Below are 53,814 nucleotides of genomic sequence, written 5' to 3' on the forward strand. Positions count from 1 at the left end.
AAAACCTGACCCATTTTTCATGGAGTTTCATACAATACCTCAGGGTGTTGCAACTTTGCAGGCATCTTCATGATCCTAAATAAGAAATAGTCACACAAAAAACATGCTAGCATTTTCGACAACTCAAAAATGTGTTGCAGGTCAAATTAAATAGAGAGCAAGTGTCACATGCCAATTCTGAGAAAGCATCAACTCTTTATCACATTATTTCATGTTTGTGTTGTTTCATCAGTTATTCTGAAGTTGCCGTATAATATTATTACCTGTAAATGTATATACTGTAATAACTACATATTATATAAATATAATATTATCATTATTAGTAATTTGAAAATTATAATATTTAGCAATAATGTATCAATATAGATATTACAGTACAATACTGTATAATTAATTACAGCAGAAGCAGAAACATTACAAAAATACAGTAAAAATACAGTAAAGTACTGTTTTGTAGTTTACAGTACTGATCTTGTGTTCTGTAAAGTAGATTACAGTACAGTTACTGTAAATCAAAATACAGTAACTTGCTGGCAACCTTGCTGCCAGTACTGTACTGTAAAAATACAAAAAAATAGTTAACAGTGTAGGCAGAAATAAAAACTCAAACTGATCAGACTGATGTGTTTAAGTGTGATGAAGACATTCACACATGAACTTGGGTCATTTCAGTTTATTTTCTCATAAACTCTTTGCAACAAACAGTCAAGCACACAATTTATCAAAGAACAGTTTTCCATTCAAAGACCTCGACCGTACACGTTTGACATCACAACGGAGACAAATGTTGAGTAGAGAAAGGTCAGAATCCATGTCAGCCACTTCACTGCTGTGAACATCTCGTGTGTAAGAAGCAAACATGCACTTGTTACAAGGAAGGAAGAAAGAAACATTTTCAATAGGGGACTTTATTTTTCATTAAAAAACTTTTTTACTGCAATCCAGCTGATCAAACCCAATACAGCTGAATCGCATCAGGATTTCACCACACAAACGGCGCTGTAAAAACGTCGGCCATGTTTCCGTGGCAGAGCAGAAACGCTTGAGATTGTAAAGATCACGTTGGCAGTAGAAGCTTCATTTGAAAGCTCAGCTTGGCTCAAAATTAAGGGCTGCTATTATTAAGACACCAAGGTGTTCGATTCTAGTAGAAAAATGGCTGTGTACGGTAGCCTATTTCACATCTGGAATGATTTTAGAGTGCATGTGCTTCTCTACTGATACCGAGGAGCTTAAATGTTTCTGATGTGCAGGAGAATCCTCTACAATAATCTCTCTACTATTGATAAGTAAGCTGAGGAAGACGTGTGGGTGTTAAACATTAATACTGTGTGAAACATACAAAAGACCAGATGAAGGAAGGCAGACACGTCTTAAAACGGCAATCTAAAAATACAATTTGGCAAAAGACCACCAGGGGGCAGTCAGTGTAGAAAAACGAAAGCTCATGATGTCCTCAAATAGTGCTGTCAATTGATCATCATGAGGCCGTATGAAAGTCACGTCTGAAAATCGAATATTAGCCGTCAATTTTACCTCTGGCAGGGTTGTGGATTCATAAAACTGTATAAATACACACATATTTGGTTCATCTTCAAAGCAAACGTAAATAAATACGCTTCAGAAAATGAGCAAAGGTTAAAAAGCAAAGGGTAACAGAGCTACAAAACGTATCTAAGGAAGAAGCACAGGCTGCATAGACACCACAAGAACTTGAAAAGTCATTGATTTAAAAGCTCGTGAGGGATGTTCTCTCTCCTGAAATACGTTTCCAGGTCCTTTTAGATTCAGAGCACTTTAAATAGTGGTTAATAACAAATAAAACAACATTAAAACAGAGACTCGACACTTTTTTTTCTCCACTTTTTCACTTTTCATCAAAAAATATGGGAAGCCCTCAGTCATTTCCGGAAATAGATGTTCTAACCAGTCATTTGATTCACCCTCGCAAATATACATTTGTACATTTTTTGGTATGTATATATAATCGGAAAAGGAATATATGTATATACTTTGAATATTTACAGACCGATGAACCGCTCTTATGCCCGTCTGCAGACAGAAATATCCTCATTTAACGCTCACAAAAAGAGACTGACGTTAAACTCATTGTTTTCTGCTGTACAAACAGACAAAATAACAAAAAAAACCTGTCGAGAACATGTCGTAAAGTTAAGTATATATATATATATATATATATATAATTAATATATTCATTATATACAATTTGATTTAAAATTTAATAATGGATGCATTCAAGTTGAGGGTAATGTGCTTAATTGTAATAAAAATAATGTTAAACAAATCCCTTTTTGGTTCCTAAATACAGGCAAAATTATTCTTCATGAATAGATTTTTTTTTCTTTTGATTTTGGGTGTTTATACATAAACATAAACCACACAGGTGAAGAAAAATGTGTTAAATATGCATCAGATCTGTGGCCTTTCCCTCTGAATGCAGCAAACAAAACATTGAAGAAAAAGACAAAACCCAAACCAAAAACACAGGTAAAATGCTAGACTATGTTCCTGTAGGCTTTAGTACCACACAGTACAAGAGTTTTCCGGCTTGATTAAATGATATTAGACAGGACACAAACAAACCATCAAAAGATAAAAAAGCTTTGAGCTCCATCAGTGACGAAGACCTGTAGTCCTGTGACGAAACACTGTCTTTAGTCGAGAAGGCTAAAATCATCAGAAGACACAAAGGCAGCTTCTCCGGATTTTGGACGGCGACAAGAATGTAAAGGAGAAACACTGTAAAATGTGGTTGCATATATAAATGTTATTAAGAAGAGTCGTTATAAAAGAGGACACCTTTAAAAATAGCACTCGCATCAATCATGAAGGAGGGGGTCGGGGCGAGCGGCCGGCGAGGAAAGCTAAAGAAACACCTGTGTGTGTGTGTGTGTGTGTGTGGGATGGCTGAAGACACCTGTCTGGAAGAGGAAGTGTTCGGAGGACGGGGACACACACTTCCTGTGTGCTCCGGTCATTGGGTCAGTGTGCTGGAAGCTCTGAAGTACGACAAGAACTTGAAGCACAAACTCACGACGAAGTACCAGATGTTCCTGGCCATCTGAGAGCGAGCGATGAAGACGCGCCAGATGAAGACGAGCAGAACGGTGTTGAACGTGTATCGGATGTTTCTCAGCCTGAGAACGGGAGGAAGAGAGTTAATAATTCAGCACTTTGATTAAATGAAACACCCAACACACTTACTGACTATCAACTTGCAGACTGAACTCCTGTTTAATCAACCTTCCTCTTCTCTATGGACAGGATTCAGTGTTTTAGGAGTTTTAACAAAGCAATGATATATATATATATTTTTTTTTAATTAAAAAAATTATACATTTTAATTATTATATCAGTTTTAGTTATTTTAGTTCATCAAATTAAAGTAAAGTAAAAATGAGAAATGTTGCTTTGGCAAATAGCTAAAATAAAATAAGTTCAAGTTTTTGAAGTGTATTCAAAGTTGAGCTATTTTTATGGTTTTAATTTATTTTACTTTTAGTTATAATAACCCTGATAGCTGTATATATTTTGGTTACACTATTTAAAGGTGACGTACTGAGTGATATTAACTACATGTGCTTACTATTGAGTTACAGCTGGGGTTTGGTTTAGTTACTTGTAACTATGCATAATTTAAATTTAATTTAATGTAGTAGCGTGTGACACCTTAAATTAAAGTGTTACCTATATTTTTACTGTAATACTATAAAAAAAAATACTATATAACAGTAATGAGAATCACCTTTGAGAATATTCTGGATGCAATAAATGAATGCAAAAAAAAAAAAAAGTTTGTGATGAAAATAATATCAAATGCTTTTAGGAAATATTTTACATTGCTAAAAATAAGCTTTATTTTCTTTAATTTATTTCTTTATTTGTCTTTTGATGTAGGTTTTGTTTATGTTTAAACTGTTGGAAATAAATATATATATATATATATATATATATATATATATATGAAGAGTTCAGATGCAAAAGCCTCTAAGTGCCATCTGAAATTTTCTTCTAGAATGATAATTTTTATAAAGCTTGTATATTTAAGTTCAATAATTTCACTTAAATGGCAATGCAAATTACCTATTAATTGTCATTTAAGTGAAATCCCCTAACTTAAATATACAAGCTTGATAAAAATGATCATTCTAGAAGAAAAATTCAGATGGCACTTAGAGGCTTTTGCATCTGAACTCTTCATATATAGGTGGTGTGAGCTGTGATAAAAAGCCGTCGTATGACCTCTGAAGACTGAAGCACATAAATGATTGGATTATTTTTCAGCTGGACGTACTTTCTCAAATGTTGTCTGGCGGCGGGAATGTCTGACATGTCCTCGTTCAGAACGTACTTCTTGGTGCCGATACAGTAATTCTCGATGTACTCCGGCCAGTTCAGCTGGCGAACGTCAAAGTTGAAGGTCTGAAAGATCATAAGGATGAATTCAACACTGTATATCCTCTCTAAATGTTAGTATTTGCATGTGTGTGTGTGTGTGTGTGTGTGTGTGTGTGTGTGTGTGTGTGTGTGTTTGTGCATCTGTTTGTGTGTGTGTGTGAGGGAGTGTGTGTGTGTGTGCGTGTGTGTGTGTGTGTGTGTGTGTGTGTGTGAGTGTGTGTGTGTGTGTGTGTGTGTGTGTGTGTGTGTGTACCTTCCTGTCCTCGGCGCTCAGGTGACTCATCAGCATGTTCAGGTTGTCAGAGTTCCACTCCCAGTCCTGACTGCTGAAGTATTCCAGAAGACCGATGGCTTTGTGCAAACGGTTGAAAATACGCATCATTCTGGATGAAAACACAGACACACTCAGCACCTCTCTGAACAACCAATGACAATTACTCTATTATTGTGTGTGTGTGTGTGTATGTATAAGTATAATACAAATAATGATAGTTATGATTATATTATAAGAAATATAATTATGTAAATATTATAATTGTATGTATAAACAGTATATATATATATATATACACACACACACACACTTGTTTTTATAATAACAATATTTCTACTTCAACATTAACAATAGATGCTGTTTTATTTTATATTTTCAAATGTTAGCTTTTTTTCTTTAGGGTTAGGGTTATATTAATAATCATAATATATAGTATTATATAACAGTATAGTGATTAATAATAATAATATTTATATTTCAATAAATAACAATACATGTTTCTAATAATATAATAATAAAAAAAATTATTACTAAAACATTTTGTTTATTTTTTCTAATTTTTATATTTCCTGTGGATAATATTTTTTATGTAATATAATATAATATTGTATTAAATACTGTTGATATTTATTCATATTAAATGATATTTATAATATAATAATGAATAATAATTAATTATATTTTTATTTCAATATTAACAATAAGCACCATTTTTGTCTACTAATTTCTATTTTTCTCTATATAATATAATATTATAAAATAATATATGGTTTCTATATATTTTTTTATTTTTAGTTATATAATATAGGCTATATATAATATTCAATATCATTAAAAAGTTTGGAATCATTAAGATTTTAAAATAAATAATACTTGTATTCAGCGAGAATGTATTGAATTGATCAAAAGTGACAGAAGATTTCCATTTCAAATAAATGCTGTTCTTTTGAACTTTCTATTCATTGAAGAATCCTGAAAAAAATTGTATCATGGTTTCCACAAAAATGTGAAGCAGCACAACGGTCTTCAACATAGATAATCATAAAAGTTTCAGAATGATTTCTGAAGGATCATGTGACACTGAAGACTGGAGTAATGATGCTGAAAATCCAGCTTTGATCACAGGAATAAATTGCACTTTACAACACATTCACACAGAAAACTCATTTTTCTATCACCGATACATGCTCTTTTATCAGAACAGAACAGAAATGATTATGTAATTGTCCTCACTGTGGTTTCTGCCCAGACAGTCTGAGGAAGAGGTCATAGATGAGCGCGGGGAACTTGTGACTGACGAGGATCCAGTACTGGTTGATCAGATAGTTGGAGGTGATGTTGGCGTTGGGCCGACGGAAAGCCTGTTCTAGAGGATTCCTTTTGAACGAGGACATCACGTGATGCTCTGCAACGCAAATATGTGTTCAGTCATACTTACTGGAGCTTGAGTTATTATGTAACATCTTAATGGCACTGCAGATATGATATTTTACTGCTGTCACATGGCAGCGTTCCACACTGTGATCAAACCACTATGACGGAAGCACGAGATTAGTTACAATTAACTGTTTTTTAATCATGATCACGATTTTCTTCTCTAATAATTATGCATAATCGCCATGATCATGATCCTACGGCTGAGAAATGCTTACAGGAAGAGGAAGATCCTCACTGGAATCTGCTTCTGCCTGTTGGCATGGTGACGTTGGCAGCCAGATGTTGCTCATGGTAACCGCACACTCTGCTGTTACCATGGCAATGCCAGACTCCAGCTGCTCTGCCCTGCGGCATCAACATACACCGCGCATACAGTGGCTATGATCCGAATGATATACTATGTGCTATCGTTTAAACAAAGTAGTGCATTAGTTAAAATGTTACGTATACAACCAAAACACTGAGAGGAATACTGTATCCCACAATGCAATGTCCTCAACTTGAACATTCCACTTCCAGTGTGATATAATATAATATTTATATTCCTTTTAGACATTTTAGTTTAATATAATAATAATACACATAATAATAAACATACTAATAAAATAACACATGCGCTTATTCTAATTTCTATTTTTTTCTATAGTGAATTTATTTCTATAATATAATATAATCATGTAATATAATAATGTATTATTTATTATTTTTATTTACATAATAATAAACATAATAATGTAAAACATGCTGTTTTATTTTTTTATTTTATCATTTCCATTTTTTCTATCACTAATTTTTTCTATAATATAACATAATATAATCATATAATATATTTTTTCTATACATATTTTACGTATATATCAATAAAAAAAAAAAATTCTATAGCTAATTTATTTCTATAATAAAGTAAAATATAATATAATTTTTTTCTACAGATGTTTTATTTTTACTTCTATAAAATAATATACACTACCCTTCAGAAGTTTAGGGTCATTAAGAGATACTTTAAATCAGCAAGGATGCGTTCAGTTGATCAAAAGTGACTGTAAACACATTTATAATGTTACAATTGACTTGACGAATAAACATGGAACTTTGTCAAATATGATTTTTAAACTCCCCTTTGACTCTTTAGTTGATCATGCTGCCAAAAGTTAAAGACCTTTGAACTCAGAGCTGGATTAGAAATGCAAAATAACTATTCATGCATTTGACTCTTCCATTTGCAAATGTAAATGAACCTGCAATTATGTAATTACATTTTTACAGTGCATGTAGATTACAGTCTATGGGTCAATGACGTGACGGGTCATTTTTTTTGTCCAAAGGCCTTAATAATAATAAAAAAACAAATATATAACATCCAAAGTATGTAAGGTAGTACAACTTGATCTCTTTTACTGAATCCAAAAGATTTTAATTATATTTTACTACATATAAAGGTATTTTAAAGATTTTGAAGTGTCAGAAGGTCATTCGGTAAAACCGATATAGTAAATATTTAAATGGAATAATATTGTTTTTAATAACTAAAGGAACTACAATAATACAAATATAAAGCAGATAAGGCTCTTTTTTTTACATTTCCCCTTTTCTCCTTTCCCTGTGCAATGTTTTACTTGAATATGTAGGAGTGTTTAGAGTAGTCCAATCAGATCAGTGATAATTTGTTTTAATATTTCTTCTGTGGTACACACTATATACTATCTCAACATCAATGTCAAATCAGTTTTTAACTTTCAAATCAGTGGTTAAACCGAATGACTTTTTTGGTGACATTTTTTCCATCTTGTAAAAAATGACAAAAAACAGTGTTAATTGATTGTACAAACCACAAAATCTTATTGTTAACACCTAGGTAAACTAAAAAAAATGGTTTCAAATATAGTTATATATCCATTCTATTTTTTTACACTTTTAAAAATCTTATTCGTCAATGACCCATATACAGTGCAGGTTAGAGAAGCATGTAACGCACCGATCTCTCCCCAGTGGAAGGGGTTAATGCCTCCTGTTGTGCAGTTGTACACAAGTGCAGTTTTCGGTCTGAAATGCAAAGATAAAAACAAGGAAATCACAGTGTGATTCATCATCATATTTTCCCCAATGTAAATATATAAACGCAGAGGGATTATCCAAGCCAATCTTCCACGTCTCTCTCCGTTTAATCACCTGCAGGTCTAACATAAGCAAATGAAAGCGGTTAGGAGAGAAAGCTGCAGGTGTACCTGTGCACCGCGGTGTACCAGCCAGCAGTCAGCGTCAGGTTTATAACCATGTCTACGGGAATCAGATCCGCCACAGCGTCATTACTGGCTCTTATGGTGCGCAGGATGCCCTTCCCAGCCTGCATCCAAACACAGAAAACACACGCTCATTCAAAGAGGATGCCACTGGAGCCAGAAGCACCATGTGCCTTAGTTTAGCTGTTAGGTCCACAGAGGCGTTTAGGAGGCTAATGAAATGCAGACTAATTAAAAAGAAGAGCAGATTGTTTTCATTGCTTAGGTCAACGAGAGATGTGAGGAGGTGAATTGTGCCAAGAGTGTCATGTTTTTGGATGTTAAAGTGAGCCTTGATTTTGTTTTTGGACTCTACTAGGTTTACATGCTTGAATGTTAAAAAAACACACATGATTTTTCCTCATATTCTCCATTGTTGCAGCTCCTCTCTTCCCAGTCTGTCAGTAACGCTCTGTTTAGTTCCTGTCTCTATGAAGCCCCTCCTTCTGAAAAGCACACTGTGCTCTGATTGGTCGGATGGAGCAGTGTGCTGTGATTGGTCGAGCGCTTCGTGTGTGTTTGGGAAATGTCCTGCCCTTTACCATAGCCAAGAGTTTCAACACACTACTAACTAACTCAACCAGGCCCCGCCCCTTTATTCTGCGTATGAATTATTTAAATGAGGAATATTGTGACGTGTTCGTTCCCGGAAGAAAACTATGATACAATATGTTTCTGTACTGCTCTGTTCTGCTGTAACACATCATGAAGCATAAAATATGACAATACTTACAGCAATGAAAACACCACTTGGTCCATTAAAATTATCTATCCAACCCTGAAAAAAATAAAACAGAAAGAGGCAATTGTTTTATTTTTGATATTTTCTCTTATATATTATAATTTGTTATAGTAATTTGTTTGTGTTTTTGTCATTTTAATTTGTTTTATATATAAATACGTCTATATAATTATGATTTTGTTTTTAGTTTTTGTTATTTTAGGACTTAAATTAAACGGAAAAGAGAAACATTGCTGAAAAAATAAGTTTACATTTTTAAAATTTTATTTAAGTTCATTTTTAAAACCTATTATAGGTTTTGTTAATATTCCAAATTAGATTTATCTTAATTTTTTGTTTTATATTAATTTTAGTTAGTTTTTAGTAATTTTGTTGTGTTTTTCTTTTTAAATATTTTTTACAATTTTGATTTAGTTTTTAGTTATTTTAGTACTTACATTTTTCTTAACATTTTTCTTTATGTTTTCTGTTTTAATTTGAGTAAAATTCTGGTACTTTTGATGTGTTTTTTTTTTTTTTATTAGGTTTTTTAAATATGTCTATATAATTAGATTTTGTTTTTAGTTTTACAATAATAGAATTTCTAAAATAAAATAAGTTTATATATGCACACAAACATATATATATATATATATATATATATATATATATAATATATATAGATTTTTTTTTCTCCAAGTAATTAACTTTTTTATAACCCTACCTCAAAAGTCTTTATGATATTCTGCTATGTAGAAATGCCTATGTTTTATGCAATCATTACCTACAACCTCTGAGTTACCAGCCCAGATCTTTAACCATTAAGCCACATCGCTCAGAAAAGTCCCAGAGCTCTCAAAGTTGTAAACTATTCCGGTGTAGCGTCTGACAGCAGATCCATCACTCACGGGGAAGGGCTCCTGCCAGCTGGCTCCGACGATGGAGGGTCGTATGATGCCGATGTGGAGTTTGCCGCTCTCCTGCTGGACCACGCTCTCCGCCAGCGCTTTGGTGTAGGTGTACGTGTTGGGTCGGTCACCTATCAGGCGCGGTGTGATGTCACAGATGATATTTTCATCCATCCACCTACACACACACACACACACGTCAGTTAAGGATGACAGGCAGATAAATCACTGCTCTGCTTCAGGGTCAGTACAGTGTGTCAGACAAAACATCAGCGCTCAGATGCAATATGGCTTGTCAGAGTCAAATAACGTGGAAAATCAGACATGCAATGACCAGTGGGGTTTCAAACAAGAGTCCGAGGAAAAATTCAGAGAGGAAAAAAAACAAAGACATATAAATAAATTTTTTTTTTTTTTTTCGGCTAGTTGCATAGGACACATTTCTCATTTTAAAGGATTAGTTCGCCTCAAAATGAAAATTTCCTTATAATTTACTCACCCCAATGCCATCCAAGATGTCCATGTCTTTCTTTCTTCAGTGGAAAAGAAATTAAGTATTTTGAGGAAAACATTTCAGGATTTTTCTCCACACAATGGACTTCAATGGCAAGCAGAATGTTGAAGTTCAAATCAATGCCGTTTCAAAGGGCTCTGCACGATCCCAGCTGAGGAATGGGGTCTTATCTAGCGAAACGATCGGTCATTTTCTAAAAAAGTGCTGGTCTGCGACGCACCACACATTACGTCATCACGTTGGAAAGGTCACGAAAAAAAAAGAAGAAAATAATAATAATAAATTAAAACAAAGATGTCGGACGATTTGAAGTTGGAGGAGAAAATGAGATGGAATTTTTCACCCTTCCCTACCTTTATGAACCGGAGTACACAGACAAATAACTTCGATAGATGACGTGACTCGTGACCTTTCCAACGTGATGACGCAATGCGTGTCGTGTCGCAGACCAGCACAAGATGAACAATTGTGGTTAAAAAGTATATACATTTTTTTGTTTTTTTAGAAAATGACCGATCGTTTCGCTAGATAAGACCCCATTCCTCAGCTGGGATCGTGCAGAGCCCTTTGAAGCACTCCAGAGCCCTTTGAAACGGCATTGATTTGAACTTCAACATTCTGGTTGCCATTGAAGTCCATTGTGTGGAGAAAAATCCTGAAATGTTTTCCTCAAAAAACTTAATTTCTTTTCCACTGAAGAAAGAAAGACATGGACATCTTGGAAGGCACTGGGGTGAGTAAATTATCAGGAAATTTTCATTTTGAGGTGAACTAATCCTTTAATTTAGTTTAAATTGATGTACTAAAATAAACTAAAGCTGAAATAGAAATTAATAAAAACTATATAGGCATATTAAAAAAAAAAAAAAAAACAATGCTACAAAAAGTACTAAAGCTTTAAATTCTAATAAAAAATACAAAAACTTATTCAAAATATTAAAACCACAAAAGTGCCTCAATGATACTAAAATATCAGTGCAGTAAATGTAACTTTGATATTGAATACACTGTGGTTTCAGTAATTCAGTTTTGTATGATGATGATGATGATGATGATGAACTGAACTCACTCCAGAGAGTCGATGAGCTTCTTTGGCTCGACCGGCGGAGGGTAGATGACCTCATCGATGTGTCTACGGTTGCAGTTGGCGTAGGCCGTGGAGATGTGGATGAAGGCCTGCAGGTTCTGCATCTTCTGAGCCAGAGAGAGGAGCTGCTGTGTGGCGATGACGTTCAGCTGCAAGGCATGCCTGCGGGACACATGAGCGTTACAAACGGAACAACAGCTTCTATATGGAACCTTCAAGGGTTCCGTGACATCAGGCACTTCATATATAGAACCTTTTAGGGGTTCCAATCATGGGATCATTTTATGCATTTAGTTTTAATTCATTTTTAATTACATTTTATGAATTAAGCAACACGTAAACAAACTTTATCAGTAGAAATAAACTGTTTTTTGGCTAAAAGGGTTCTTTAAAATTGAGTCAAGAACACTATAGTTCTATAGAGCTGGTAAGTCCCGCCCCTTCGGCTAACCCCACTGGACCTCTAGGTTGAAAAATCGTCAATGCAAGTGAATGTGAGAAAATAATTATTTTCTGGTCCCGTTTGAATTTTGCCATGAATGTGAACATATGTTGTCTGTGAATTTTTTATATAATTTTTCGTGTGAAGAATGCTACAATTTAGCGGGTAGAAGTTTGATACGGTTAGACTTTGTGTGAGAGCACTTTGTGGACTACAACTCTTCGCTGCTTTCGACGCGTTTGATACGGGAATCTGAAGAAAGAACAGCCCAGTTGGTTTGAATGGTGACATTTGGGTGCAAAACACACAGGCATCTCGATCTGTCTCCATAGATTATCGCAGCATTAGCACCGTGATTTGACAAGTGGAGGGAAAATGTGTTATGGGGTGACGTCACATAGGCGACATGTAGTCTTTCTCGTTATGTCCACAACTGCTAGCCAAAGAATCATACAATATACTGTCAAACTCGTAACATGAAAAATTATATTAAAAATTCACAGACAAGATATGTTCACATTCATGGCACAATTCAAACGGGACCAGAAAATAATTATTTTCTCACATTCACTTGCATTGACGATTTTTCAACCTAGAGGTCCAGTGGGGTTTTACGGATGGGCGGGACTTAAGAACCTCACTGAAGCTTTTTTCCTGTGTGACATTTAAGAGCAAAATTTACACAATAATCATTATTGTACAGTCTGTGACAAAATAAATGACAATGAAAAAAAAAAACTAATTTACACAAATTATTTATAAAAACTACAATAGTATACCAATGATACTAAAATAACAGAGGGCATTTATGCTGCTGAAGACTAATTCAAACTACTGCATTCTTAAAACACATTCTGTTACTAATGCTGTTTTTATTTTCCTTAAGATAAAAATGATGCAAAAGGTTCCTGGGAACAGATGTGTGAGTAGAGGAGGATCTGTGGGTTCGATGAAACCTTTCATGCTCTTGAGTCAGCAGTTCACTAATAAATCCCTCGTTCTTCCAGCAGTGTGAACATCTGTTCCTCAGCCGGAGATACACGACTCAGCAGAAGTATGTGCTCTCTCTCTGCATCTTTTCCCTCTGATTCTCTCATTCCTGAACCGTCTTTAACAAGTGTCGCTTTCATGTGCCATCATACATCAAAAGTTTGGGGTCAGTAAGATTTATTAATGTTTTTAAAAGAAGTCTCTTATGCTTTCCATTATGTATCTATCTATCTATCTATCTATCTATCTATCTATCTATCTATCTATCTATCTATCTATCTATCTATCTATCTATCTATCTACCTACCAGTCTGTCTGTCTGTCTGTCTGTCTGTCTGTCTGTCTGTCTGTCTGTCTGTCTATCTATCTATCTATCTGAACTCCAAGTTGACGTCCCCATGTAAGATGATTGTCAATCCCTCTCTGAATGATGACTCCCTTCAGACACACGGTGCAAATATTCTGGAAATGTTGTGGCGTGTCTGTAAGGCTCCTGTCACTCACTTCAGTGGTTCGTCGAAGCGGATGGTGGCGGCGCAGTGGAAGACGATGTTGATATGTGAAGTGAGTGTCTGTACATCCTCTGGACTGATGGCCAGGCCGGGCTGTGTGAGCTCGCTGCTGATGGGTATGATCTTCTGATGAAACTCAGGATTATCTTCACGCACCCGGTCAAACAGCTGCAAAACCAACACACACACTCATGTCAATGCTGATTGATATCATTATATCACCACAAAACATGACAATAATATGAAATTATCAATCATTACATTCACTGAACTACTCATACAATGTGGGTAGCATGTTACAGTTATGCTAATTTAAATAAAATAAATACTGTATTATTTGAAAACCTAATGAGGGTCAACATTGAGAATAATTTAAATAAATAAAAAGAAAAAAATTTAATTGAGTGAATGAATAAATTAATTAGGTAAATCCTAGTGCAAATCACCATTGAGAATAAATAGTTTAAATAAATGAAAATAAAAAAATAAAAATTAGTGAATGAATGAATGAATGAATGAATGAATGAATGAATGAATGAATGAATGAATGAATGAATGAATGAATGAATGAATGAATGAATGAATGAATGAATGGGTAAATAAATACTAGGCTATATTATTTGAAAACCTAGAGTAAATCACCATTGAGAATAACTAGAACAAATAAATAAATAAATAATGCAAATATTTGAAAAGCTAATGAGAATAAATATTGAGAATAAGAGAAAAAAAAAAATATCACAAGACATTTCAATAATGGGAATAATGTGTAGTAAATGAAAACCTTACGATGCACGGTCCTAAAAACAGGCATCATTTTCTTTACACTTCAATTTCTTCACCTAGTTCCTCTTTTGATTTTGTGGTAAAATGCGATCTGTACATGTTTTTGTGAGAATTCACCCTTTCAGAAGATATTATGTAATTTTGAGTTGGTCAAACCACAAGATGCAAATGACAAATCTCATCATATTACGTCACCGATTTCAGCGTTTATGTAATGAAGAAAACTGCAGGCTGAAAAAATAAGATATTCATTCACCGCCTTTTGCATGCGATTTCTGTCAGTGTATAATCTGATATCAAAAGAGGATTTGCAGAGGCTCTGTGTCCTCTCGGCTCGAGCTGACACACATGTGCTGACTTATGTTACCCACAATTCCAAGCGTCTGGCAGTGGCACATTCCCGACAGCCACAGCCAATCAGAATCCTTTCTCAGTATCCGAGCTGGACCCGCCGTAACCCCACCAGCAGGCACCAGCCGAGGGCTGGACAGATGCTGTGTGATGCCTCTGACAGCTGTTTGTCTCTCACACTCTCTCCAGCACAGCCAGTGTGGCGCTTTTTACATATTTATCCAACAGCAGATTTGCATTTCCTAAAGGAAACTGTGTTTGCACGGCATCAAAATAATAGTTCGAGGTGAGTTTCAGTGTAAATGAAACGGCTATACGGTAATGTAATTAATGATGCCATTTTTGTGATCATTTAAATGTCTTACATTGCATTTTGATGCATTTCCCTTCTTTTTGTCTTTTGGATAAATAAATCAAAATTAAAATAAAAAGAAACAGCGGATCAGAGCTACTCTACTGTCATCAGTGTTGAACCAATCAGCATTTAGTATGCACATAAGCACCAAAAAGAAGATCAACTGTAATTTGAAACACTCTTAAAATAAAGGTTCTTTATTGGCATCAATAGCCACTTTTCCACCGTCGAGTCAAACCGTTCAGTCATCTAAAGCTACATTCATATAATTTTGTGGATATTAAGTATTAACGTCATCATGCCTTTAATGTCCTCTTGAAAAATGTTCATTTGCACTGTTGTCCTGAATGTTTCTTTTTCACTGCATGCACTGTTTATGTTTAAATCAAACGTATAAGTTAATTAGATTACTTTTATATAAGCCACATGTGTATTTTTTATATTTTTGTAATATATTTAAATATATGTGTATTTTTTAAATATTTTTATAAATTGAAATTTATTTAAATGTATTTAAATTAGTGCTGTCAAATCTAACACACATGAACACACAGATATACACACACACACACACACACACTATGTGAACAAAAACTTATGTTAAGTTCTCCACTGACTTTCAAAGCGTTTCTAATGATGCTGATATTTAAGGCAACTGTCTGACTCTGAGATGGCGAACGGGAACATGGCATGTGTAACATTAGCAATTCTGACTTAATAACTCACAATTGCGACTTTATCCTGCAATTCTGAGCTTATAACATGCAATTGCAACTTTATATCTCGCAATTCTGACCTTATCACATGCAATTGCGACTTTATATCACGTAATTTGCAATTGCGAGCAAAAAAGTCAGAATTGTGAGATAAAAAGTCGCAAATAGCTTTTAAATTTTTTATTCAGTGGTGGAAACAAGCTTCCATAGTTTCTGGTTCAAACAAATATGACTGAATTAAACCAATATTTCCGCTTGCCATTGTATAGCATTTAGTACAGCTGAGCGAGTGGATCAGGAAATCTGAGCTGGTGTGAGTGAGTGGAGGCGGGGCTAATTTGCATATTTGCACATCCGCATATACTAAATGAAGCAAGGGTGTAGAGTTACATTCAAGCTATTTTAATGCATGATTAAAGGGGAAAAAAATTGTCATTTTGAATATCAAAGATGGGAATCTTTCCATTCCACAAAAGTTTCTTTATAGTGCAAAAAGGCTCTTTAGATTTTTGGAATGTTCTTCAAAATAAGAAAAAAATAAAATAAATTCACTGTACACTGTTTCTATTACCTCGCTGTGAAAACCCTCTTTTGGAAGTGCATGCAAGTACTGACCATAATATAAAATGACATAATTATAGTAGGATTTTGAATTCTAGATTAGATTTTGAAATTTAGGTCAATGGAGATTTAACACTGTAATGAGCACAGCTGTCCTTTTTACTGTAGTTAACCTAACTGTTAAAAACCACATCAAAACCTTCCTGAAGGACGAGAACTAGCAATACACGTCACAGTCCAGTTCTTCCTGTCTTTTGCCCAGGAATAACTGGGAAATTCTCTGGAAGTACATGACGCCTTGTTGTAAAGTCTGCTTGCATGTCAGGACACTGGATGATTTTATTTGCTTTTGCAATGAGTTGGTTTAGTCATGCTGAAGATGTTGTCAAAGGCGTGAGATGTACAAGTTCATTCGTTTCACAAACTCTTTCTTGCACAATTAACAGGAAATTTCAAGATTTCAGTTAGAACAGTTGCTATAGGAGTTTTTTTATTTATATTAAACTATAATGCTTATGGTAAATCTGGCAATATGCATATGACTGTCTTAATGTGATCCACAAAACATAAGGAGAAAGATGAATAAAAACAATAATGAAAACAAAATATTCAGCATTTAGACAGCGCATAAACTATTTAAATACCATAACTTGACATCACACAGTTTTTGCACCATCTCGTCTTTGACATCAAGGGAATTTCCGGTTACACTTTGTTTTAAGCTGTCCGTGTTACAGTGTAATTATCTATTTAAGTACTGAGTAATAATAAACTACATTTACTTACTATAGGGTTAGGAATAGGGGTTTGTTTAGGGTTAATTGCATGTAATTATGCATAATTTATAGTTATTACTACAGTAACTACACATAACATGTGTAACAAGGACACTGTAAAATAAAGTGAATTTTCAAATGCAAACAAAATTTTATGATTTTAATATGGAAAATCATTATGGTAAAATATCACACAGCTGCTGAATCCTCACACACTTAAACATGCAAATACTATGGGAATAAAGCCCAATATTATAATCTGAATGCATAAGTGTGGTCATAACTGCCATTAACTCAGATTACTAGAGAGATCAGACAGCATATGGGTCATGAGTGCAGTCTAGCCAACACACACACACACACACACACAGACACAGAGAGAGATTTGGAGATAATTCAGAGGATGCTGGGCAGAAAAGCATCTAGAAGGTCAAGATGAAGGTAAAACTAAAGAGGAAAGCTCTGCTCAACTCAAACTCGAGGGAATGCGAGGCACTGGATCACTCAGACATGTGAAAGTGTTTCAAAAATGCACTAAGTGAAGGAAACAGAGCGCAGCCAAACTTCCTGCTGCGGTGTGTGTCGCCGGGCAACATAAACACAACACACCCCGTCTCCGCATGCATGCTGGCATGATGAAGCTCTATATGAGGAGAGATACAACCATCAGCTAGAGATGCTGTTCTTCAACAAGGACTGATCTTTCTATCAACTGTTTACAATTCTTATGTGCAATACTCGCTCTCTCAGAAGCTTTAACATCCTCGCATACGTTTAAATGCACATATACAGTCATCTAAAGCTACTTTAATATAATTTTGTGTATATTAAGTATTATCATGAAAAAATGTTCATTTGCACTGTTGTCCTGAGTGTTTCTTTTTCACTGCATGCACTGTTTATGTTTAAATCAAACGTATATGTTCATTAGATTACTTTTATATAGGCCACATAGGTGTATTTTTGTATATTTTTGTAATATATCTAAATATATGTGTATTTTTAAAATATTTTTATAAATTGAAATTTATTTAAATGTATTTAAATTGGTGCTATCAAATCTAACACACATGGACACACAGACATTTACACACACACACACACACACACACACACACACACACTCTCTCTCTCTCTCTCTATGTAAACAAAAACTGATATATTGAAATATACACATATCTGGCCTATATAATCTAATAACATAATATCTAGTAATCTAATTTAATTCATTATCTTAAACATCAAAAGTATATGTATGTTTTATTAGACTACTTTTATATTTAAAATAATATATTTAAATATATACAAATATTGAAAGGAATCCACATATCTGGCAAATATAAAAGTAATCTAATCTAACTGTTTAATTAGATTCAATTGATATAGGAAACATGTATTACGTATTGAATGTAAAAATATTTCTGTAAACATATTTAATAAATACACATATCTGGCCAAAATAAAAGTAATCTAATTAATCAAAGTATATGTATGTTTTATCAGATTACTTTTATATTTAAAATAATGTATTGAAATATATTTTTAACAAGTGTAAAAAAAAAAATCCACATATCTGGCAAATATAAAATATCAATATTTATGCAGACAAAAACATCAGCAGTGCTAATCTAGTTCAGAGGTGCGTTTCCCAAAAGCATCGTTAGCCAACTATGGTCTAAAGTTCTGTCGTTATCATCATAGTTCAACGAGTCGGTGTTTCCCGAAAACATCGTTCCAACGAACATTCGCAAACAGCATCGCAAAGTTGTGTAGTTGGAACGACAGCTCTCGACCTGTGGTTAGAAGCAGAGTACATTAACATTCGGGCTTAATAAATCATTATATTGAGCCAAATAAGCAAGCTGACATTCAGTACAATCTATATTTTATTTAGAAGATATACAAATGTCCTTTACGTCTTTTAGTTTGTCAAGAGATTTAAAGTACCGTTTTTGAAGAGTGCGCATGTGCGAACGTGCTCTAGTGCGTAAGAACGAGCCGATGATTGAATCTGGAAATAAAGCAAATAACTGAGAAAAATAAGAGATAGTCCTCAGATGACATGTCCGTAATTTATAGCAAAACATCTAGCGTTAATTCGATCTCAAACAGATTCATTAGAAGTAGTTATTACTCCACCACGTGCGGTTTCGGGAAACAGTCGTGACTAGCAAGTTGATTTCTTCAACGATGCATCGTACTACGGTAGTGAAGCACGAGTTGCGTCGTTGTACGGGAAACACACCCCAGACTGTTACTAGAGTCACACTGGGACAAAGTGCATTCAGAAAAATTCTCCAACAGTTCAGACTCATTATTTTGAAACTGGGTTGTAAGAGAAAGGAAGTGGCATGTAGAGAAAGCACAGCACACGTTCAGCGTATATACTGAGGTCAGGGGTTCACCGAGGTCGACCACTGCAAACATTTGCTTTCTCTGTGGTGAAAATAGCAAATAGTGCATTGTGGGATGGTGGTGTTCTGTGCCAGTCCACCACCAGGCCCTCTGGCACAAATAATCCAATTGTGCGTAAGTGAGGGAGAGAGAGAGAGAGAGAGAGAGAGAGAGAGAGAGAGAGAGAGAGAGAGAGAGAGAGAGAGAGAGAGAGAGAGAGAGAGAGAGAGAGAGAGAGAGAGAGAGAGAGAGAGAGAGAGAGAGAATACTCATTCAATGCTTTACTGTTGTGCCCTTGGGCAAGTGGTAAATGTACACAAATGTCCTGAAACTACACACACAAATGGGTCCATTAATTCTCTCTTTCTTATGTGTTTGAAGAAATATAAAGCAGGATCACATTAGACTAGGAATGAAACGGCCTAATGACTAAAAGAAGGATGAAGGTTAGTGACCGAATGAGCTGAAAAGAAAGAAAGAAGTGTGTGTGTGAGGAACAGGACGATCTGATTGCAGAAGAGGCTCATGATCCTGTAAAGCTAATGTAAGAGAGCCACTTTATCACAGGTAGATCAATATCCCTTCCTGGACGAGACTAATGCATTAATAATTAATTATAAGACTAAAAATGCAGACAACACACATTAAACTCTCCAAAACATGTTCTACAAACATGTTCTTACAAGTCATAAAGTGTGTCTTGATTCAGTGTCTCGCCACATAGACGTACGTGCTACTGTTTACTACTGTAAACACAGTTTTACAAGCTGACGGACGCGTCCAGATGATTGTCTGTGGTAAATGAACACTACAAGCTAGTGTTGTAGTACTCGAGTCTGACATATTTTCATGTTTATGTCTTTGTTTTGTCAAGGATGTACTGTATGTAATTATCAGGCCTCGACTACAACACTGAAGAGTTGTGAAAACTACCTCGAAGCGCTATTTGATTATAATATTATCAGACTGTATCATTTTAAAAACCAAAGCTGGAACAAAAACAAAGCAAACTAAGTTAGTGAGACAGCATGTGTTTTACCATTTAAAAAAAAACACATAAAAACCATAAACACTAAATTAAACCAATTTAATTAAACTAAACATCCAGTATATAATTGAATCAAAAATGTGATTAAAAAAAATTACTAATATCTAAGTACCAAAAAGTGCCATTGCCTTTCAGATGTTAAACATGTCTATACTATGTCGATTTTTGGACATGTACCGTAGTATTTCTATTGCATTCTTTAAAGAATCTTGTAAATACTATGGTTTATGAATATGATAATCATTTGGTACCACTATAATCCATCCGCCTGTCTGTCTGTATGTCTATCTATGTCTTTTTTCTCGAAAATGTGTCACTTTGGTTTTCAGTAGCATTGCATGGGTTAATGTAGTTTGTAGTTAGCAAAAATTCTGATATGTATATATATATATATATATATAAATCTGTTGGTCGGTCAGAATCTGGTGACAGGCCGTTTAAATGACCAAACAATAGACACATTTGTTTGATGAATAGCATCCCACATTAAATATTCTTTACCCCAAACACACAGCCAGTCACACAAGCTGCCTGTTTGAGCTTCTGAGCATTCTTTACATGTACGCACACACACACACACACACACATACACACACATGGTGGGACCTAATGAGGGCTTATATCAGAGGTCACAGAGTTTGCACAGCGCTGACAGAATCTGTCCATCTGACTCATAATGCTAATCTGCGTCTCGTAATATTCGAGCTTCATTCTGGCTCGGGTTCAGATCTCACATCGCTCAGGCACAAGTCACAGCAGTCGAGTGTGTGCTGAGATCAAACTACTCAAACGTTCAGCATCCACAACCAAGAAAACATTAAGCCTGTCATGACTATGAGTTTTGTACTGACGATTAATTGTCATACAAATAATTTGAATCTATTTTGTTCATATCGTTTACAGTGTAAGCCTATTTTTTACTTGGAATTGTATATTTATTATGATAATAATGCCTATTTTTAATACTGTGAAAATTAATAATATTTCTATAATTAGTATAATAATATAATATAATATAATATAATATAATATAATATAATATAATATAATATAATATAATATAATATAATATAATATAATAATACCCTTCATTTGAATGGCAAAATGTGATTGAAATGATCATTTTTAGAATTATCTAAAAAAATTGCTATTAGATTGAATAAGATATACAGATGTTTAATTGGTAATTGTGGCAGGCCTATAAAGGGTTATTAAAACTAAAAACATAAAAAATATTTTCACTACTTGAAACAGAATAAACTAACTAAAATACAAAAAAAAAAAATATATATATATATATATAATATATATATACACACAAACTCTGTGGCCTATATGCATCTTTGATATTTGGTAGCTAAATTGTTGGTAGGATGTTGCTGAAGGATACTAACTGACCAAAGTAAAAAAAAAAGTCCATCTCTGCGATAAATAACCCGCAATATACAAATTTTTTCCCATTACAATATCCCTAATTTTAAGCGTTCCTCTTTGCTGGAATGTTCTGATCATATAAACCATGTGAGCAAACTGCCATACAAAAATAATTGCTCCATTATTCAGGATATGACTCACTCATCACATAAAAGAAAACACTTTATCCATCCCTGCATTTTCCAAACTGTCCTGAACAGCGTATGCAGAGTAGACTATAGCGCCACTCCTCAAACATAAACGCCTGAGGCATTAGATCAGACAAACTCTTGTGGCGAAGCATCACCTCACTGTGGTTTCAGGGCGCAGTGTGTATGGAAATACTGTTTGACTTCTGAGCGATACCATATATGGGTGGCGTTTGTGGTGGGGTTGCCACGGCAACAATCAAAGAGCATTTTACAATGTGGCCCTAGGGAGACTTTTCCTGCCGGTTTTCAGAGTATCAAGTTCAAGGAAAACAATAAAGATAAACCCTGATGAGCGCATACGAGTAAACACAGATGGATTCAGGGGTTTCTCTGGAAAGCTTTGTTGCACCTGCACCGGTTCTGCATGGTTTGACGTAACTAACTTTTTAAGGATCAACACGTCCTGCCGACTGAAAGTTAGGACGCGATCAAATTCCATCCGTTTACAAAGGCAGAAATATCCTGTGACGGAAAGATGGTCATGAAAGATACCAGACAATGCACTATATCAGGCTTTTGTTTGCAAAACCTGAAAAGGGAGAAAAGCGCAATGTTTTAGAAAGGTAGCAAGTGTCTTAAAGTGACATGAACACACAGTTCCCGGCACATTTAAGAGGAATAAAATGATGTGATTGTCAGTGAAGCGCGGCACTTTACTTTTACACGCGAGCGGCTCATGTTCTGGTGAATTTATTTTCTCAGTTCTCAGTAAATGTTGCTCCACTCGTCTCTGCGTCTGTTCTGAGTTTGAGTCGCTTATTACACGCATTTGGGAACGAAACATGCGACAACCATATTAACCAACTTGTAATGAGAAACGCTTTAATGTTTGATTAATGTTTGAAAATGAAGAAATTAAAATATATAAATATAAGTATATATTATACATAAACAATAGCAATATTTCTTACTTTAATATTATTAATTAATAAAAATAATAACAATCATCATAATGAAAACAACAAAACATTATTACGATTATTATTTTATAGTCATATTAATACATAATCACAAAATCTTTGGACAAATTGTGCAGCCCTACAAAGTAGCAAAGCAAAAAAAAAAAATATTACTTGCGAAACATTATTATTGTAATTATTATTATTATTATTATTATTATTATTATTATTAATAATAATAAAAAATTATATTTTGTCATATTGACATATAATCTAGGGCTGTCAAACGATTAATCGCGATTAATCACATCCAAAATAAAAGTTTGTGTTTACATAATATATGTGTGTGTATGGAGTATAATTATATTCTATATATAAACACACACACATGCATATATATTTAAGAAAAATGTGTTATTTATATATAAAATATTTATATATAATATAAATTATATATAATATAAATATATATACACAGTATATACATGCAAATATTTCTTAAATATATACATGCATGTGTGTGTATTTATATATAGAAAATAATTATACACCGTACACACACATATATTATGTAAAAACAAACTTTTATTTTGAATGCGATTAATCGCGATTAATCTTTTGACAGCCCTAATATAATCACAACATTTAAAAATAATAATTGTGCAGTCCTACAAACTAGCAAAGAAAAACAATAAAAAAGTACAAATTTCAATACATTATTCCCCTTATCTTTCCTTATCCTAAAAAGGATGGTGAGTAAATGTGTAAGAAGAGTGTTCTCCTCACCTTACTCTTCATCATGTCCTGGACGCGCTCCGACATGGACTGGCCCGCCTTCGGCCTGACGAGGATGTACAGGGCCTTGACCTCGGGGCACGAGCGCAGGAGTTTCTCCACCAGCACCTTTCCCATGAAGCCCGTCGCCCCCGTGATCAGCACGTTCTTCCCCGCGTACCACTCCGAGATCGAGGCCATGATGAGTATGACAGATGAACGCCGGTCCTCCTGGACACTGAGAAACAGACAGAGAATTTACCAGTCAAAACTTGTCATGCTCATCAGTAAGAGATACTATTGTTGGACTGAACCTTCTCTCAAAGGACACTCTGCCAACCGGAAAAATACAGTCAACTGGCTCTCCAGCAGTGACACTTAGACATTAATGTGTGCACAAATAAAGTAACTAAGGATTTGTCCCTTTGCTATGCCCCGCCCTCCATAGTAACTGTTTGTGGTTGCACAACTGTGATGTTGCTAATGCTAAGCGGTGGCTTTGTGGTTTCTTACTGGCTATAAGAGTTTTTTACCATCCACTAGGTGCCAATTGTGCGTCTGCTAATTCAGTAAAGGAACTGCACACATACACTGAATGTTGATACTTAGTGTTCGGTGTTTGTTTAGCACTTGCGTGAGCAATAGTAACAGTTATGTTTGACTTGGCAAACACACTAATAAACAATGAGTAGGTGTGTGTGTGTACAAACGTTTGACTGGTGATGTAGATTCATTCAACCTGGAGCTTTTGTGTTCGTACAGAGCTGACATGGTTTAGTCAATAACATACACTTGTAATATAATATATACATACACACACATATGAACTACATTTTATTATACATATATATATATATATATATATATATATATATATATATATATATATATATATATATACATTTTATTATATATATATATATATATATATATATATATATATATATATATAAAATGTGTATGTAATATATACTTAGTAGAATATATTTGTATAATAAAATAATAATTACAATTATATAAACTAATATTTATATATATATATATATTTTTTTTAAATAGATTATTTATATAAATTATATATAAAAATTCTATACATAAAAGGTTATTATATTATATATAAAATTCCTACTAACTAAAATAAAAGTAAAAAGTAAAAAAAAAAAAAAGTTTTTTTTTGTGCCTTTTTAGCCAAATTCATTAAAAAAAACTGACAGGAATAATAATAAATCTGACAAGTCAAATTTAAGTAGGCTATATGTTAAACACATTGTAAAAATACAATTTGTTAAATAAAATAAATGTTTTTAAAATCATTTTAGTAATGTATCATCTTTGACAGCCCTAAAAACTAAATATACTGAAATGAAGCTAAACCTTAATTAAAAATTGAAATTGAAAACTAAAAATTGGAATGACAAATAGAAAAAAAGAAGTAAACATCCATTTAAAATCGGCATCTACTTAATGCAGTCTGTCATCCTTTCTTCCTCCGGTCCCCTCGGCTTTAAGAGAGTGAAGTAAATCAAGTCTCGTGGCAGCGATTTATGACTCATTACATTTTCTGCCAGCGATTACATCATGACACGAGTCCCTGCGCGGCGTCTGTTCAAGTCTACGGTTCACACAGATTCTCATCTGCTCTCTCCCATCACAAACACCCCACCCGCATTCTGGAGGAAGACTGGGAATACGACTGACTGGGATGAGGAAGACCGAACGGCTGCAGGTCAGAGAGGATTAACACTTGAAAACCCTGTGAATGAATCTGACATTGCTCTCACACACACACACACACACACACACACACACACACACACACACATTCAAAGACTGATACTGTATACGACAGCAACAAGCAATCTGTCCTACCAGGGAGCCAATTATCTCAGGTTATTTTTGCAGGTCAGTGAATTTAATTGGAGAAGCCGCTTCCATAGTGAGAGGTATTTAATACAGTACATTCCGACACATGTATGATGGCATGAAAGTGTGTTAACCACTAATAGCTGATCTCAGTACAGTCTCTCACTCCGCAGGTGTCAGGCTCAAATCTCAAAACTGCTGTTACAGACTCACGGGAGATTCACGTTTATTTCCCCTTCACAAAATTCAGACCGGTAGTGCTGAATTGTTCATATTTTTCTAGTGTTTTTTTTTCTCTTCTGTTAATCTTGCATTGCCTTTCCCTCCAGGCTCCAGCTTGCTTTTTGTTTCATTTGTGTTTACTATAGACCGTTCAAAATATACCACAGTTATATACCGTTCAAAAGTTTAGGGTTGATAAGATGTATAAGTGTTTTTGTTAATTTATGCTCAGCCAGGCTGCATTTATTTGATTAAAAATACAGTAAAATTGTAGCCTGGGAAAACCCAGACAAACGTCCGGCAAATTTAGATTTGCTCTGCAAGTAGTCTGGCAAAGAGCTCATTCAAGCCGACTTCTAATCCGTCCAAATCGAGGCACCAATCAGAAACGTTGAGGCGGGCTTTACACGATGACGATCGCTCTGATTGGTTTTAGGTCTATCCAATTGCGCCCAGAGGCATTTGAGCGATGTCCATTGGTGAAGCGCACTAATTTTTAAATGCATTATTATATTCAAATTGCGAACACATGAGGACAGTCTCAATGAAAGACCCACTGGCAGATGAACGGGCTACTACATTTCTCTCCGAAATGGTAGGAAATTAAATTTAATTTAATAGAGGATTTTAACTGTGACAAGATGATTGACAGGGCAGTTTACACGCGACAGATCCGTCCGATAAAGATGACGAAGTAGTGTGTCCCAAAGCTTGCCTACTTTTTTGCTACACATTCAAAAGTAAATACCTTTTCTTCACAAAAAGAGTACATACTTTTATGCCGTAGAGTAACTTAGGGACGCAGCATATGGCTTTACACGATGACGATCACTCTGATTGGTTTTAGATCTTTGAGCGACGTCCGTTGGTGACGCCCCTTTGGAAATGAGTTATTAATGCAGCTTTGCCAGACCATAACTCAGTTACTACTGAGAATGGTCTGGTTTTAACCAGGCTAGTAAAATTGTGAAACATTATTACAATAAAAAAAAAAAACGCTCTGGCTGCTCAAAACGTATTTCAAACCGTCTTTTGCATCACTCTTAATGTGACACAACAATAACATCAAAACCAGTGACGGAAATGCCGGAAGTATTCATACGATGTTGAAATGGTGTATATGTCCAGAGATTTCTGCATTTTCCTGTGTGACGGAGGAGGTCTGCACTCGACGGGACACTTATTTGAAGAGCGAGATGTTGCACCTCCATTTTTCCTGCATCCGTCACAAGTTTTGGGTATGGGTTTGCCTACGTCATGGTCATGGTGTTAATAACTAAATAGATTTAAAATTCCCTCAAGCACATTTAACTTCTGTGTTTTAAGTAGAAGTTTACAATGTTTTTATTGAATAACAGCTTCATGGCATTTGATTTTTGGAAGTAGTTGAAGTATATCAGTTCCTTCTAAAGCTCTACAGGTATTTACATCAGAGAATGGCTTCCTCGACTGACCTCAAGAGCATGAAGACGCTTTGAACAAGAGCAAACACAACATCCTCTTTCCTGCACGGATACACACCGGCCTCGGAAACAAGCTCTGATGTTTGAGGTTTCAAACCTTTAAATGTTTGATGTTTCGTCTTCAAACCAAACTTCAGCAAGTTTACAACCCGTCTGGCTAGAGCTCTTCCCATAATGTTTAGCTCAAAATTTTGATAAGCTCAAAATGTTTCAGACCCTGTTTACACCAGTATTTAGCGTCGTCCACTTGTGATCCGATCGACTAAAACGCATCTTAACACCAGGTGTAAACAGGGCCTCTAAGTCTTGAGTTTGCCTTGTCTTTGCATAAGTGACTATTTTAGGAGCCTTAAACAAATGTACATTTGGCAGCTTTCAGTGTAATCCGGCTGAAAAGAAATGCGTTTCCTAAAACTATTCCTAAATTGATTTCCTCATGATTTGAGTCACACATTACATAAAATCACACACAATTACAAATAAACTTAAAGAATATCTCCCCCTTTGGAGTGACTTTGTAACTTTGCAGACATTTTTCATGCTCAAACAGCAACTTTACACACTAAAGAAAGATAAACATGTCAAAAAGCGTAGTAGGTCCTCTTTAACACATGCAAACATATGTCAGCAACACTGGTGCGATTTATTATGCACAACTTCAGCAGTGTCAGATACGAGCTAAATTCCAGCGGCGATCTGATACAGTCCTGATACAATACACCACAACTAAGTCTTTTTATTTTGGGCTTGAATTACGGGAAGTGCCGGCGAGAGCAACTTTATATGGGCGTCTGTTTCTGCGTCTCTTCCAAGAATGAAGACACAAACACGAAGCAGCCTAACACACAATCACTCTCACCGGCCAACATAACCTCGTCTGGGGTTATAAAGGACACTGCGTACAAAACAAGCATGAACTCACAGGAAACAAGCTTCCCAAACAGGAAGAGGATTTCAGATCTGTTGAGATCCGCACGGATTACCGATTACAGTTTAGAGGGCTGTTGCAGGGTCAATACAGGTTATACTTTATCATCATCACAGTTGTATGCACTTGTAGTGGAAGTCTATGGGAAAGACATTTCACTTGTCCAAATGTCACTTATGCTGTACATAGATATTGAGATGTTTTGAAGTCAAACCTTTCAGGAGATTTGTGTGTTTGACCCAACATTGATAATGTTTGTAAGAGGTTCAACCAGGCGCTCAGGTAAAGTTATAACGTCCGTGATAGGTGCTCTTGGGGTAGGGAAAAACATCCAAAGAAACAAAAAACAAGTCCCAGGCACTCAGTCAAATTTCCAATGAGGAGAAGGATAAAGTTAAAAAGCCTTTTTAACTTTATCCTTCTCCTCATTGGAAATTTGACTGAGTGCCTGGGACTTGTTTTTGAATCATAAATGTTTCTTGAGCAGCAAATCAGCATATTAGAATGATTTCTGAAGGATCATGTGACACTGAAGACTGGAGTAATGATGCTGAAAATTCAGTTTTGATCACAGGAATAAATTTCTGTTCAGAAAATTTAAGTTCAGAAAGTTCAGTCAAGTTCAGAAAGTTCTACGACAAACTAATGCTACTGATAGTAGGCATGTTGACTCGCTGCCATTAGTCACATTACAGCATTGAGTGTGTGTGTGTGTGTGTGTGTGTGTGTGTGTGTTGATTGATTTGCCCTACATCAGTTAAATATCCTCTGGGAGCAGCGAGAGCAGATTGCTAACATCATTAGCTAATGCATGACTCTAACACTCGCTGCTCTGCTCAATGTACATTAAGATATGGCCAATAATGACATCTCATTAGAACAATACACTTTAAAGTCTAGCACAATGCATCCACGTTTATCAGTGGAGTTCGCGGAGGCAATAATATGTCAAACAAATGGAAAGTTTCTGTGGATGTTAAAGGTTCTTCATTGAATCATCAATGCCAATAAAGAACCTTTCATTATTAAAGAGGACCAAATATGCCTCAAAGTCTTGATTTTGTTTTTGGGTTCTACTAGAATACATTATTTTTCCAATATTCTCCATTGTTGCAGCTCCTCTCTTCCCAGTCTGTCAGTAACGCCAGAGCCCGTCTACGGAGAGCCTTGGCACTTCCTATTCAGCCCCATTGTATCGATCTTGGTTGCAGTTCCATTAGAATTCCACTGGAGGTGATCGCGGGCGAGTGCAGACTGAATGGGAGTCTATGGGGCTAGACGGCTAAATTTGTCTCTTTCACCCGATTGCCGTTGAGAAATCTCAGATTTTATTGTAGGTTTTGCAAGTTCAACATGGGTTATAGGTCGAAAGTTGAATGAACGAGTACTTATTTCTTTTCGATTTCTTACAGGTTGAGTTGTTGTTGCCCATAACACGCTAGCATTCTGCTAATGACGTCAGCATTCTGACGTAATTGACATTTTAAAAGACTTTTTAAAGAAAATAAGTGACTCTAAAAAATCTAACACTCAGCAATGTGTAATTTCTTTGCATCTCCTTTCGAATACAACATTCAAATTACCAGACAAAAAATTATATCCTGAGAAAAGTGGATTTTGAGGGGTATTTCACCATAGACCTCCATTTATTCTGCACTCGCCTGCGAGCGCCCACGCATGGACAGAGACGTGTTACTGCAGCCAGTCCAGAAACCGGAAGTAAGCAGAGAGTGCCAATTCTCTTCCTATTAGACATTCTCTGGTAACGCTCTGTTTAGTTCCTGTCTCTATGAAGCCCCTCCTTCTGAAAAGCACACTGTGCTCTGATTGGTCGGCTGGATCAGTGTGTTGTGATTGGTCAAGCGCTTCAATCATGTTTGGGAAATGTCCCGCCCCTTACCATAACCTGCAGTTTCAACACACTACTAACTAACTCTATCAGGCCCCGCCGCTTTATTCTGCGAATTCCTTGGGCGGTAATTAATTAGACAAGGAATATTTTTTGACAAGATTGTGAAACACTTTTAAAAGCATTTTCTTAAAACATGCATTTACTAAATAATGTAGTTTTTTATCACATAAATCCTTTCTTAAAAAGAAACCAACTTCACAACATGCCAAAGGAAGTTGCACAACATCATTCATTCACTCACTCACTTACTGACGCCACTGTATAAAGATTCACATCAGAGAATGTCGCAGCTCAAGATGCCTCAAAACATGAAAGTCAAACAATTGAGTTCCAAAGGAAACACCGTCCCGAGGCTACAGGTTTGGCGTACATTGTGTGCTGATTGCAAAAGCAACGCAAGACATACTTTCTATAGCCTGGCCTGCCCTGAGGTTACTGAAGTGAAAACATTCATGTTCTGTGAGTCGGAATCAGTCATTCCTGAAACATTTTAGCATGTCAGACACTAAAGGCGACGTTGGGACACAAACAGAAGAGCAGGTATGACTGTTTGAGGTTATGGATTTATTGGGTTACATGAAAACAGGGGCATTAATCACTTTTATGCAAATGACATATTTTCCTGCAAGAAGCTGAGGTGTATTTGGGAGTCTGGGTGCTCAGAAACACTTGGTTTGCTATGCATTTTCAGCTAAAAAAAAAGTCATTTATTTTATTTATTCATTTAAATAACATTTCATATTTATTACTCTTATTATTTTTTTAATAATAAGATCAGGTTGATGGTTGCTGTTCTTGCATGTACTTGTGTTATTTCATTTTCACAAGTGAAAACTTGTGTGGTTCACTTTTATTTTGATTTCCTTGCATCGTACGATGAATCCACTATCCATTTAATTTGATTACTATTAATAAGACAGAATGCATATTATGGTTTTATATATATATATATATATATATATATATATATATATATATATATATATACACACACATGATTCAGGTGGAGAAACTGAAAAAAAAATGTCATTACTATTAGTTGTGGTGTCACTATTGCTCATAGTTAGTGTTAAACTAAGATTATATAATTAAATATTACAGTTAAACGTACTCATCCAGCATTTCATTAGTTTTGAACTTTAACCGATTTGACTAGTGATTTTAGTCTTGTAGATAATAAAAGCAGGTGAGAAAATCCCATTAACTTTCACTGAAGAAGAAACCGGAGACATCTAGAAACCAGAATATCACAGACACTTGACAGTAAAAAAAACACCCTAGCAATGCTAGCAACTGAATAAATAAATGAAAGAATGAATGACTATCTATCTATCTATCTATCTATCTATCTATCTATCTATCTATCTATCTATCTATCTATCGATTACCATTTCAGTCATTTCCGACTCTTGGTGATTGTATGGGTGAAACCGGAGCACCCCGAGGAAACCACGCAGAAACAGGGAGAACATGTCCGGGACCTTCTGGCTGTGAGGCGACAGAGCCGCCCCAAAGAACGACTTTCTATAAATACATCAAAAATTCACCTGTTTAATAGGGCAGCAATGGATTGTTGCTAGTCTAGCGGCTCTGTCAGAAGTGGTTCTGGCTAATTAGGCTTGTAGTATAAATAGCAGCTCCAAGTCACATTAATTATAGTCCAGTCCAGAGGGAAATACACAATTAAAATGACTACAAAATCTATTATGAGTAAAAGGAGAACAAGACTGTGCGATGTAAATATAGAAGCACTAGGGCTGGGTTTACATCCTCGGCTATAACTGTAGGCCAGGAACAAAATAATAGCAGCATTCAAGTATCATTTCTTGTTTTTATTTATACACTCATAACAATAATGGTTCTTTATCTGAATATATGGTTCCATGAAGAACATCTTTAACATTCACAGAATCTTTACATTCCACAAAAGGTTCTTTATTGTAGAAAAGGGTTATTTCGATTTTTAGAATGTTCTTCACACAAAGAAAAATAAAATGTTATTTTTGGTTTAACTGTTCACTGCATGGTTCTTTGAGGAACCAAAAAAGTTTTTTCTATGGCATCACTGCAATAAACTACCTATTGGAACCTTATTTTTAAGAGTGTATTTCTGTTTACATTTAATTTTTAGTTCAAGTTTTAGTAAAAGTTAATTTTTTGTCATTTTTATAATTGATATATTATATAATTTAATATATAACAATGACACCTTAAAATAAAGTGTATAATATAAAAAAAAAAAAAAATATATATATATATATATATATATATATATATATATATATATATATATATATATATATATATATGAATGAACCTAAAACTGAAATAAAATAATAAAAGTCATATATATATATATATATATATATGTATCATATATATATTTCAGTTTTAGTAATTTTAGAGCATCATGATAAACTAAATTAAAATGAAAAATGTTGCTAACTGAAATAAAAAAAGTTGTCATATATTTGTATATATATTATACACTTTATTTTAAGGTGTCATTGTTACAGTGTAATTATATATTTAAGTACTGAGTAATATTAAGCAACTACATGTACTTCCTATAGGGTTAGGGTTTGGTTGAGTGTTAGTTACATGTAATTATGCAGAATTTACTGTTATTTCTTTGGTAAGCATGTAACATAATAACAAGGACACTGTTAAATAAAGTGTTACCTAATAACCCTGGTTCAAGTTTAGGTTTTAGGCTTTGGTTCTATGTAAATGAATGCTGAATCTGATCCGCTTTGCTCCTGTTATGACTTTCAGCTTATGCATAAGAAGCACCACATCACATAACACCATCTTCACTGTCAGTGTCAAGATGGTTAAAGCTGCGAGAATTATTTATGCTGCGTTTAATTCCGGGTCTGTTTTAAGAGTGAAAACCACAGATTAATATGTGTAAATATACTGGTGGTCCGCACTTCTTGGGTTCACCCCCACTCATTCGTTCTCAGTGTGACCCATGAAGGCCTGCTGATCATCAAGTCAGCTCTAATCTCAACATCCTCGCCTCGAGGTCTCAGTGCTGAACACTGCTGATATAGGAGTGTGTTCAGGGTAAAGTGAAACTAAAGGTCAGAGATACAGTAAGATGACAGATCAGTTGACAATGAGGATTCATCAACAAACGAGAGCCAGGCCTTTAAAAGAGACGTTGCAATCATCTTTTCTTCCCTATTGTGACGTATATCCAAGTGAAATGGCTTGTGGAACAAGAACAAATGTAGTGCTTGATTTTGTCTATGGGGATTGATTAGATGGTTGTGGTTTGCTATTGGTCGATCTCATGTGAGTGACAGGTTGCCCCACCCTCAGGCAAGTAAACATGAGTTAATGAATTTAGAATATAATGATGTGTACAGATTAATTATTTATAATATATGCTGCAATAGTCTATAAAAAAATATTGGATTTCATTGTGACTTGAAAAACGCCCTCCATACACTTTATCCTGGATCTGTCTCTCACTCCTGCATGTTTATCATTGTATACATTTCTGAATGAATGATGCAACTGACACTGATTGTGGACACTATCTGCAGATGGCCCTGTCTGTCTGTCTCCTGCAGGATCAGTATCAAGGTCCAGATAAGGGAGCAGACATCGTATTTAGCACAGCTCTTTTAGTCAAAGCACAGCGTTACGCACGTGCCGTGACTGTATGAACTTGCTGGCATGTCTCCATACATTCTACTGTACTTGAGCTCGCTATATATACACAGGGGTATGTGAGACTGTATGTTGAACATTGAACAGTTTATATTTAATGTTGTTACACAAATGTCCCTTCAGGCATCAGAGTATATTAGATGTAATTTACTGTAACAGTGCAATTCTGTTGAAAGGTGAACCTTTCAAAAACATGTCCAGATCACATATTCCACCCCATAATAATAAAAATAGGAAATTAAATTTTGCCTAATAAAAAACTATTATTTGGCACTGTAACGATTAATGACTCTTAAGTGGCCTACATTTGAGAAGATTTTTACTTTATTTTTTAACACAAAACATAACTTTTCCTTTTGATTTTGGGATGAAATATTACCCGGAAAAGATTCATCCTCAAGTGCAACAATGTAGCAAGGATGATTCGATCGCGCCAAACCTCAACAGTTCAAGAATCATTTGTGCTTCACATTCATCCACCTTTTTCTTTTTTTTTTTTTTTTTTTTGCTTTACCCGCCACCGCAGCTCATGTTTAAACACTGGTGTGACAAGAAACCACAGTAAGAAAGAGGACTTTAACCACTTACTATTATTATTAGATATAGTGACAGCGGTCACCGCTGATGACGCGTCCGCCGACAGACCCGCGTCAAACGCCGCTAACGCGAGCACAGGACATGTTCGGGAATTTAAAATCAGCTGGAACTAAACGCTTTGCTTGTCAAAGTTGTACTTCTTGACAGACCATCTTAAAACGCAGCGGCAAAAGACGCCCGCCTCGGCCGCCTGACGCACCGCAGACGGAACGCATCAAGAACGCGTCCTGTACACAAGGTTTTGAGAGCTGCTCCGGGTCGATAGACTGCTTAATAGATTTTACACCCTTCACTCTTCAATAATTCACATCCAAAACAACCTAAATCCGTTATCAAGCCACATGTGAACGCATCCAGACCGTCATGAGCGCGTTCTCTTCCTCAAGGATGCGTCAACACACCGCGACGCCTTTTCTCTTATAACGGTAGGCTACATTCGGGATTAAAAAGTCAAGCTACATTTTGATCTCAAACAGAAGAAAGCAGAATATCTTGCCTTACCTTGAACATGAATCACGCCGGGTGAAGATGTTCCGATCCTCACTCTCTCTCCTTCTCTCAACGCGTGTGCGCGCGCCACAGAGCTGCAGTGAACGCGCCTCTGGCGCAGCGCTGGAGGAGACTCAAGCATGTGTGTGTGTGTGTGGGAACTGGGTGTGACTCCAAACACACACTTAACACACTTACTAAGCTTAAACTAAAAGTGTCCGGCTTTGCACTCCCTTATTCAGGACTGGTATTGATCAGCTTCACAGACTATTATATAAATAAATATAATAAGTAGGCCTATAAACGTTATAAAATGCAACTAAACTCTATAAAAGATTCTAAAAAAGTGATTCTGTAAAGTTTTACGTTTAAGTTTGTACATTTAAAAGTTTTTCTGTAAAAGTTTTCCCCCACATGCTTATTATACTGTAGCCTTATAGGCTTAAAGGACACAAACCTTAAAGTCTTCAAGCTATTGAAATTGCCCAGGAAAAAAATGCAGTATCAAATATACTAGTTGAGTAGCCTGCATTTGTATAGGTGTTGAAGCCACACAAAGCCACTGCTAGAGAAAATGAGACAATAAAAAGTGGCTTTCATTACTGAAAGGTTTAAACAGACCTAAAGAATGCTTATAGTGCTTTGATGGACTCTAGTTGAAGACTAAATAATTCATAAGTACTCAAAAGCACACTTGCACTTGCAGTGTTATTATTCCTCGTTTAGGTTAGCCATAACTCAGCTTGTCCATCAATATTTTGTTCAAACTTTCAAAATTTAAATCTATAAAAAGTCATATGTTTTCGTATCATAAAAGTCATTCACAAGAGCAATGATTAACAGATATAATGGTGGAGCATTCTGCAGTGTTTCACAGCTGAAGCGAAAGAACATTTTTGTTCTTATCTGAAAACGATTTGTTTCCTGCATGTTGTTTTTTCATTCTTTTACACTGTTGGTACGATTAACAACATGAGACAGCGATTACCGGAATAAATCTTATGCAAATATAGCCTGCATGATCATCATAGTGGAATTCCAGACAGCATGACGAAAAACAAGCTGGATGGGAAACGAGCACGATTATTTTACAGAACCAAAAGTCGTAACGACAATAACACCATGGTACAAAGTCGACTGAATCATTTCTATGCCACAAGACAATAGAAAAAGACCATTCGGATAATATTCTACACCAGTCCTCTGAATACTTGCACAATATGCCTCTGTTTAATAAGACATTATGTTATCTTAGCAATTACTCATGTCATGATCAAGACAGAATCAAGTTTAGAAAAATAAAGGTCCTTTATTGCCATTGGTCCACGAAGAAGAATCTTTTTATTGCACAACAGGTTCTTTTTTAGTTCTTTGTAAGAGGTTCTATAGATTGTTAAAATGTTCCTCGCCCTCTTTTGTAAGCTTTGTTTTTAAGAGTGTAAGCACCTGTTCACATTTTGATGGGTGTGCAAAAAAAAAAAAAAAAGGGGGTTGGGATTCATTTTGAAACGATTTTCACTTAGAAACATTACTTTTTCTATCATTTGCAAAGAAATGGCAAGTAACACGTTGAATTAAACATAAAAGTTTGAAGTAGAATTTTCTCCAAGAACTCCAAGAATCTTTTATTTACAGCTTCAAAAAAACTTTTATCTAGCCTTTTTATTTATTTACAGTGTAACAACTGGCCTCATTGAGTCTCTTTTCCTATGCAAATGTTAAGTTAAAACATTATTTAAATGACATTTATAGAATGTTCATAACATTATATACATTTAATATGCACTCTTAAGACCTTCGTCTTTATGATGTTTCTACTTGAACGTTCTCATAACATTGAGAGAAAACCTTCTGAGCACATTTTCTGAACATTCTTATAATGTTATACTTGTAATAGTTTAATGTTAAAATGAACCTTCTTGGAATATTACAAGGTGTAAACGTTCAAAGAATGTTAATGCGAGTAAAAATAGACGGTCTAATCACGACAAGACATTTTAACGCTTTAGAAACATTGAAAAATCACTGTAGGCTACTCAACGTTTTCAGAACATCAGTTTCTGAGTGAGTCCAGAGAGGACTTTATATGCTCATCTAATGTCAGACAATCCGAGAATAAAGTTTGTTCAATGCACAATCAAGGTAATCTCTGTGGTTCAGAACGAGGCGTTTAATTCTGGATCGTCTATAGAAAAACCCAGGAACATGCCTGCACTGTTATTGGCTACTTTAGGGAAGCACCCGGTTTCACGAGTAGACAAAAAACATATTACACTTAATGATATCTGACCTCCAGACAAGTTAGCGCAAGCCGAGACACACTCTGTGCAACTGCATTAGCAGTGTCTGGGAATATAAAGAGTTTCGTGTAACTGTAGTGTTCTGCCTGCACAATTAGCCCACACATAATTATCTTGATGCATTAACCAAAGGCGCTTAACTATCGTCAAAAGTGTGCGAGCACAGTGCATTATCTGCAGGAATGGACGCTCAAGCAGTCTGTTCATGTGCATTTACTCGAGGTAGGCTATTATTATAGCAGAGCAACATTATTTCAGTAACATTCACAGTCCAGTGGCGGGCCGTGCATTTCACACCTAGGCCTTCAGTGGTGTCCAACCTGAATTAATAACTTTTAATAGTGTAGCAGCGCACAGACTCTCTATAATTGTTGTAAAATTGCTGTTTTATTTTGCACCGGCAGTTATAGGGTTAATGCTGTCGGTGAGTTCGGAAAAGGCCGGGTAGAGAAACTAGCGAGTGAGTTCGGCTTGTGTGTTAGTGTTCAGTTCTTGCGTTCCGATTATAAATTCAGAAACGGAGACTCCCTTGCCTGGTCCTTCAAGGGTTAAAATAGTCCCTTGTTAGACGTTACAATAGTATGAATGTTGAAAATAAAAAAATAAAAATTTCGATCATAAAATTTACAAGAAAAGTTAGGAATATTCACCACGGAAAAAACGGAGGCCAAAAATGCATTATACTCACCAAAAATACTTTTTTTTCTTACACAAAATCCATTTTAATTTCTTTCCTCAAAAATACTTAAATTACTTGGTTGTATAAGTTATCTGTGCGTTTCAGTCCCAACAACCTTTTCTATCGCCATCGAGACTAATGCTGAAAGTCGAGTCTGTCCCGTTGTTTTTCTGGCATAAGTTTTAATCGCTTTAGCGACACAAACATGACGATGTGTACAGCTGACCCATGCTCTCACACAGATTTTTGGACGAAATCAATGAGATCAGCGAGACTTTGCCTTCAAAATCAGTCATGGCATACATTACAGCCAGTTAATTCTGTTTTTATTCTGGACAGATCGAGTAGGTGGTTCCCAATCCTGGTCCTGGGGACCCACAGCTCTGCACATTTTATGTCTCCTTTATCTGACACTCCCAGTTCAGTTCATAGAGCTCTTTCCTAACGAGATGGTGATCTGAATCAGGTGTGTGTTAAATGAGGGAGACATACAAACTGTGCAGAGCTGTGGGTCCCCAGGACCAGGATTGGGAACCATAGTGTTCCGTGACTCTGCGTTAAGATGGATGAGGCTGAATAAGGGATTTTTTCCCGGTAGGTTTTAGGAGGGAAAGAAATATTAATATGTGGGTTGTAAAACTATTAAATCTACAGGAATATATTTTAGTTTATGCAGTTTGCTACAGATGCGGTTAACTATAGCTCTATTAAGTACACGTTCTGAACCATCCAATCAAAGGACGTGAACGCCTGCTAGATGATGGTCCCTGTGTAGTCTAATCGAAATATGATTGGCTGATTAAATCTGACAAATTATCTGATTGGTTAAAGCAACAGTTTCATTGCAGGCGCCCATCAAGGCAGATTTCTTTGGCCATAGCAACACATGATGGCTGAAATATGATTGGATAAAAGCTGACATACACTACTGGAAGCAGCGCAACCAAGAGAATTAGAGCTATGAATTTTGGATTTTTAAGAATCCAAAAGCTATGGAATTAAAAGAATGGGCTGTTGGGAATAATTTAATACTCATTCATGGAAGAAATATATTAAAGTGCAATTCTGAGTGTTTAGGCCTTGCTGGCACTGACGGCCCACTGATTCACACCTCACACCCATAATTTGACTACACCTTCAGCCTACTTCCCAAATCATTCCACCCATAATTAAAAAATTACATAATTAAAACTTGTTTGAACACATCCTATAATTTATATTGTATTGGCTTCATTAAGAAAAAGTACATCTTGCAACATGCGTTTAAAACTAGTTTGTGTAGTAGTTAACCTAACCCATATCCAGGGATCATGTTTTATCCAACATTTGATCAAATGGCCTACTTCAGTACAAGGTGACTTATTTCACCAGGAAACACGTTATTTGCTGATGAAATCATACCATTGTATATATCTTAATTAGGGCTTACATGGCGCCCTCATATGGCCATTTACTTTTAAATAATATGATAGTCCCTTCCTTCAAAGATCTAATTTTTTATTGCAACCATTTCATTTAATTCCCCCAAATATTATCAGATTGACCAGAACCCCCCCTCTCTCAGGACTACAAGAAAAAGCAGGATTTACAGGATTCTAGTAGTCAAATTTAAACTTCAAGGAACAAAGTTACCATTAAAAGCATTTGAATTATTCTGCCTCTCCTGGACTTTTTATTCCCAAAGCACTAGAAACAGAAAACACATACAAGACAAGAAAAAAAGACAAATCTAGTGTGGGAAAAATTTATTGATTGGCAAAAATATTTTGAAATCAGGTAGCCCACATTAAATCACGAATTTAATAATATGTGGACTGAACCACCTCAAATGTCTATGAACAATGAAAATGCATCAGAGATGAGGCCATCAACAGAAGGTCCTGAATATAGTTAAGCAAAACTAGCAATACTACAACAAAACGTCCATTCAAAGAGCTGTAATGCTTGGGTCAACAAACCCAAGCCGTATCAACTTTAAGATGTACAAGGTAAAATTGACTTACCTCTCAGTCCAGATGATTCAGTCCAGGGAACAGGAACCCACAATGTAGTCGTTCATCCACTTCACCACCAGAGTATTCAGTTGCAAAAAACCACTAGAAACTAGCATTGAACGTACTCTAGTTGCATTGGAAAAACCATTAAAAACACAGGCCACAAGGGAGTAATTGTGTTCACATGAATCTTATATTCTGTTGTTCAAAAGATGACACCTGACCAATGCACACACACAGCGGTCAGTGTGACAAAACACCCCATAGTCCAAGTGCATCTCTCAAATCTATTTATGCATTCAAAGTTTCAAAATAAAGTACTTGCATATTTACAGTAAGCAGTGATGGTCATTTGACAGACTAGTTGCCGAGACTGCTCATTACATCACTGGCAAACATTGCCGTAAGTGAAGTGAGACAATTGATCTAAAAACTAACCTTTTTACAAGGGACAGACAAGTTGAGAAATTAAGAAATCCATACAACGCATTAGTCAATTTGCATAAATTTCGTTGAAATTTTAAATTAGCAGAATCAAACAGTAATAAAGGACAAATTACAATATGGCCTGTATATACACACACATGAACATAAGATATATGCATAAAGAAATGTACACGTGTCAGATACATTACAAATGCTGAGTATTTTTGTATTAATATTTACGACTCATAAGTGATTTTTGTTCTAAAAATAAATCGACTACAAAAATTAGGAGCATTTCACATATTTGAATTGTGTAATTCCAATTACAATCAAGAAAACCACTCAAAAGTTTCATGGAAAGATAAAACCCTACATGAATTGGCAAATAATTTGTAATATGAACATGATAAATCTACCCAAAAACTTCACCTCTTTAAACACTGAGACCACTGCATGGAAACTCTTGAAATTGGGTAAAACTGGGAAAAGGCACAATGGCACAGCATTTATAGAAAGTTTATAGAAAGAAACAATTGGCTAAAATGGAGATTGACCCAAATGGCAAGTATAAACCTAAATTATGAACAAGCAACAACCCCAGTACACACTTTATTACAACACAGATTCTATTTAATAATCAAGGCAAAAGACACTTACAAACATTATATGGACGAGGGGAAAGGGGGGAAGAAACATGAAAAAAAAGTTCCTATAAAAACAAATCTAGCTAACTGACAATTTACAACATTATAGCAGTCGGAAAGTTGTTCTGTGTTTCGAATGAGCAGGCAAATAATTCGTCAAAAGCTGAACTGACTTTAGCACACAGCTACTTCCAAATAAAAGTAAAAAATAAAAGAGCTGTTGGGAATTAAGAGTGAGTGTATAATATTTGACAGAACTCTCCTCGTGTCCGGAGTCCAGCGCTCTGCGATGCGGGATGCTGTCGGATGAATCCACGTTGCTCCTGACGTCTCTCCTCCTCCTCTTGCGTTCAGCTGAAAGGTGTCAAAACGAAGGTGGCAGTTTGTTTTGGGGCACAGAACCCAGAAACACACACAGATGTTTTTCCCCCTCTACATCTACACACGCTCAGACCGTCCCAGACATACACAGGCATGCAAACATTAAATCAATTTTATAACAGCATCGGCCTAAGGGGCAATTTGTTTCAAACTGATTATAGCAATATAGGGTAATACTTAAATGTAATAATTTAGTTTCACATCAGCACAGAATTAGGTACAAAAGTATATTAACTGCAGTCAGGGAGAACAGTGACTACGTTCACATGTGAACACAATGAGATTTAGCCAATATCACGATTAAAATTTAGGCAATTTAAGCTAATAACCACAGCAAAATAATGGTGGATATTAATTTTAAAATAGCAATAAACAGGCATGTAAACACTTTAAATCACATCTATTCCAATCTGATCAAAGTGCGCATGTGCATGTTTGGGTCCTGAAGAAACAAGTGCCTTAAATGTTAAAGCGTAACTCTCGCCAAAATGCAACCTAGGGTCTTTTTGTGAATCTACCCGAGGCAAACTTTCGTTTAAAAGCATAATTAGGATGGAAACGCCTCTTAAGTTTGACCGTATTTTCGTTTTCGGTCAAATTGCCTTTTGAATGGGAGTGCTTGGGGCACTACTATGATAGCATCAAAATCACTATTTTTAAAACACTAAGAAGGCTCGACACAACATGAAACTGTGCTCGAATTATCACCAGGGGCTCTACACATGAACTCCAGCACTGAGAACATTGTGTACACAGAGTTTACTAAAAAGAAAGGTTTTGAACAACTCACTATAGCTGTTGTTGTTTACGGCCCCCTAACACACCCATTCAAAAGGCAATTTGACCGAAAACGAAAATACAGGGCGTTTCCATCCTAATTATGCTTTTACACGAAAGTTTGCCTTGGGTAGATTCACAAAAAGACCCTAGGTTGCATTTTGGCGAGAGTTACGCTTTAAAAATTTGGTCGACTAAGCCTCTTCTCGTCGACTATTAGGGGGCATCCCTATAATGCAGTATATTGATAGTCAAAAACATTGAAATGGAGGCATTTGAGGTGCATCACCGGGAAAAATTTAGGCCGATTACAAGACAACTGGCGAACAAATCGCGCTGGAAGAGCTTGGCCAATAACAAACCTACTTTATGTGAGTTTATTTGTGGGTAAGTGAATAATGGCATTAATATGTAAACATCTTGCTGCAATTAAGACGTTCCTCTGATTATTGGAAAATATCACATTACTGGTGCACATGTAAATGTAGTCAGTGATAACTGGAAATGCTAAAAACATACAACACTATTTAAGACAAGCCCCTGGAATCAGTGCATCAGTACAGTGTGAAAAGATGACACAAAAGCATAGACATTGGCATGCACAACTATGAAACATGTACTCAACACGACAACTGAGCAAATACTTCACTTTCACTCTGATTACTTGGTCAACTATCATTCTTTCATGAAAATTATAAACCTTATAAGAATCCAGACGCACAATAACTCACATCAAAACTGTAATTCATAAGAGTTAACCAGTTGTCAATATGTATTAAAGTCACATGAAAATATATGGCTTTTAGTCCCACTGAGACAAATCAATCAAACACCACAAATTCATACAAATCGGCATCTGTATTGTCGACAGCAGATTTTCCAAGTACTTTGTATTTTTAGGGCACATTTTAGCTCCTTTAATGAAGATTAAACAAGATAAAATGAGGATAAAAGGACAATTAAAAATTTGAATATATGACTTAAAACAAAAGAACATGCATTCACTTTATTCAGTTGAATTGCATAAGCTAGATAAGCTAGAAGTTAGACAATATGCATTGCATAATTCTTGCATTATGATACTGATTTGACTTTATATTGGCTGATTGGTTTGTCTCACTGGGTGTAAAACATGTATAACCTCTTATGGCTTTAAACAAGGTTAACTCATAGTAATTGAGTTTTTTTTTTTTTTTTGGCTTGTTGCACAAAATCAAGTTCACAGGTAAATTATAATTCTATAAGCAGAAGTGATCCAGATCATTAGTGCTTTTTTTTTACACTTCATATCTATTTCTAATTTAATACTGTCACATCTAAAAAGGAGTAAAACAGAGCATTCAAATTTAATGTCGCCAAAACAATCCTTGGGTACTGATGACTTAACGACTCATCTACACATGGTTAACTACTTAAAGATACTACATTTTATTTAGCCTTTTACTGATTTTTTTTTTTTTTTTTCAAATGGTCATTCAATCATTTAAGTTTCTTTAGAGCAGTTAACTAGTCAATTACAAATAAACTAAATTAAATGAGTTCTGTATTTTTGCAACAACAGGAAAAATCTTATTATTTCCCCCATATAGAACAACTTTTTGTGAAGCACATAAAATATACAGTGTCCACTGCACCTCTGAGAATAAGCATCAAATCCACATTTCAATTTGGATTACCCTCGATGCAAAAAAGCATTTTATTTTTAAGATGCAATGATCATTTACAGTTTTCTACCATTGAGTTTATGCATAATGTGACCTAGAAGCTAAGTTTCTAGGAGTTGATCAAAAAAACAAAACAAAACAAGGCAAATGAATGACAAGCTTGATTCTAGTGATTCGGTGGACACTGGAGTTACAGTACACAGGGTTGGACAAATAATTCAGAAACGAATTATTCTTTTGAGCATCTGTTAGTCACAAGAGAAATGGACATGAAATAAAACGCACTGAAGATGTGATTTCTTATTAAAACATTAGCCTGTGTCTTACTATAGCCATATTCATAGGTCTCAGCCCATTTTACTACAGAAATGTCAAAAATATTAATTTTACTTTAGACATTAACACATGAAACCTCTCACACTGAATTAAGGATATCACAGTTTAGTTGGTTTGGAATGACAATTATTAGTACAACCTGTAACTACCACAAAAACATAAGTTTGTCCAATCCTGTGACAGAATCTTATAAAGCACAATACTGAACAGAGGAAAAGGGGGTGGGGATTAAACCGTTCAATATGTCAGGACCATTACTTGAGAAAAACCTACACAAACAACCTTGGAAAACAGTCATTTCCGCAGATTAACCCCATACATATGGACACTACATCCAAATATCCCAATAAACCCCATGTAACAGGGCTGTACGCACGGAGCAAATGCTTTACTCTTTACTCAATCTCACCCGATCTAAAATGCTGTCTTTAATGTCGGGTTCAGACTACACAATATTTTTGTCTGTTATGATAGTCACTGTGTCAGATTGTGATTTTAACTCTTAAATTCTTCTGTCGTGGACTAGAAACATGTCAGACTACATGTCTCAACCAATCATCGCTTGCCACATTTAACAACGTACATGATTTCATTCAGAAGGCGGAACTATCAAATGACTTTCGGAAACAAGAGCGTAAACATTGGTGAAGCGGCATGAAGGGATAGTTCACCCAAAAACAAATATTCTGGCATTTACTCGCCTTCATGTTGTTCCAAACCTGTATGAGTTTCTTTCTTCGGTTGAATGCAAAAGATATTTTGAAGAATGTTGGTAATCAGACAGTTGAAGTTAGCCATATACTTTGATGACTGGAAAAAAAAAAATACTATGGAAGTCAATGGCTACCATAAACTGTCTGGTTACCAAAATATCGTGTCAAAAAAAAAAAAAAAAAAAAAAAAAAAATCTTTTGTGTTCAACAGAAAAAAGAAACTCATACAGGTTTGGAACAACAGGAAGGCGAGTAAATGACAGAATATTTATTTTTGGGCGAACTATCCCTTTAATGCTAATTCCAACATTAAAGTGCCTCCGCTGACATTCTCTAGGTATCATCCGTCCTGGTAGCCCTAGTCTTTTGGACACGATGTCGGTTGTCATCTATGATGACACTATACAAGATAAAAAGATTGTTTTTCACGTCTCGACGGCCATTGCCGTTTACGAACCACCACGGCACCCTACGTCAAACTGATCGTGCCAAAATCGGGCTGATATTATGTAGTCTGAACCCGGCATAAGAGAAACGGCATGTATTAAAAGTGCAAGGTAAATTCTGCAGCTAATGGCTTTGGTACCCAATAGTCTTTCCCTGATTAGTGTTGCTGCAATTATAGATTGTACATTAAAGTTAACAGTTGATAATACAGAGAAAAAAAAAAAAAAAAGAAGAAAAAAAAAGACCACCCTATTAATTGGCAATTTCAGAATTTTTTGGCTAGGAGGCCAGAACAACAATTTGGAAGTTTCTCTTGCCAGAATTACATGAAACAAAATTGACAAAGTAATTGTGCTTAAGTTTATGCATTTACAATGATTGCAATCTATTTGCTAAAAATGAGTCAACTTCTGTTGCAGTTTTAGTTTCATGATTTTGTCTATGGACAGTTATGATAACGTCTATGCATCTAAAATCAAATGTATGTGAGGTCACTCACAATGGATCACACATATTATGGTGTCCTCAGCATTTACATACAGTACAAAATGTAGCCTGTAGGAAACAGTCACACAGTGCTATGAAGCAACAGGCCACAAGTGAGACAGTGACAGTAATGTGTCTCAGTCAGAAATTTAACGAAGACCAACAGGGTTTGAACTGAGGACATGCTACATAAATTTAAATACTGACTGTGAAAATATTTATTAAATACTGGTTGCATATTAAATAAAAGCAATCGTAAATCATTACAAACATGAGTATGTTTACCGATAGAACAAAAATAAAAATAAAAAAAACGTTAAAATGTTCACTTTGGAAAAGCTATAGCAGTTCTTCTCCATTCATAAAAGCACTATAAGGGATATATATTAATATGTAAGGCATACTTTGTATTATTTGCATTCTGACATTGCAGATCTGTAGTTTTATTTTACAGCTATAACAAATGCTTGAGTGAGTTAAGTGTAAATGGTGAAGAACTGCTACATCTGAATTATCTGAGGTGTAACATTAACAAACATGGAAAATAAATGAATAACGAATTGATGTCAGCTGAGAAAATGTCAAATTCAGATAAATTAACTTTTAAGATGAAAAAACTTTACTACTAAAACCCTGCAAATATGACTTTAAACCTTGCAGGAATACTAGGACGCACAGTGACGTCTGAAATACCCTTCACAGTAAAAGACATTTAACTTGCTCTGACAGAAGACATTCAGAATGCTTTTCTGAAATTATACTGTACAGATGTTCAAGACTAAATACTTCATTCATAAGGCACAACATGAAAAAATTTGATATGGCCAACACCATGCACAACTCAACCTGACATAAGACTACAGCAAACGTATTTTTAAATGCCAAAGCAGATCAATTTGACTCCATTCATTTGTTTTTCACAACATTCAGTTCAATGTGGAACTAAACACTAGGAAAAGCATTATGTTAATATCAAATCTGCCTACAGGAATGTCAATGCACAACCTGAGAAACATGATTTTGCTCATTCACTGAAATCAGTGAATGTTTCAATGTGAAATACAAACATTCATTTGAATCTCTCATTCAACTACAACCAAATTCTCTTCACATTTATGATTACAGGTGGGATTTATATTTCAGAATTGCAACCCTAAAGACATGCAATACATCCTGAATTTTTGTGTCAAACAATTAGTCAAAGTATGATAAAGGTAGCTTTCTGTTTGACCTTGACAAAATTGGCATAGTCTTTAAACTTGCAGCAAATCTCAAGCTAAAATGGACAGATACTAAAGTGCAATATTTATGAAAGGCATTGTTTTTTTTTACATTTAAATACACATAAAATCCCTCCAAAGACAAACTGGATTGTGCACAACACAATTGCTTTTTTTCTATAACAGTGCCGGACAGTTTATAGTTTCTGGAGCTGATATTGTACAATAAATGGCTTCATGACCGGTACACAAATTTAAAGGATCAGAGTACTCAGATCATGCTACATCCATAAAATAAAAGAGAAAAAAAAAAAATAGATTAGCCGTAGGGAAAATTACAGTACTTTGTCACATTGTAGGTTTAAAGGCTCACCTTTTCCAATCACCTACCTGTGATATCCCAGACTCTGCAGGATAAGATGCAAGTACATCTGAATCCTGAAGGAAAAGAGGAGAAAGACAGACAGACAGACAGAGAAACAAACAGGATACACACCTTCCTCTCCAACTAACGGTGGCGATATTCCCTTTCACGTTCTCGGTCTCTCTCGCGGTCACGGTCTCGCTCGCGATGGCGGTCTCTCTCGCGGCTACGCTCCCGGTAATAGTCCTCGTGCCGGTCTCGGCTGCGAGACTTGTGCCGACGGTTCTTTTCACGAGAGCGACTGTGGTCCCTCTCCCTGGACCTTTCCCGTCTGCTAAAGGGTGAAAAGCATTAAAGAGAATATGAAACCACATGAAATACTTTTGCTGCAATGCATTAAATTATTTCATGCATGCAAATTTAAAATCCATGCACTGAATTAATGCAAATGGAAACAATTCATGCACTAATTTATTGCATTGAGGCAAACTGAAAATGCATGAAGTAATTTAATTCAACAGACAAAAACAGGGCATGACTGTATTTTTCCAACTGGATTTGATAAGATTATGAAAAATAACATGTTATTATTGGTTGATTTTACTAGGGCTGCGCAACTTTCAAAATTGAACTGAGAATGCCCATTCAATCCTTATTTGGTTCAAATCCCTGATTTTTACCTGCCCTTGTGGCGCTGGTTACATCAGCAAAAAGTGGCCTTAAAACACATTTCACTTAGACGAAAGATCATGCAAAAATGAATCATCCTCCACAACAAAAACAAAAATCCCATGCAGATCCACAAGATATTTACCTCGACACAGATCCATAGGATTTGGATTCAATTCCATGCAAGCAATCCTGCAGTGAGCTGATGAGAACCTTACAGCGGTCATCAGCGGAAACCTTCGACTGCTTGATTAGAGAGATGGCCGTCACCAGAGTCTCTATCGCACTGCCGTAATCAGCTGCAAAATTATTTAGGATTTTTTTAATGCCATGTTAAAGGTGAGAACAAAGTGAATAACTAAAGTCATACAATTAACAAACATTTAAAGTCCCCCTGTGGTGAAAATCAAGCTACTAATGTTAATTTATATGTCTATGTGGTGTTATTAAAATGCTTTAAGACAAACCATGTGGAAATTCTTATGTCGACAGAATTGCTGAGTATTTTCTCCTTAAAACTGCAGTGAACCAAAGACAGTCTCAAAAACACGCTTTGAAATCGCTGGTGTTTCTGACGTCACAAACTACCTTGCAACCAATACCATCAACGAGTGGATCTCTGAGCTGGTGTGTGTAAGTGGAGGCGGGGCTAATTTGCATATTCATAGAACCACATATGCTAAATGAGGCAAGGGTGTAGAGTTATATTCAAGCTATTTTAAGGCATGAAGAAATTAAGGAAAAAGATGAGTTTTAAGGGATAAAATTATTGACTACAGGGGGACTAAGATTTAAACTAGACAATTCGAAAATACATTCAGGTGATGTATTAAATACACCAGCCATATTCCTAAAAAAAAACGTTGAATATTAACATTAAAACCAGTGCAGTCCTATTTGTGTAACAGTTATTGGAAAAGGCATGATGACAAGGAAGGTTTTTTAACCTTTTAACTACCACCATACAAACCAAAACAAACTAAACCACGTTCGCACCTGCGCTCGCATCCGACACAGCCCTTGAGATAGCACTACTGGAGATTGCTCGGTTACGATTCATGATCTCCTCGAACTCTGCTTCGCTCAGAGGAGTGCGAGACGCATCCATGTCCCTACAAGAGAAAAAGCAGTTGCATTAAGATACGCAAACTAAAAGCATAAGTCAGAATAAAACATATGCACCGAGGGCCAAATTCACACAAAGTGCAGCAGTGCTGTTAAGGCTGAATCATATTGCATTGCATCACGTTAAAATTAGCGATGCACCAAAATTTCGGCAACCAAATATATTCAGCTGAAACAGTAAGAAAAATGTATTTTTGGTTTCGGCAGGCCAAAATAATTGATTGAAAATGTTTTGATAGTGTAAGCATCTATGTTGTGCACACAATGTGGATAAACTGTGAGGATGCATTTTACCAAAACTTTTAACAATATGTTGCCGAAGAACTTTTACTAGGACTCATTTATCACCTGAAAACACGAGACCCTGAACAGCATTAAGTTCAATTACTGTAACTTTATATTTGGATTTCGTTTTCTGTGTTTCGGTGCATCACTAGTTGAAAAAAATCACTGCAGAAATGCTGCACACTCAACACTCAAGCCTGAAACGAAGGTCCCATTTCGGGATCCTGGTCTCAGCGGACGGTTACATCACTAACCCTTGATCACTTGTATTGTGCAAGTGCTGGCCAGAGTTTTTCACATCAACCAACCCCTCGTTTATCCAGGGCTCAAAGCCACATACTACAGGGGGTCTGAAGTTACTGAAGAAAGGCCAGAGAGGAGATTCAGGGTCAGTTTGAGGCTACACATTTCATTTTTTTCTTTTTTTTTTTTTACCAACATTGCCCAATTCTGGAGTATGTAGTAGGTAGTATGCAGTAGGGCTGCACGATTAACTGGAATAAAACCCATTTTGCAATATATCGCTTAGTGTGATTTAACTTGGCAGTGTTTTTACACTAGCAGCTTTGCACACAATAAATATTTGAATTGTAATTTTACAGTTGTGCATTAAAAACATGTTGGTTACACTATTTTAAGGTGTAATTATATACTTAAGTATTGAGTAATTTTAATTAACATTTACTTACTATAGGCTAGGATTAGGGTTTGGTTGAGGGTTAATTATGCATAATTTACTGTTATTACAATGGTAAGTACATGTAACATGTAAAAAAGGACACTATAAAAAAAAGTGTAACCACATTTTTAATATTTTAATGTTACAACGTAATTATTTCAATAACATTTTAAATGTAATATTTAATTACTAAATATTAAAATAGTCATCATATGTAAGTATTCTTATTATTGTTATAGTTACAATGATAATCTCAATTTCAGGCCAAAATTGTGCAGCCCTACAAACAAGCACAACAAACCCGCAGCTTAACAAAACAAAAACAACAACAACAACAACAAAAACTCCCTCATTTTAAATCACTATTGCAAATGTTTTTTTATAGATATAGCAATTTTTATATACAGATAAATTATAATTAAATTAAATTGTGCAGCCCTAGTATATAGTCAACAACAAATGGGACAATTCAGTTTCCACCAATAAGACCTGAGATCTCATTACAGTACAGTGAAGGTGAGGCGTTTATTACCTGCCACCCGGGCCGTAGTCTCGGTCATAAGGAGGAGGGCGGCCGTAGGGGTCGCCGGGTGGAGGACCCCTGCCGTCGGACGGTGGCATGTTGTTGTTTCCAGGTGGAGGGAAAAAGGCTGGGTTGACGTGAGGAGCTGGTGGTGGACCTCCAGGTGGAGGTCCCTGCATGTGAGGTGGAGGTGCAAGGCCAAGCGGGGGTCCTAAGGGCCCAGGTGGACGGGGTGGGAAGGGTCCGGGAGGGGGCGGACCTTGTTGAGGTGGTGGGGGGCCTGGGGGAGGCCCGTATCCTGGTGGAGGTGGGCCAGGAGGCATCGGACCCATTGGAGGTTGACCAAACTGACCAGGAAAAATGACGGGAGGTGGAGGGCGGTCTCCTCTGTGAGGAGGTCCACCGAGAGGCGGCGGTAGACCTTGTCCTGGTGGAGGGGGGCCTGGGGGACCCGGAGGCCCAGGTGGGCCAGAGGGAGGACGCGGTGGTCCTTGCATACCTGTAAAAAAGGGAAAATTATCATTAACAACTTGCATTTTGAGGAAAGACTGCATAAGGAACGTGGGGCAGGGAAATCCCTTTGAACTAAAATTCAATTCACATTTATTTGTATAGCACTTTTCACAATACACATCATTTCACAGCAGCTTTACAGAAAATGAATGAGTCCACATTACAATTTAGAGTGATTTCTGTTATCAGAGGTAACGGTCTAAAATATAGTCTCCCTGAGATTTTAAAGTTAATATTTTTATGATTCAACACCACATTGCTCACGGTTCTCGGACATTGTTCAAAAGACATGCAGCAAAATTCCTTTATAGTAAGTGCTTTTTAAATTTTATTTTAAAATTATTTAAATTTTCTATTAAACATTTTTAGCAAGTGCTTTATTTTGATTGTTGGTTATTTTTATGTTTGAGTGACCTTACAACAGATAAATTACTGACATCCTAAATAGCCAACCAAATCGCTGCACTAAGATATGCCATGGCGCTTTTCTGAAATCAGCCAGTAAGCGGTGGATCAAATCATTTTTAAATTCCACTTTTCTCCATTAAGTAAAAATACTATGCGAATAAAGCATGTGCATTTAGGCAGTTTTCATTAACACTAGATCCAATTTAGGAAATTACTTGGAATTTTAGGAGAATTTGGTTTATTTCTATCTCCATCTACAGTTAGGGTGAACATCTGTATACTAAAATCTTCATCCAAGATTTTGTGCATTTGTTGATTTCATCTTTTGTGTGGATTATTTAATTTTATTTGAAAACAGAAGCATGCTGAATGGACTCCGGTATGAATCTCCAGTTTCAACAGCTCTGATAAGTAATAAATGAGACATGCAACCAAATGAACTATTTTCAGAAAAGCACATTCTTTCCCCCAATTGCATCTGCAAAGATATCTGTTAATATCAATGTTTATGAGGTCAACTGTCCAACTTCTTTTCTCCTTGTTTCTTGTCTTCTAGGTTACATTTAGAGCAGGGTTTCTCAAAATTTGGTCCTGAAGGGCCACTGTCCTGCACAGTTTAGCTCCAACCCTGATCAAACACACCTGAGCAAGCTAATCAATGTCTTCAGGATCACTAGAAACTCACAGCTAGGTGTGTTTGATCAGGGTTGGAGCTAAACTGTGCAGGACAGTGGCCCTCCAGGACCGAGTTTTAGAAACCCTGATACAAAAAGTTTCAACAAAACCTGATACAAAAGTTTGTCCTTGATTTTGCACAAAAGATAAACTGTATAGTGATACATCAGCGAGCAAGCCATCTTGTGTTGTCATTATGTTTGATAAACAGAGAGAAGTCCCCACACTTGAAAAGCAGTGGGCATGGTTAAGTAACCACTGTCATAAGGTCAATTATTAGCATTTCATCAACTTACAAACTACTTGCAGTTCTCTCACAAACCTCATTTTAGGACCCTAATTTAGAGATTTGTACCTGGAAAGTGTGGCGGAGGTCCACCAGGTCCAACTGGGCCAGGGAAGCGGTCTCCTCCAGGGCCAGGTTGGCCCGGGAAGCGCCCTCGACCCCTGCCGAGAGGGAAGCCACTGCGACCTCCTCCTGGAGGCCCAGCCTTGCCCTCTCCTGACATCTGCCCTGACTGTGTGCCTGGGTGGACAAAAACTGATTTTAAAAGAATTGTAGCACACACACACACACACACACACACACACACACACACACACAGACACACACACACACACAACAGTGATTTGACAAAACCATGTTCAATCAATAAGTTTGAGTAAATGGAAACTGTCGAATCATCTGCGAATGATGGTCTCACTTTTTCGTGACTGCATCTCAAACTGGCTGAGCGACTGTTTGTTGCAAGGAGTGACGATCGGGTTTTGTCCGTGCAGCTCCCGTTTAGACAGCAGATCCATCAGCTTCCTGGACGAGGAATCTGAACCCACGCAGACCAGCGCAAACCTGTTGAGCACAGAGCGGATGAGAAACGGTCGTGGAGAAAATAAATCTCTTTGCAGGAATTCGATCAAGTCACAGAGCTCCAGATGCCAAAGCTTAGACTATTAATGGAGACAACAAAGCAGAGATGCCAGCAGAACAACTAACGATCACACACATAAGTCATTTTTATACTGTTTTTGACCAGTGACCTCATACACCGCTGTTTGCCTCTTCATCTTCAGACAGTCTGCCCAAAAACATACAGTTGGGCACTTTCAAGCTCGTTCTAATTAGCTCATCCAGTTATCAAATCCTCTAGCGACTCCCTACTAGTGGCATAGCCTGTTTTGAAACATTTATCACATGCTGAAGGCCAAAGAAAAGATTACTAGGTGCAAGTTCAGCTAAGGTGAGGCCTACAGTGTCATTGTGCATTGTCTCTTTGTTGCCCACATTCTGAAGGTCAAAAGAAGAGCCAACTATCGTTATGTTCAGTTGTTATGTTCAAGTTCAGTTTAAGGGAGACGTACAGTGTAAATCACAGAGGCTGTTCATATATTCTGCAAATATGTTTGAAATGTCCAAATAAAAATATACAATAAAACCCAAACCACAATGCTTCAAAAAGATAGGGGTTGTTAAAAGTTTGTTGCA

General features: G+C 36.0%; 2 protein-coding genes across 13 annotated transcripts in view; both read right to left on the minus strand.

Moving 5' to 3' along the window:
* Positions 1-1,029: 1,029 nt before the first annotated feature.
* Positions 1,030-35,128, minus strand: LOC307157952 (fatty acyl-CoA reductase 1). The gene is made up of 12 exons (XM_079869997.1): positions 35,036-35,128; positions 23,881-24,106; positions 13,576-13,751; positions 11,622-11,801; positions 10,039-10,216; positions 9,143-9,187; positions 8,356-8,474; positions 8,106-8,173; positions 5,927-6,098; positions 4,673-4,802; positions 4,316-4,443; positions 1,030-3,158 (listed from the first exon to the last, which is right to left on the minus strand). The coding sequence occupies exons 2-12, from the start codon at positions 24,067-24,069 to the stop codon at positions 2,996-2,998; spliced, it is 1,548 nt and encodes a 515-aa protein (XP_079726123.1). The 5' UTR covers positions 24,070-24,106; positions 35,036-35,128; the 3' UTR covers positions 1,030-2,995.
* Positions 35,129-39,733: 4,605 nt separating this feature from the next.
* Positions 39,734-53,814, minus strand: part of cpsf6 (cleavage and polyadenylation specific factor 6) — an 18,696-nt gene continuing 4,615 nt past the window's right edge. Inside the window, exons 4-11 of one of the 12 annotated variants that reach the window (XM_079870262.1) lie at positions 53,036-53,181; positions 52,687-52,857; positions 50,745-51,234; positions 49,788-49,892; positions 49,120-49,235; positions 48,269-48,422; positions 47,587-47,788; positions 39,734-41,420 (exon numbers count right to left, since the gene is read on the minus strand). In XM_079870262.1, coding sequence (XP_079726388.1) covers positions 47,599-47,788; positions 48,269-48,422; positions 49,120-49,235; positions 49,788-49,892; positions 50,745-51,234; positions 52,687-52,857; positions 53,036-53,181 — 1,372 coding nt within the window. In that variant the 3' untranslated portion in view covers positions 39,734-41,420; positions 47,587-47,598. Of the gene's footprint in view, positions 41,421-47,188; positions 47,372-47,480; positions 47,789-48,268; positions 48,423-49,119; positions 49,236-49,787; positions 49,893-50,744; positions 51,235-52,686; positions 52,873-53,035; positions 53,182-53,814 lie in introns of those variants that run through there. The other 11 variants (XM_079870258.1, XM_079870261.1, XR_013821182.1 and 8 more) reach the window with 11 other exon arrangements.

This window comes from Squalius cephalus, assembly GCF_949319135.1.
Source record: "Squalius cephalus genome assembly, chromosome: 4".
Taxonomy (NCBI): Eukaryota; Metazoa; Chordata; class Actinopteri; order Cypriniformes; family Leuciscidae; genus Squalius; species Squalius cephalus.

What these genes read in the sequence shown, in the direction of transcription:
- LOC307157952 (XM_079869997.1), bottom strand. Translation starts at nt 24,069, where the DNA reads ATGGCCTCGATCTCGGAGTGGTACGCGGGGAAGAACGTGCTGATCACG. An exon ending in AAGCTCATCGACTCTCTGGA is followed by an intron (nt 10,217 to 11,621) that starts GTGAGTTCAGTT and finishes GTGTGTGTGTAG; the next exon opens with GTGGATGGATGAAAATATCA. An exon ending in CTGTCTGGGCAGAAACCACA is followed by an intron (nt 4,803 to 5,926) that starts GTGAGGACAATT and finishes GTTTTCATCCAG; the next exon opens with AATGATGCGTATTTTCAACC.